At 41.9% G+C, this 72,089-nt stretch overlaps 3 protein-coding genes across 4 annotated transcripts in view; 2 read left to right on the plus strand and 1 right to left on the minus strand.

Annotated features, from left to right (window-relative positions):
- LOC115134471 (leiomodin-2-like) overlaps positions 1 to 924 on the plus strand; it is a 12,184-nt gene extending 11,260 nt beyond the window's left edge. Inside the window, exon 3 of the mRNA XM_029668476.2 lies at positions 312 to 924. Within this exon, the coding sequence (XP_029524336.2) occupies positions 312 to 338 (27 nt within the window). The 3' untranslated portion in view covers positions 339 to 924. The remainder of the gene's footprint in view (positions 1 to 311) is intronic.
- Positions 925 to 25,535: 24,611 nt separating this feature from the next.
- LOC115134472 (actin nucleation-promoting factor WASL-like) lies at positions 25,536 to 51,007 on the minus strand. Of its 2 annotated transcripts, XM_065022670.1 has the most exons (11): positions 50,393 to 51,007; positions 45,272 to 45,406; positions 45,070 to 45,156; positions 44,876 to 44,972; positions 42,562 to 42,585; positions 39,417 to 39,618; positions 39,011 to 39,053; positions 29,208 to 29,361; positions 27,881 to 28,431; positions 27,686 to 27,794; positions 25,536 to 27,407 (listed from the first exon to the last, which is right to left on the minus strand). In XM_065022670.1, exons 1-11 carry the CDS (start codon positions 50,495 to 50,497, stop codon positions 27,349 to 27,351), a joined length of 1,566 nt encoding a protein of 521 aa, XP_064878742.1. In that variant the 5' UTR covers positions 50,498 to 51,007; the 3' UTR covers positions 25,536 to 27,348. The 2 variants fall into 2 exon arrangements, with proteins under 2 accessions (XP_064878742.1, XP_064878743.1); XM_065022671.1 differs by lacking the exon at positions 42,562 to 42,585.
- Positions 51,008 to 65,547: 14,540 nt separating this feature from the next.
- LOC115134795 (hyaluronidase-like) overlaps positions 65,548 to 72,089 on the plus strand; it is an 11,936-nt gene continuing 5,394 nt past the window's right edge. The window contains exons 1-2 of the mRNA XM_029668989.2: positions 65,548 to 65,855; positions 71,970 to 72,089. The exon at positions 71,970 to 72,089 is cut by the window's right edge and continues 831 nt beyond it. Coding sequence (XP_029524849.1) covers positions 71,991 to 72,089 — 99 coding nt within the window. The 5' untranslated portion in view covers positions 65,548 to 65,855; positions 71,970 to 71,990. The remainder of the gene's footprint in view (positions 65,856 to 71,969) is intronic.

The following is a 72,089-nucleotide window of genomic DNA, read 5'->3' on the forward strand; positions in this document are numbered from 1 at the left end:
TATATTTTAGTTCAGGTAATGATACTAATACAAATAGGGTTTGTTATTTGTTTGTTATGAATAACTGGTAAGGTAGTTGGAACTCAATTGCAACCCCCATCCAAATGATCACTGCTTACAAACAACTTAATGTTACCAAGTTATTTCTCTCACCACGCCAACTGTCTTGCTCACTCTCTTGATCACTTGGTCTCTCTCAAGGTTCATTGGTCCTGAAATACCCATCTACTTATCCACTTATTGCATAGATGGTCTGATGGTATCAGTAGGACATGTGTTGACACTGACTGACACACTCTTTCTCCTTGCAGGTGACACTCCAGCCGGATCTATGTTAACGTTGTGGTGGGAGAAAGGAATATCCAACCTGATCAAGAGCTGTTCTCCACAAATACTGCACCCACTTCATTCTGGATTCATAAAAAAAAAACATTAAACATTTGTACCACAAATGCTACATGTATAAATACAAGTATATTAAAATATAATTTGTTTATGTATTACCATGAAACTTTCTGCTTGGAAAACTGTTGACACATTTTACATATGATTTTGTTAGTGGAAATATTTTCCTGTCAGGTAGTGAAAAATGCAACACTGGACTTGATTGCATATTATGAACTGGTGGCAATTTATAGATTAAAGGCACAATCCATAATATTACTGCTGTTCAATAGTCATATCAATGAATGATTTATACCCATTGAGTCATGACAGAAATCTTAACTACAAACTGGCTAAATGTAGGCTTAGGGAAGATCCAAAAGATAAGCCTTCTCCCATCCTAGCCAGGATTAAAATGACTTGGAACCAAATTAGAACACATTAATGCTATCTGTAACTAAATCACCTTTAATCTCACCTTGCAGCTTCATGTGTCTCTTGGAATTGTTCCCAATTCATTAAAGTTCATTTTGCAGCTGTTCAAGGCGAACACATTTTCCCACAAGAGGAGGTCTCTTTGTATAGTCTTGGAGAGAGAATCCTTATAATTGTAGTGTGTCATATATTCAAAAGCCTTTTCAATGAAATGACATAAAAATGTCAATTTAACTGTGGAAAATGTAATTTAAACAAGATTCATAGGGTTGGGAATGGAGGGAAAGACAAAGTGAGGAATAGCGTTATAGTGTTACTGACAGGTTATGACAGTGACATGTCAGACGCACCACAGGAAGAATTGGAACAAATGCTTAAAATAAGGTATTGTCACTCTGTACAACTTCACTCAAGGAAAGTAATTCAGTTTAGGGAAGGGTTGAACAACTATTGTCAATGTTTTCAATAAAAATGAGATTTTTCAGTTCTATATTTACCTTGTACAGTGGGGCAAAAAAGTATTTAGTCAGCCACAAATTGTGCAAGTTCTCCCACTTAAAAAGATGATAGAGGGCTGTAAAATACTTATTTTCCACCACAATTTGCAAATAAATTCATTACAATGTGATTTTCAGATTTTTTTTTCTCATTTTGTCTGTCATAGTTGAAGTGTGTACCTATGATGAAAATTACAGGCCTCTCTCATCTTTTTAAGTGGGAGAACTTGCACAATTGGTGGCTGACTAAATAGTTTTTTGCTCCACTGTATATAATATTCATATTTTAGCTTTGACCGAAACACATTTTGATGCATCTGTAAATGATGGGCAAATTAACATTCATGGATATAGTCTACTGAGAAGAGACAGGAATAGGAATGGTGCGGGTATAGCACTGTACATTCAGAATCATATACCTTTTAACAGAAGGGATGACCTTAATGTATGTCAGATAGAGGCACTATGGGCTCAAGTACATCTGCCTCACCAGGCAGCCATATTGGTAGGATGTGTGTATAGACCACCTAGCTCTAAGGTGTCCTATCTGTATGACTTATGCACAGGGTTTTACCAGGCCACAAATAGTAAAAGAGATGTATTTATCTTGGGTGATTTTAATATAAATTGGAAGGATCATAATAATTCAAATATAACTAAATTAATGAGATACATTGCCTTCTGAAAATATTCAGATCCCTTGACTTTTTCCACACTGTTACATTTTTTTATCAATCTACACATAATACCCAATAATGACAAAGCGAAAACATGTTTTTAGAAATTTTTGCAAATGTATTAAATATAAAAAACAGATGCCATATTTACATAATTATTCAGACCCTTTGCTATGAGACTTGAAATTGAGCCCAGGTGCATCCTGTTCCCATGGATAATCCTTGAGATGTTTTTACTTGATTGGAGTGTACCTCTGGTAAATTGAATTGATTGGACATGATTTGGAAAGGCACAAACCTGTCTATATTTAAGGTCCCACAGTTTAAAGTGCATGTCAGAGCGAAAACCAAGCCATGAGGTGGAAGGAATTGTTCGTAGAGCGCCGAGACAGGATTGTGTCGAGGCACAGATCTGGGGAAGGATACCAGAACATTTCTACAGCATTGGAGTTCTCAAAAACACAGTGGCCTCCATCATTCTGAAAAGAAAGAAGTTTGCAACCACCAAGACTCTTCCTAGAGTTGGCCGCCCAGCCAAACTGAACAATCGGGGGAGAAGGAACTTGGTCAGGGAGGTGACAGGCATGTACAAATTACCTCGACTAACCTGTACCCCCGTACATTGACTTGGTACCGATACCAACTTAATAGAACCTCAAGCTACTATATTTGCAGATGATACTACAAATTATACAGCAAGACAATTGTTTAAACAGGTTTAAACAAATTATAATTGAACCTTTATTTATCTAGGCAATTGTTTTAAGGTGGAAATATGGTTCTTCTGTTGTATTCATGCACAATGCTCTTGGTTGGTCATCAATCAACAAGATAATTGAAAAAACATGCTTATTGTATTTCACAATGTACAACATTTAAAATGGCCAATCTCCATTCACAACAGTATTCAGTTGGTAAGAGACAGCCATTCAGTTAATACTAGGAATAAATAGTCCACCATCTACAGTTGAAGTCGGAAGTTTACATACACTTAGGTTGGAGTCATTAAAACTCGTGTTAACAAACTATAATTTTGGCAAGTCGGTAAGGACATATACTTTGCATGACAAGTCATTTTTCCAACAATTGTTTACCGACATATTATTTCACTTATAATTCACTGTATCACAATTCCAGTGGGTTAGAAGTTTACATACACTAAGTTGACTGTGCCCTTAAACAGCTTGGAAAATTTCAGAAAATGATGGCTTTAGAAGCTTCTGATAGGCTAATTGACATAATTTGAGTCAATTGGAGGTGTACCTGTGGATGTACACTGCTCAAAAAATAAAGGGAACACTAAAATAACACATCCTAGATCTGAATGAATGAAATATTCTTATTAAATACTTTTTTCTTTACATAGTTGAATGTGCTGACAACAAAATCATACAAAAATTATCAATGGAAATCAAATGTATCAACCCACGGAGGTCTGGATTTGGAGTCACACTCAAAATTTAAGTGGAAAACCAAACTACAGGCTGATCCAACTTTGATGTAATGTCCTTAAAACAAGTCAAAATGAGGCTCTGTAGTGTGTGTAGCCTCCACGTGCCTGTATGATCTCCCTACAATGCCTGGGCATGCTCCTGATGAGGTGGCGGATGGTCTCCTGAGGGATCTCCTCCCAGGCCTGGACTAAAGCATCCACCAACTCCTGGACAGTCTGTGGTGCAACGTGGCATTGGTGGATGGAGCGAGACATGATGTCCCAGATGTGCTCAATTGGATTTGGGTTTGGGGAACGGGCGGGCCAGGCCATAGCATCAATGCCTTCCTCTTGCAGGAACTGCTGACACACTCCAGCCACATGAGGTCTAGCATTGTCTTGCATTAGGAGGAACCGAGGGCCAACCGCACCAGCATATGGTCTCACAAGGGGTCTGAGGAGCTCATCTCGGTACCTAATGGCAGTCAGGCTACCTCTGGCGAGCACATGGAGGGCTGTGCGGCCCCCCAAAGAAATGCCACCCCTCACCATGACTGACCCACCGCCAAACCGGTCATGCTGGAGGATGTTGCAGGCAGCAGAACGTTCTCCACGGCGTCTCCAGACTCTGTCACGTCTGTCACATGTGCTCAGTGTGAACCTGCTTTCATCTGTGAGGAGCACAGGGCGCCAGTGGCGAATTTGCCAATCTTGGTGTTCTCTGGCAAATGCCAACGTCCTGCACGGTGTTGGGCTGTAAGCACAACCCCCACCTGTGGATGTCGGGCCCTCATACCACCCTCATGGAGTCTGTTTCTGACCGTTTGAGCAGACACATTCACATTTGTGGCCTACTGGAGGTCATTTTGCAGGGCTCTGGCAGTGCTCCTCCTTGCACAAAGGCGGAGGTAGCGGTCCTGCTGCTGGGTTGTTGCCCTCCTACGGCCTCCTCCACGGCTCCTGATGTACTGGCCTGTCTCCTGGTAGCGCCTCCATGCTCTGGACACTACACTGACAGACACAGCAAACCTTCTTGCCACAGCTCGCATTGATGTGCCATCCTGGATGAGCTGCACTACCTGAGCCACTTGTTTGGGTTGTAGACTCCGTCTCATGCTACCACTAGAGTGAAAGCACCGCCAGCATTCAAAATTGACCAAAACATCAGCCAGGAAGCATAGGAACTGAGAAGTGGTCTGTGGTCACCACCTGCAGACCCACTCCTTTATTGGGGTGTCTTGCTAATTGCCTATAATTTCCACCTGTTGTCTATTCCATTTGCACAACAGCATGTGAAATTTATTGTCAATCAGTGTTGCTTCCTAAGTGGACAGTTTGATTTCACAGAAGTGTGATTGACTTGGAGTTACATTGTGTTGTTTAAGTGTTCCCTTTATTTATTGGAGCAGTGCATTTCAAGGCCTACCTTCAAACTCAGTGCTTCTTTACTTTCCACCATGGGAAAATCAAAAGAAATCAGCCAAGACCTCAGATTTTTTTTGTAGAACTCCACAAGTCTGGTTCATCCTTGGGAGCAATTTCCAAAGACACCACGTTCATCTGTACAAAACATTAGTACGCAAGTATAAACACCATGGAACCACGCAGCCGTCATACCACTCAGGAAGGAGACGACGCGTTCAGTCTCCTAGAGATTAACGTACTTTGGTGCGAAAAGTGCAAATCAATCCCAGAACAACAGCAAAGGACCTTGTGAAGATGCTGGAGGAAACAGGTACAAAATAATATATATCCACAGTAAAACGATAAAACGAGTCCTATATCAACATAGCCTGAAAGGCAGCTCAGCAAGGAAGAAGCCACTGCTTCAAAACCGCCATTAAAAAGGCCAGACTACAGTTTGCAACTGGACATGGGGACAAAGATTGTACTTTTTGGGGAAATATCCTCTGGTCTGATGAAACAAAAATAGAACTGTTTGGCTATAATGACCATCGTTATGTTTGGAGGAAAAAGGGGGAGGCTTGCAAGCTGAAAAACATCATCCCAACTGTGAAGCACGGGGTTGACAGCATCATATTGTGGGAGTGCTTTGCTGCAGGAGGGCCTGCTGCACTTCACAAAATAGATGGCATCATGAGGGTGGACAATTATGTGGATATATTGAAGCAACATCAAGACATCAGTTAGGAAGATAAAGCTTGGTCACAAATGGGTCTCCAAATGGACAATGACCCCAAGCATACTTCCAAAATTGTGGCAAACTGGCTTAATAGACAACAAACCCCACATAGCCTGGTTTCTTCCTAGGTTTTGGCCTTTTTAGGGAGTTTTTCCTAGCCACTGTGCTTCTACACCTGCATTGCTTGCTGTTTGGGGTTTTAGGCTGGGTTTCTGTACAGCTCTTTGAGATATCAGCTGATGTATGAAGGGCTATATGAATACATTTTATTTGAGATGATGGTGTTGATGTAAGCCATGACCAGTCTTTCAAAGCATTTCATGAATATAGATGTGAGTGTTACAGGGCGAAAGTATTTCAGACAGGTTACCTTGGCATTCATGGGCACAGGGACTATGGTGGTCTGCTTGAAACATGAAGGTACTGTGTTAGTGAAGGCGGTTGCCAGCTGGTCAGTGCAAGCTGCCAGAACAGCTTCAATACGCCTTGGCAGAGATTTTACAAGTGTCTGAATTCCCTCATTTGATGTTTTGTTGGTGGTTGAAAATGCGGTCTCAGGGGCCACTCCAGAATCACCCATAAGAGTTCAATTAGGTTTAGATCTGGTGACTGAGACACACACACACACACACACACTTTGAACCACCTATGCTCCTTTTCAACTTGGTCTCAAAGCATTTCATATTATTCTGTACGTAAACCCGATACACACCATTTAGTATGATACTGTATGTTGTTTCATATGGCATGCATTAATTTGTTGATGTCCATCATCCATTTCATATATGTTACGAATTACAAATTGCAATTCATAAAATATGTTAAAATATTAGCAAAATGTACAATGTTACAAATTCCATTTTGTTTTGGCTAACGTTAGCAAGGCTAGGGGTTAAGGTTAGAGTTAGGGGTTAGCATACATGCTAAGTAGATGCAAAGTAGCTAGAGAGTAGTAAGTAGGTGCAAAGTTGGCCATGATGAGATTCGAACATGGAAACGTTGTATATTTGTTTAGATTATATATACTCACAACCTTTACATGAGAAGAACGATTTTCGGGATGTCTCATGGTCTGACAAACACAGCTGTAGCTCGGCCACCTTCCAGGTGGCCAACATAAGTGGATGTGGTGGATTGAGACGCAGGCCTTGCAAAAAAAACTGATCTCTCGATCTTAAAAATTGACAGATTATGAAGGGGATTTGATTTATTATGTCACTTGAGTTTGAGTTTATTTTTATTTTTACAGGGACAGTGCACATTAATCAACGTTTCAGTAAAAGTGCCGGTTTTAGCCAGCCAGCTAATTTTCAACCGCAGTCCCTGGGCAGGTTATTAAAAACAATTACAATATAGACAATAGCAACATAGAACAAGCAAGACATAGCAACATAGGACAAGCAAGACATAGCATACAGACATAGCAACATAGGACAAGCAAGACATAGCATACAGACAGAGCAACATAGGACAAGCAAGACATAGCATACAGACAGAGCAACATAGGACAAGCAAGACATAGCATACAGACAGAGCAACATAGGACAAGCAAGACATAGCATACAGACAGAGCAACATAGAACAAAAAGGAGCAAGACAAAATTCATAAAAGCAACAAAGTGTCTCCACACCTCACAAGCTACAGACAACAGACAACATGGAAAGCGGCAACACACAGCTAGGGACCATGTTCACAAATCTGATTGACCTTTAGCCATGTCTTCAAGCATTTTGTGAAAGTGTGATATGTGGTGCAGTTATGTGTGTCTGATGGCAGTGTATTCCAGACATGGGAAGCTCTCACAGAGAATGCAGATTTACTAAAGGTGCTTTTCCTTAGGGGAACTATACAGTCACCTCTCATGGCAGACCTTGTGGATCTGCTGCCATATGTCTGGGTTTTCTGTTTAACAAAAATATTGAGTGGAGGGGGAGCCAGGTCATTAAGGATCTTGAATACAAGACATGCGTCGGTGTATTGCACACTTAGATTGTGCGTCATACTTTTTCCACTTTCCCCAAATATCATACCCCCAAGACATGCTAACCACTCCCCAATACAACAACAGGGGAGGTTAGCATATTTTGGGGGGGGATCATTCATCATTATTCACGATTCATTGAGGATTATCTGTAATCATGGTAGCATTCACATCATTTTTAAAATTTACAATAAAGGTGACTCCAAAAGTTCACACAATATATTATCTACCATTAATTTCTATTGGGCACAAAATACTCTGAAACAACCAAAACAAACAGCAAATTCATCCAACAAATCTGTAGTCACAAGCTTGATGTAGCCATTGCGTACTAGGAATATGGGACTAAATACTTAACCTTTGACTACTTTAACACAAGTGAATTTGTCCCAATACTTTTCCTCCCCTAAAATGGGGGGACTATATACAAAAAGTGCTGTAATTTCTACGTTTTAGAAATATGGATTTCTACGGTTTACCCGATATGGATTCAAATTACCATCAAGTTAAAGCTGACAGTCTGCGTGTTAACCTCAGTCATTGTATAATTTCAAAGTGCTATGAGTACAGAGCCAAAACAACAACAAAAATTGTCACTGTCCCAATACTTTTATAGGTCACTGTATTTGGCGCATGGAGATAGATGAGGAAATTTAGCTAGAATGGAAGAAATGATATAGTAAAACATGCAAAATAGCAAATGTAAACCCCCAAAATAAAAAGCACTACCCTTGCCTCCCCCATCAGTAAATTGTGATCTTTCCCTTAGAGACTGCAGGAATTTAGTAGGTTGCCTAGCATTTTCCGCATGCGGTCTTATTAAATTGTGTAGTTAATAAAGATCATTATTTGCCATATCTGTGTTGAGTTTTGGTGTCCTATTCTCTGACGCCGGAACATACCAGTCAAACAAGCTCTGCTCAATCCAGTACTTGCCCCACGTCTGGGGTCATCTACTCACATGCTTTATTACATTACTTTGAGAAGTTACATGGCACAGGTAGCCTAGGTCTACATCTATGTGTAAAACAGGTGCTCAGCGTTGACAGGAGTGTTCGAAAAAAAACACCCACAATGAATAAATTGACAAAGCTCATCACTGGAATGAAATAAACCAAAACGTGTTTCTCACAAGTGTAACAAAGGTTTATCCACTCTGACAACAAGAACAGTAAATGACTAATATTATATTGAATGCATCATCAGAAATTAACGTAACTAAACAATTATTGTAGATTAGAAATGATGGGAATTAACAGTAAATGTACTACTAGTGATATGTAAATGGGGGAATTGATTGATTGTTAGGGAAAACAATTCACACAATAACGTTATGAAACAAGTGCACAAGAATTGGCAGGAGAGAGCGCATTCTGGAAAGAGACGTGCCTTGTGCATCTAAGCTACGGCTGGGCAGTATACCGTATTTCACTATATACTGCTATTTTATTTTACCTTTATTTAACTAGGCAAGTCAGTTAAGAACAAATTCTTATTTTCAATGACGGCCTAGGAACAGTGGGTTAACTGCCTGTTCAGGGGCAGAACGACAGATTTGTACCTTGTCAGCTCGGGGGTTTGAACTTGCAACCTTCCGGTTATTAGTCCAATGCTCTAACCACTAGCCTACTCTTAAACGGTGTCAGGTCGAATGAAGTAGCCATGTATGGAAAACCAATGCAATTTCAAAACAAATGCAATTGCACTTATTTTCTCAATTTTACCAAATTGCTTGGCGTGCCAAGCAAATACCCTCATGGAGCACCTAAAAGTAAATTCACTCACTACGGAGACGGAATGTACGTCAATCCAGAGCGACTTACAAATTGGTGCGTTCACCTTAAGACATCCAGTGGAACAGCCACTTTACAATAGTGCATCTAAATCTTTTAAGGGGGGGTGAGAAGGATTACTTTATCCTATCCTAGGTATTCCTGAAAGAGGTGGGGTTTCAGGTGTCTCCGGAAGGTGGTGATTGACTCCGCTGTCCTGGCGTCGTGAGGGAGTTTGTTCCACCATTGGGGGGCCAGAGCAGCGAACAGTTTTGACTGGGCTGCGCGGGAACTGTACTTCCTCAGTGGTAGGGAGGCGAGCAGGCCAGAGGTGGATGAACGCAGTGCCCTTGTTTGGGTGTAGGGCCTGATCAGAGCCTGGAGGTACTGAGGTGCCGTTCCCCTCACAGCTCCGTAGGCAAGCACCATGGTCTTGTAGCGGATGCGAGCTTCAACTGGAAGCCAGTGGAGAGAGCGGAGGAGCGGGGTGACGTGAGAGAACTTGGGAAGGTTGAACACCAGACGGGCTGCGGCGTTCTGGATGAGTTGTAGGGGTTTAATGGCACAGGCAGGGAGCCCAGCCAACAGCGAGTTGCAGTAATCCAGACGGGAGATGACAAGTGCCTGGATTAGGACCTGCTTCCTGTGTGAGGCAGGGTCGTACTCTGCGGATGTTGTAGAGCATGAACCTACAAGAACGGGCCACCGCCTTGATGTTAGTTGAGAACGACAGGGTGTTGTCCAGGATCACGCCAAGGTTCTTAGCGCTCTGGGAGGAGGACACAATGGAGTTGTCAACCGTGATGGCGAGATCATGGAACGGGCAGTCCTTCCCCGGGAGGAAGAGCAGCTCCGTCTTGCCGAGGTTCAGCTTGAGGTGGTGATCCGTCATCCACACTGATATGTCTGCCAGACATGCAGAGATGCGATTCGCCACCTGGTCATCAGAAGGGGGAAAGGAGAAGATTAATTGTGTGTCGTCTGCATAGCAATGATAGGAGAGACCATGTGAGGTTATGACAGAGCCAAGTGACTTGGTGTATAGCGAGAATAGGAGAGGGCCTAGAACAGAGCCCTGGGGGACGCCAGTGGTGAGAGCGCGTGGTGAGGAGACAGATTCTCGCCACGCCACCTGGTAGGAGCGACCTGTCAGGTAGGACGCAATCCAAGCGTGGGCCGCGCCGGAGATGCCCAACTCGGAGAGGGTGGAGAGGAGGATCTGATGGTTCACAGTATCGAAGGCAGCCGATAGGTCTAGAAGGATGAGAGCAGAGGAGAGAGAGTTAGCTTTAGCAGTGCGGAGGGCCTCCGTGATACAGAGAAGAGCAGTCTCAGTTGAATGACTAGTCTTGAAACCTGACTGATTTGGATCAATAAATAAATCACAGACAAATCACAGACTGTGTCTCCAGCAAAGCACCCCCACACCATCAGACCTCCTCCTCCATGTTTCATGGAAGAGATCATTCGTTCACCTAGTCTGCGTCTCACAGACATGACAGTTGGAACCAAAAATGTCAAATTTGGACACATCAGACCAAAGGACAGATTTCCACCAGTCTAATGTCCATTGCTCATGTTTCTTGGCCCAAGCAAGTCTCTTCTTCTTATTGGTGTCCTTTAGTAGTGGATTCTTTGCAGCAATTCGACCATGAAGGCCTGATTCACGCAGTCTCCTCTGAACAGTTGATGGTGAGATGTGTCTGTTACTTGAACTCTGTGATGCATTTATTTGGGTAAGAATTTCTGAGTCTGGTAACTCTAATGAACTTATCTTCTGCAGCAAAGTTAACTCTGGGTATTCCTTTCCTGTGGCGGTCCTCATGAGAGCCAGTTTCGTCATAGCGCTTAATGGTTTTTGCTACTGCACTTAGAAGACATTTTCAAAGTTCTTGAAATTGCCGGATTGACTGACCTTCATGTCTTGAAGTAATGATGGACTGTAGTTTCTTTGTTATTTGAGCTGTTCTTGCCATAATATGTACTTGGTCATTTACCAAATAGGGCTATCTTCTGTATACCACCCCTACCTTGTCACAACACAACTGATTGGCTCAAATGCATTAAGAAGGAAAGAAATTCCACAAATTAACTTTTAAGGCACACCTGTTATTTGAAATGCATTCCAGGTGACAACCTCATGAAGCTGGTTGAGAGAATGCCAAGAGTGTGCAAAGATGTCAAGGCAAAGGGTGGCTACTTTGAAGAATCTCAAATGTATTTTGAACACTCTTTTTGGTTACTATATGATTCCACATGTGTTATTTCATAGTTTTGATGTCTTCACTATTATTATACAATGAATGAATGGTACAAATAAAGAAAAACCCTTGAATGAGTACGTGTCCAAACTTTTGACTGGTACTGTATATACACAGTATATACATACACACACACAGCATATAAACTCAGCAAAAAAATGTAAATCCTCTTACTGTCAACAGTGTTAATTTTCAGCAAATTTAACATGTGTAAATATTTGTATGAAAATAACAAGATTCATCAACTGAGACATAAACTGAGTTCCACAGACATGTGACTACCAGAAATGGAATAATGTGTCCCTGAACAAAGGGGAGGTCAAAATCAAAAGTAACAGTCAGTATCTGGTGTGGCCACCAGCTGCATTAAGTACTGCAGTGCATCTCCTCCTCATGGACTGCACCAGATTTGCCCGTTCTTGCTGTGAGATGTTACCCCACTCTTCCACCAAGGCACCTGCAAGTTCCCAGACATTTCTGGGGGGAATGCCCGAGCCCTCACCCTTCGATTTAACAGGTCCCAAACGTGCTCAATGGAATTGAGATCTAGGCTCTTCGCTGACCATGGCAGAACACTGACATTCATGTCTTGCAGGAAATCAAGCACAGAACGAGCAGTATGGCTGGTGGCATTGTCATGCTGGAGGGTCATGTCAGGATGAGCCTGCAGGAAGTGTACCACATGAGGGAGGAAGATGTCTTCCCTGTAACGCACAGCATTGAGATTGCCTGCAATGACAACAAGCTCAGTCCGATGATGCTGTGACACACCGCCCCAGACCATGACGGACCCTCCACCTCCAAATCGATCCCGCTCCAGAGTACAGACCTCGGTGCAACGCTCATTCCTTCGACGATAAACGCAAATCCAACCATCACCCCTGGTGAGACAAAACTGCCAGTCCTGTCTGGTCCAGCGACGGTGGGGTTGTGCCCATAGGCGATGTTGTTGCCGGTGATGTCTGGTGAGGACCTGCCTTACAACAGGCCTACAAGCCCTCAGTCCAGCCTCTCACAGACAGTATGAGCACTCGGGCAGTTGTTGTCATCCTGTACCTGTCCCACAGGTGTGATGTTCGGATGTACCGATCCTGTGCAGGTGTTGTTACACATGGTCTGCCACTGTGAGGACGATCAGCTGTCTGTCCGGTTTCCCTGTAGTGCTGACTTAGGCGTCTCACAGTACTGACATTGCAATTTATTGCCCTGGCCACAACTGCAGTTCTCATGCCTCCTTGCAGCATGCCTATGGCACATTCACACAGATGAGCAGGGACCCTGGGCATCTTTCTTTTGGTGTTTTTCAGAGTCAGCAGAAAGGCCTCTTCAGTGTCCTAATTTTTCATATCTGTGACCTTAATTGCCTACCGTCTAAGCTGTTAGTGTCTTAACGACAATTCCACAGGTGCATGTTCATTACTTGTTTATAGGTCATTGAAAAGCATGGGAAAGTGTTTAAACTCTTTACAATGAAGACCTGTAAAGTTATTTGGATTTTTACAAATTATCTTTGAAAGACAGGGTCCTGAAAAAGGGACATTTCTTTTTTTGCTGAGTTGAAGTATACAGTTGAAGTCAGAAGTTTCCATACACTTAGGTTCATTAAATGTGTATATAGATACTTTTGTACCTGTTTCCTCCAGCATCTTCACAAGGTCCTTTGCTGTTGTTCTGGGATTGATTTGCACTTTTCGCACAAAAGTATGTAAATCTCTAGGAGACAGAATGCGTCTCCTTCCTGAGCGGTACTATTGCGTACTATTGTTTATACAGATGAACGTGCTACCTTCAGGCGTTTGGAAATTGCTCCCAAGGATGAACCAGACTTGGGGAGGTCTACAATTGTTTTTCTGAGGTCTTGGCTGAATTCTTTTGATTTCCCACGATGTCAAGCAAAGATGCACTGAGTTTGAAGGTAGGACGTCAAATACATCCACAGGTACACCTCCAATTGACTCAAATTATGTCAATTAGCCCATCAGAAGCTTCTAAAGTCATGACGACATTTTCTGGAATTTTCCAAGCTGTTTAAAGGCACAGTCAATTTAGTGTATGTAAACTTCTGACCCACTGGAATTGTGATACAGTGAATTATAAATGAAATAATCTGTCTGTAAACAATTGTTGGAAAAATGACTTGTGTCATGCACGACTTGCCAAAACAATAGTTTGTCTAACAATACATTTGTGGAGTGGTTGAAAAACAAGTTTTAATGACTCCAACCTAAGTGTATGTAAACTTCCGACTTCAACTGTACATACACACACACACACACACACACACACACACACACACACACACACACACTGAGCAAAAATATAAATGCAACATGCAAGAATTTCGCAACTTTACTGTTACTGTTACAGTTCATATAAGGAAATCAGTCAATTGAAATAAAGAAATTAGGCCCTAATCTATGGATTTCACATGACTGGGTATACAGATATACATCTGTTGGTCACAGAAATCTTTAACAAAGGTAGAGCCATGGATCAGAAAAGCAGTCAGTATCTGGTGTGACCACCATTTGCCTCAAGCAGCAGGACACATGTCCTTCGCATAGAGTTGATCAGGCTGCCACTCCTCTGGCTGTGCAAAGTTGCTGGATATTTGCGGGAACTGGAACACGCCTGCATACACGTCGATCCAGAACATCCCAAACATTCTCAATGGGTGATGTCTGTTGAGTACGCAGGCCATGGAAGAACTGGGACATTTTCAACTTCCAGGAATTGTGTACAGATCCTTGCGACATAGGGCCATGCATTATTATGCTGAAACAAACATGAGGAGATGACGACAGATGAATGGCACGACAATTGGCTTCAAATTGCAATCGCTAAAATGCAATTGTGTTTGTTGTCTGTAGCTCATGTTTGCCCATACCATAACCCCACTGCCAAGATGGGGCACTCTGTTCACAACGTTGACATCAGCAAAGCGCTCGCCCACACAATGCCATACACGCTGTCTGCCCGGTACATTTGAAACCAGGATTCATCTGTGAAGAGCACACTTCTCCAAGGTGCCAGTGGCCATCGAAGGTGAGTATTTTCCCACTGAAGTCGGTTACGATGCCGAACTGTAGTCAGGTCAACACCCTGGTGAGGACAACGAGCACACAGTCTGTGCAGAAATTCTTCAGTTGTCAAACCCACATTTTCTTCAGCTGTCCAGGTCGCTGGTCTCAGACGATTCTGCAGGTGAAGAAGCCGGATGTGGAGGTCCTGGGCTGGAGTGGTTACACAGTCTGTGGTTGTGAGGCCAGTTGGACGTACTGCCAAATTCTCTAAAACGACGTTGGGAGGAGGCTGCTTATGGTAGAGAAATTAACATTAAATTATTTGGCAACAGCACTGGTGGACATTCCTGCAGTCAGCAATTGCACGCTCCTCAAAACCTGAGACATCTGTGGCATTGTGTTGTGTGACAAAACTGCACATTTGAGAGTGGCATTTTATTGTCCACAGCACAATGTGCACTAGTGTAATGATCACGCTATTTACATTTACATTTACATTTAAGTCATTTAGCAGACGCTCTTATCCAGAGCGACTTACAAATTGGTGCGTTCACCTTAAGACATCCAGTGGAACAGCCACTTTACAATAGTGCATCTAAATCTTTTAAGGGGGGGGGGGTGAGAAGGATTACTTTATCCTATCCTAGATATGCCACACCTTTTAGGTGGATGGATTCTCTTGGCAAATGAGAAATGCTCACTTACAGAGATATAAACAACTTTGTGCACTACATTTGAGAGAAATACGCCTTTTGTGCGTTTTGGAAAATTTCTGTGTTATTTTATTTCAGCTCAGGAAACATGGGATCAACACTTTACATGTTGCGTTTATATTTTAGTTCAGGTAATGATACTAATACAAATAGGGTTTGTTATTTGTTTGTTATGAATAACTGGTAAGGTAGTTGGAACTCAATTGCAACCCCCATCCAAATGATCACTGCTTACAAACAACTTAATGTTACCAAGTTATTTCTCTCACCACGCCAACTGTCTTGCTCACTCTCTTGATCACTTGGTCTCTCTCAAGGTTCATTGGTCCTGAAATACCCATCTACTTATCCACTTATTGCATAGATGGTCTGATGGTATCAGTAGGACATGTGTTGACACTGACTGACACACTCTTTCTCCTTGCAGGTGACACTCCAGCCGGATCTATGTTAACGTTGTGGTGGGAGAAAGGAATATCCAACCTGATCAAGAGCTGTTCTCCACAAATACTGCACCCACTTCATTCTGGATTCATAAAAAAAACATTAAACATTTGTACCACAAATGCTACATGTATAAATACAAGTATATTAAAATATAATTTGTTTATGTATTACCATGAAACTTTCTGCTTGGAAAACTGTTGACACATTTTACATATGATTTTGTTAGTGGAAATATTTTCCTGTCAGGTAGTGAAAAATGCAACACTGGACTTGATTGCATATTATGAACTGGTGGCAATTTATAGATTAAAGGCACAATCCATAATATTACTGCTGTTCAATAGTCATATCAATGAATGATTTATACCCATTGAGTCATGACAGAAATCTTAACTACAAACTGGCTAAATGTAGGCTTAGGGAAGATCCAAAAGATAAGCCTTCTCCCATCCTAGCCAGGATTAAAATGACTTGGAACCAAATTAGAACACATTAATGCTATCTGTAACTAAATCACCTTTAATCTCACCTTGCAGCTTCATGTGTCTCTTGGAATTGTTCCCAATTCATTAAAGTTCATTTTGCAGCTGTTCAAGGCGAACACATTTTCCCACAAGAGGAGGTCTCTTTGTATAGTCTTGGAGAGAGAATCCTTATAATTGTAGTGTGTCATATATTCAAAAGCCTTTTCAATGAAATGACATAAAAATGTCAATTTAACTGTGGAAAATGTAATTTAAACAAGATTCATAGGGTTGGGAATGGAGGGAAAGACAAAGTGAGGAATAGCGTTATAGTGTTACTGACAGGTTATGACAGTGACATGTCAGACGCACCACAGGAAGAATTGGAACAAATGCTTAAAATAAGGTATTGTCACTCTGTACAACTTCACTCAAGGAAAGTAATTCAGTTTAGGGAAGGGTTGAACAACTATTGTCAATGTTTTCAATAAAAATGAGATTTTTCAGTTCTATATTTACCTTGTACAGTGGGGCAAAAAAGTATTTAGTCAGCCACAAATTGTGCAAGTTCTCCCACTTAAAAAGATGATAGAGGGCTGTAAAATACTTATTTTCCACCACAATTTGCAAATAAATTCATTACAATGTGATTTTCAGATTTTTTTTTCTCATTTTGTCTGTCATAGTTGAAGTGTGTACCATGATGAAAATTACAGGCCTCTCTCATCTTTTTAAGTGGGAGAACTTGCACAATTGGTGGCTGACTAAATAGTTTTTTGCTCCACTGTATATAATATTCATATTTTAGCTTTGACCGAAACACATTTTGATGCATCTGTAAATGATGGGCAAATTAACATTCATGGATATAGTCTACTGAGAAGAGACAGGAATAGGAATGGTGCGGGTATAGCACTGTACATTCAGAATCATATACCTTTTAACAGAAGGGATGACCTTAATGTATGTCAGATAGAGGCACTATGGGCTCAAGTACATCTGCCTCACCAGGCAGCCATATTGGTAGGATGTGTGTATAGACCACCTAGCTCTAAGGTGTCCTATCTGTATGACTTATGCACAGGGTTTTACCAGGCCACAAATAGTAAAAGAGATGTATTTATCTTGGGTGATTTTAATATAAATTGGAAGGATCATAATAATTCAAATATAACTAAATTAATGAGATACATTGCCTTCTGAAAATATTCAGATCCCTTGACTTTTTCCACACTGTTACATTTTTTTTATCAATCTACACATAATACCCAATAATGACAAAGCGAAAACATGTTTTTAGAAATTTTTGCAAATGTATTAAATATAAAAAACAGATGCCATATTTACATAATTATTCAGACCCTTTGCTATGAGACTTGAAATTGAGCCCAGGTGCATCCTGTTCCCATGGATAATCCTTGAGATGTTTTTACTTGATTGGAGTGTACCTCTGGTAAATTGAATTGATTGGACATGATTTGGAAAGGCACAAACCTGTCTATATTTAAGGTCCCACAGTTTAAAGTGCATGTCAGAGCGAAAACCAAGCCATGAGGTGGAAGGAATTGTTCGTAGAGCGCCGAGACAGGATTGTGTCGAGGCACAGATCTGGGGAAGGATACCAGAACATTTCTACAGCATTGGAGTTCTCAAAAACACAGTGGCCTCCATCATTCTGAAAAGAAAGAAGTTTGCAACCACCAAGACTCTTCCTAGAGTTGGCCGCCCAGCCAAACTGAACAATCGGGGGAGAAGGAACTTGGTCAGGAGGTGACAGGCATGTACAAATTACCTCGACTAACCTGTACCCCCGTACATTGACTTGGTACCGATACCAACTTAATAGAACCTCAAGCTACTATATTTGCAGATGATACTACAAATTATACAGCAAGACAATTGTTTAAACAGGTTTAAACAAATTATAATTGAACCTTTATTTATCTAGGCAATTGTTTTAAGGTGGAAATATGGTTCTTCTGTTGTATTCATGCACAATGCTCTTGGTTGGTCATCAATCAACAAGATAATTGAAAAAACATGCTTATTGTATTTCACAATGTACAACATTTAAAATGGCCAATCTCCATTCACAACAGTATTCAGTTGGTAAGAGACAGCCATTCAGTTAATACTAGGAATAAATAGTCCACCATCTACAGTTGAAGTCGGAAGTTTACATACACTTAGGTTGGAGTCATTAAAACTCGTGTTAACAAACTATAATTTTGGCAAGTCGGTAAGGACATATACTTTGCATGACAAGTCATTTTTCCAACAATTGTTTACCGACATATTATTTCACTTATAATTCACTGTATCACAATTCCAGTGGGTTAGAAGTTTACATACACTAAGTTGACTGTGCCCTTAAACAGCTTGGAAAATTTCAGAAAATGATGGCTTTAGAAGCTTCTGATAGGCTAATTGACATAATTTGAGTCAATTGGAGGTGTACCTGTGGATGTACACTGCTCAAAAAATAAAGGGAACACTAAAATAACACATCCTAGATCTGAATGAATGAAATATTCTTATTAAATACTTTTTCTTTACATAGTTGAATGTGCTGACAACAAAATCATACAAAAATTATCAATGGAAATCAAATGTATCAACCCACGGAGGTCTGGATTTGAGTCACACTCAAAATTTAAGTGGAAAACCAAACTACAGGCTGATCCAACTTTGATGTAATGTCCTTAAAACAAGTCAAAATGAGGCTCTGTAGTGTGTGTAGCCTCCACGTGCCTGTATGATCTCCCTACAATGCCTGGGCATGCTCCTGATGAGGTGGCGGATGGTCTCCTGAGGGATCTCCTCCCAGGCCTGGACTAAAGCATCCACCAACTCCTGGACAGTCTGTGGTGCAACGTGGCATTGGTGGATGGAGCGAGACATGATGTCCCAGATGTGCTCAATTGGATTTGGGTTTGGGGAACGGGCGGGCCAGGCCATAGCATCAATGCCTTCCTCTTGCAGGAACTGCTGACACACTCCAGCCACATGAGGTCTAGCATTGTCTTGCATTAGGAGGAACCGAGGGCCAACCGCACCAGCATATGGTCTCACAAGGGGTCTGAGGAGCTCATCTCGGTACCTAATGGCAGTCAGGCTACCTCTGGCGAGCACATGGAGGGCTGTGCGGCCCCCCAAAGAAATGCCACCCCTCACCATGACTGACCCACCGCCAAACCGGTCATGCTGGAGGATGTTGCAGGCAGCAGAACGTTCTCCACGGCGTCTCCAGACTCTGTCACGTCTGTCACATGTGCTCAGTGTGAACCTGCTTTCATCTGTGAGGAGCACAGGGCGCCAGTGGCGAATTTGCCAATCTTGGTGTTCTCTGGCAAATGCCAAACGTCCTGCACGGTGTTGGGCTGTAAGCACAACCCCCACCTGTGGATGTCGGGCCCTCATACCACCCTCATGGAGTCTGTTTCTGACCGTTTGAGCAGACACATTCACATTTGTGGCCTACTGGAGGTCATTTTGCAGGGCTCTGGCAGTGCTCCTCCTTGCACAAAGGCGGAGGTAGCGGTCCTGCTGCTGGGTTGTTGCCCTCCTACGGCCTCCTCCACGGCTCCTGATGTACTGGCCTGTCTCCTGGTAGCGCCTCCATGCTCTGGACACTACACTGACAGACACAGCAAACCTTCTTGCCACAGCTCGCATTGATGTGCCATCCTGGATGAGCTGCACTACCTGAGCCACTTGTTTGGGTTGTAGACTCCGTCTCATGCTACCACTAGAGTGAAAGCACCGCCAGCATTCAAAATTGACCAAAACATCAGCCAGGAAGCATAGGAACTGAGAAGTGGTCTGTGGTCACCACCTGCAGACCCACTCCTTTATTGGGGGTGTCTTGCTAATTGCCTATAATTTCCACCTGTTGTCTATTCCATTTGCACAACAGCATGTGAAATTTATTGTCAATCAGTGTTGCTTCCTAAGTGGACAGTTTGATTTCACAGAAGTGTGATTGACTTGGAGTTACATTGTGTTGTTTAAGTGTTCCCTTTATTTATTGGAGCAGTGCATTTCAAGGCCTACCTTCAAACTCAGTGCTTCTTTACTTTCCACCATGGGAAAATCAAAAGAAATCAGCCAAGACCTCAGATTTTTTTTGTAGAACTCCACAAGTCTGGTTCATCCTTGGGAGCAATTTCCAAAGACACCACGTTCATCTGTACAAAACATTAGTACGCAAGTATAAACACCATGGAACCACGCAGCCGTCATACCACTCAGGAAGGAGACGCGTTCAGTCTCCTAGAGATTAACGTACTTTGGTGCGAAAAGTGCAAATCAATCCCAGAACAACAGCAAAGGACCTTGTGAAGATGCTGGAGGAAACAGGTACAAAATAATATATATCCACAGTAAAACGATAAAACGAGTCCTATATCAACATAGCCTGAAAGGCAGCTCAGCAAGGAAGAAGCCACTGCTTCAAAACCGCCATTAAAAAGGCCAGACTACAGTTTGCAACTGGACATGGGGACAAAGATTGTACTTTTTGGGGAAATATCCTCTGGTCTGATGAAACAAAAATAGAACTGTTTGGCTATAATGACCATCGTTATGTTTGGAGGAAAAAGGGGGAGGCTTGCAAGCTGAAAAACATCATCCCAACTGTGAAGCACGGGGTTGACAGCATCATATTGTGGGAGTGCTTTGCTGCAGGAGGGCCTGCTGCACTTCACAAAATAGATGGCATCATGAGGGTGGACAATTATGTGGATATATTGAAGCAACATCAAGACATCAGTTAGGAAGATAAAGCTTGGTCACAAATGGGTCTCCAAATGGACAATGACCCCAAGCATACTTCCAAAATTGTGGCAAACTGGCTTAATAGACAACAAACCCCACATAGCCTGGTTTCTTCCTAGGTTTTGGCCTTTTAGGGAGTTTTTCCTAGCCACTGTGCTTCTACACTGCATTGCTTGCTGTTTGGGGTTTTAGGCTGGGTTTCTGTACAGCTCTTTGAGATATCAGCTGATGTATGAAGGGCTATATGAATACATTTTATTTGAGATGATGGTGTTGATGTAAGCCATGACCAGTCTTTCAAAGCATTTCATGAATATAGATGTGAGTGTTACAGGGCGAAAGTATTTCAGACAGGTTACCTTGGCATTCATGGGCACAGGGACTATGGTGGTCTGCTTGAAACATGAAGGTACTGTGTTAGTGAAGGCGGTTGCCAGCTGGTCAGTGCAAGCTGCCAGAACAGCTTCAATACGCCTTGGCAGAGATTTTACAAGTGTCTGAATTCTCTCATTTGATGTTTTGTTGGTGGTTGAAAATGCGGTCTCAGGGGCCACTCCAGAATCACCCATAAGAGTTCAATTAGGTTTAGATCTGGTGACTGAGACACACACACACTTTGAACCACCTATGCTCCTTTTCAACTTGGTCTCAAAGCATTTCATATTATTCTGTACGTAAACCCGATACACACCATTTAGTATGATACTGTATGTTGTTTCATATGGCATGCATTAATTTGTTGATGTCCATCATCCATTTCATATATGTTACGAATTACAAATTGCAATTCATAAAATATGTTAAAATATTAGCAAAATGTACAATGTTACAAATTCCATTTGTTTTGGCTAACGTTAGCAAGGCTAGGGGTTAAGGTTAGAGTTAGGGGTTAGCATACATGCTAAGTAGATGCAAAGTAGCTAGAGAGTAGTAAGTAGGTGCAAAGTTGGCCATGATGAGATTCGAACATGGAAACGTTGTATATTTGTTTAGATTATATATACTCACAACGGTTCCAAAGTTTGGGGTCACTTAGAAATGTCCTTGTTTTTGAAAGAAAGAAAAGCACATTTTGTCCAATAAAATTACATCAAATTTATCAGAAATACAGTGTAGACATTGTTAATGTTGTAAATGACTATTGTAGCTGGAAACGGCAGATTTATGGAATATCTACATAAGCCCATTATCAGCAACCATCACTCCTGTGTTCCAATGGCACGTTGTGTTAGCCTTTTTAAAATGATAAACTTGGATTAGCTAACTGATCATTAGAAAAATCATTTTGCAATTATGTTAGCACAGCTGAAAACTGCTGTTCTGATTAAAAAAGCAATAAAACTCAACTAGTATTTAGACTAGTTGAGTATCTGGAGCATCAGAATTTGTGGGTTCGATTACAGGCTCAAAATGGCCTGAAACAAACGCCTTTCTTCTGAAACTCGTCAGTCTATTCTTGTTCTGAGAAATGAAGGCAATTCCATGCGAGAAATTGCCAAGAAACTGAAGATATTGTACAACGCTGTGTACTACTCCCTTCACAGAACAGCACTAACTGGCTCTAACCAGAATAGAAAGAGTGGGAGGCCCCGGTGCACAACTGAGCAAGAGGACAAGTACATTAGAGTGTCTAGTTTGAGAAACAGACCTTACAAGTCCTCAACTAGCAGCTTTATTGAATGGTACCCGCAAAACACCGGTCTCAACATCAACACTGAAAAGGCGACTCCAGGATGCTGGCCTTCTAGGCAGAGTTGCAATGAAAAAGCCATATCTCAGACTGGCCAATAAAAATAAAAGATTAAGATGGGCAAAAGAACACAGACACTGGACAGAAGAACTCTGCCTAGAAGGCCAGCATCCCGGAGTCGCCTCTTCACTATTGACATTGAGACGGGTGTTTTGCGGGTACTATTTAATATTTTTTGAATGGTCATCCAACTCGGAATTGAAAGTTGGGAATTCGGGCCTGTCTAGAGCTCGACCTGAAAAATCACGTCATCATGATTCGACCTTGTTTTTTTCCAGAGTTCCCAGTTGTCTTGAAAGCACCATAAATCCAGAGAATGCCAGACTTTGATGACAAAATTTGCCCACCAAGGACCCCTGCACCACCTGTCTGTTCAAGTGAGCACAGCACAACAAGGTGAGTCCAAAAATGTATTGTATGCTGCTGCATTAATGATGTAGTATGCCAGGGAGACATGTATACTGTAGCTAAGAAAGTAATACTAAGTGTATGCTGTGTAGTAAGATGCTAGTAGCCCATGTGCCTCACCCTAATAATTTGGTCTCTTTTCCGCTCTTAATTTCGCCTACTGTTTGGACGGTGGTGCACATGTAGCCTATAGCCTGCTTTAGAGAAATGTAATCATTGAATATTGTAAGAGCTTTCAATGTCTGCTTTATATGCCCCCTTTATTTATCCTACAATTCTGACTTGGAGTACAGTGAGAACGCTGTAAGAATGGACCATTTTCTGAATTCTGTTGCTGTACATTTCAAAAGTGCTGAACAAATAGTTATACTGACTATGGCCGTCCTAGCTCGCTCAAAAATGTCTTAATCGAAATGACGGATTGCCTCCTTTCCCGCTCATCGTCCCCTTATACCTTAGTTTGTACGTCTTAAATTGTCAGTAGAAACACCATTTGTTTATGCAAGTCACCCATGTCAGATATATTTTTTAAAGGCAGTAGATAAGGCTGAATGAACTGTTTTGCTGCCAGACAAGGCTCCGCTGATAACCAGGTGTAGCAGAGGTAAGGTGTTGGGACAGCTTTATGTAACCCCTTAATTGCACCATTATAGTACAATTAAAGTATTGTTTAGTGTTGTGGATTTGCTGGCATGCATCTAAAACATATATATTTTTCCCCCCACCAAGATTTACGTACTAAAATCGCTACTACATGTAAGTCGTTTGAATGGGGGCATCACTACCAGAGCTAGCCAGGGAGGACCCTTGAGCATAGGCATGCAGGCTGGCCCTTACTGCCAGCTCACCCATCAGCAGCTCCCAGCTCAGAGGTAACTGGTTTGGATGTTGAATGCAAATCGATATTTCAGAGACATGTTGTCTGTGATATTTGAAGGATATAATGTGTGTCTGGTAGCCTGGTCCCAGATCTGCCGTCTTGCCAACTCCTATAGTCCATGTTATGCCAAACATGTTTCAAAAGAGTTGGCAAGATGGGACTAAGATAAGCGAACAGGCCATTTATATGTTTGTATAATGTTTCTCAAGGTGACTGTGTTGAGGTCATTATGAGAAGCCTAGTGTATCCTTGTTATGTCCCCTCTGGATGTGTTATACGAGGGGCCCATTCCCATCAAGGAGGTTACCTTTTGCTCACCTCAATGATAACATCAAGGAGCAGTTCCTGGCAGAAACATGTGCCAAGTTTGGAGAGGTGGAGGAGATCTTCACCAGCACCAGGAAGGCTAAGGACACGGTCAAACACCTGCACAACATCTCATAGGCAACATTGTTCACACTCAGCTGGATATCAAAAGGCAAGACTTGGCTTTATGTCTGTGTGGTTTGAGTGTTGGGAAAAAACTTGTGATTAATATTGAAGCACAGAGGTGTTTTATGGAGACATGAGAAATTATTGTACTCAATATTCTGGGCCTTTGTCAGGGAGGTGAACAAGAACCCTATGGTCACTCTGACAAAGCTCCAGATTTCCTCTGTGGAGATGGGCAAACCTTCCAGAAGGACAACCATCTTTCCACCAATCAGGCCTCAGTAAAAGGCACATGACAGCTTGCATGATGTTTGCCAAAAAGCACCTAAAGGATTCTCAGATGAAACCAAGAGTGAACTCTTTTGCTTGAATGCCAAGTTTCACGTTTGGAGGAAACCTGGCACCATCCCTACGGTGAAGCATGGTGGTGGCAGCATCATGCGGTGGCGAGGAATGGAAGTCAAGTCAGGATCGAGGGAAAGATGAACGTAGCAAAGTACAGAGAGATCCTTGATGAAAACCTGCTCCAGAGTGCTCAGCACCTCAGACTAGGGTAAAGGTTCACATCCAACAGGACAACGGCCCTAAGCACACAGTCAAGACAACGCAGGAGTGGCTTCGGAACAAGTCTCTGAATCTCCTTGAGTGGCCCAGCCAGAGCCCGGACTTGAACACAATCAAACATCTCTGGAGAGACCTGAAAATAGCTGTGCAGCGACACTCCCCATCCAACCTGAGAGGACCTGCAGAGAAGAATGGGAGAAACTCCCCAAATACAGTGTGCCAAGCTTGTATCATCATACCCAAGAAGACTTGAGGCTGTAATCCCTGCCAATGGTGCTTCAGCAAAGTACTAGGTAAGTAAAGGGTAAAGGGTCTGAATACTTATGTAAATGTGATAAAGTTTTTAATAAAAAACATTTTTTTGCTTTTTCATTATGGGGGTATTGTGTGTTGATTGATGAGGGAATTCATATTTTTTTATATCCATTTTAGAATATGGCTGTTAACAAAATATACGTTTCAACACAGATCCAAAAATTTCTTGCACGAGCATGAGAAAAACTAAGTATACAATTTATTTAAATCTCTTTTCCCAACCCATTTGAAGGTTTCTAAAAACACAGCAATCACCTTGGTGGAGGATGAGCTTCATTACCATCTCAAAACCTTTCAGGAGAGTCAAACCAAAACCTTGTAGACGCTTCATGCAAATGCCAATTTTGGTTCAGTATTAACTTTTGTATGGAGGTATTTAGAGATTCATCCCATAAAAGTAATGGTTTGTAAAAACAAAAAAAGGGAAGACATTTATAGATTGGCCGGTACATATGAAAACTGACCTAAAAATAAAAAAATTCATTTCAGCAGGAAGGAGAGAATAATACGATTGGGAATCGTAACAGGTACACTAAGTGACAGAAAAGAAACGAGCGCAGCACAAAACCTAAATTATTCATATGAGCCTATTTGTGTGATTCTGTATTAGTTATCATTTTTTGTAGTGAAATGTAATGCGGGACAACTTCGTAGTGTGGATTACAATAAAAGTTCCTTGACGCAGAAGCTGCTTTAAGAGCTTCCATGAGTCAATGACTGGCAAAAAGCATACACTGATCCTACCCATGGGAATCTTTGTCTTCCCCGTCACTGAATAAGCACATCGTTGGAACACAACTATGACACCGCACTGTTACTCTTATAATAAATTCAATTTTGAAATTGTGCAAAGACACCAGCTGTGAACATACTAGCATTGAAAACATTTGAGTCAATTGTGGCTTACAATTCTAATAAGTGGACCCCATATGAAAAAATAACTTTGCTAAACTAGGATCTCTTTAAGAAAATCAAAAAAAAAGGTACAAAAAAAGTAGGGTAGGAAAATAGTGTTATCTTGCGTCAACCAACAATAACGACATGAGGATCCAGTCCGTTTGTTTCTTATCTCCCTTTCTTTACCGACGGGAACATACAGTAACATTTAATAGTAACGCACCAATGAAATATATCCCAAATAAAATTGCACATGGTTAATCCAGCAGATACCGTACTGCTTGAACCTGCTGTTATAGAGCGTCTTTAGGCTGTCATAAGCATGACATAGCAGCAATGTACAGTGTTACTTCTTCGGGCTAAATGTTCTGAACGTTGGAGACAAATGTAATGTAAAGAGCTGATAAATGTATAAGAGTCTATTCTTGAGGACAGACAATCATATCAATATTACAAAATGTGTTTCTATCTGGAAGTTCTGTGACATTGCACCATCCTGAACAGACCCCAGGTGTCGTTGGTGGTAATAATACATTGTATTAGCTGCAAGCAATCATGCAGCGGTAGTCAGCCTAAGCATCTCAGCTTATTACCATTAACAGTTATGACTATTCTATTTATTTAACTAGGCAAGTCAGTTAAGAACAAATGGCGGCCTATCCCGGCCAAACCCAAACAACGCTGGGCCAATTGTGTGCCGCCCTATGGGACTCCCAATCACGGCCGGTTGTGATACAGCCTGGAATCGAACCAGGGACTGTAGTGACGCCTCAAGCACTGAGATGCAATGCCTTAGACCGCTGCGTCACTCGGGAGCCCTTATAACAGACTATATAATTGATGTTATGCTTTTTACGGCGATGTGAGCGTTCTTTGACAGAGTTCCAGGAAAGTCTTCACAGAGACTCTACAGAGGGTATGTGGAAAAAAAACTTTACAGATTAAATGAACAAGGTATTGCACAGATTAATAAAAAGGCAACAATAAATATACACCAAATTCATAGAACATTTACATTACAATTTTAGTCAGGTTTTGGAAGATTTTAGGATCAGTTTAGTGTCAGTTGTGCTCAGGTGGGGGGGGGAAGACTTAACTAGTCATCCCATTCGTCATCATCTTCAAAATCTTCTTCGTCATCATCATCATCTTCATCTAGGAAATGACAAAACAAACTTGTAAACAAAGCATAGATGTACATCTTTATTTTGAGGGAAACTGGCAATAACACAATTCAGATGAGTACTTCAATTCAGCACTTTGACAACTGCTCATCAATGCCTGCTCGGCACAAGACTTTATGCGGACGTTAAATTATAGCCTAGGCATTAACTCAGGGAGCTAATGTATGTCCTCAGATCTAAGGCAAGGTTATTCCTCAAGCGAGTGCTGTTAACTGAATCACTTCCATCACACTGACAGTGGGCACCTACCTGAGGAGTGGATGGCTTTGCTCCTCTTCTGCATTACTTCCATAAGTGCCCCCACTATGCCTGCCGAGGGTGCTGGTGTAGGGGAGCCAGAGTCTGGGCCGTCTGGTACCTGACGCGCGCACACACACACACACACACACAGTTACAAACATGGAAATGCACACAAACATACACAGGCAAAAATGGTACACTTACAGTTTTGAGCTGGATGCCCTGCCGTATCTGGTCGAGCAGCGCATCGCGCCCCACAGTGGTGGCCGGTGGTTTGGAGGCCGGTGCCTCCACCTTCTTCAGCTGGGTGCCCCCACGGATCTGCTCCAGCAGGGCCGACTTACCCCCCGTGCCCTGGGGTGAGCGGGACAACGGCACACCACAGTCCAACTCTGGAGGGGGCGGGGGTCCAGGTGGGGGTGGTGGAGGAGGCGGTGGAGGGGCTCCACAACCGGGGGGTGGTGGTGCTGGTGGGGAAGGTGGTGGTGGGGCCTGGGGTGCTGTGTTGGCATGCAAGGGTGGAGGTGGTGGTGGCTGGTGGTGGCCCCCTCTGGTGGGGGCGGGGGTGGAGGGGGTTCCTAGTGCACCAGGCCTGGAGGGCGGAGGTGGGGGAGGGGCCGAGGTGGGGGCCCGAGAGGGTGGAGGTGGCGGGGCACCCCGGCCACCTCGCAATGGTGGTGGTGGGGGAGCTGGGCCCGAGCTGTGGGGCGGGGTAGGGGGAGGTGGGCCTCCCCGAGAAGGAGGGGGTGGTGGGGCTGCGTGGGACAGAGAGGGAAAGAGAGAGAAGTCAGTTAAGGAGTCGCAATATTCCATCCAGCAGGGTTCAAATTAATGGGGTGCACAAGAGTACTGCACGGTCCCAATACAAATCACAGTTCTTTCACTTAATAAGCACTGAAAATGAATGTTGTTTCCAATTATAGGTTACCCCCAAGAGTTAATGTGTCATTCAAACCCTGTCATCCAGATACTCTGTTTCAAAGCACTCCAAAGCCAAAACAACTCCCAACACAGCGATGTAGCATTTAACATCCAAAATCAAACAGTGCTAAAAACTAAAAAACACAACTCTCCAATCCATGCTTGATTTTCTGAGTCGAGTAGTAGAATACCTGGATCCCCATTAAGATTTTTAAAAATTAGTTAGACTTCTGGTACGTTCAACGTTCAAGAGCTCAGAAATTCACTTTTGGCAACATTTTACATTATAGCCTTTCAACTCTGTTAATTAAAAATTCAGACAAACCACAAGCTAGTTAGCTTTATCCGGTCAAGCATGTCAAAGCTCACAGTCAACACCTGAGGCAGAAACACACTAACCACAACTCTATGGAAACACACAGTCAGTTACCCACCACGCCACCTGCGCGGCCCTGGAAAAATACCACATAATTAAGCCCCATCTGGCTTGCAGCATCTCATTACCAGTTGGGGTGCATTCTCAACAAGGAAGTTCATCACATTCACTGTGGGTGGAATCCTTAATACTTCGAGATACACGTAACTCAGAGGACGGTTCAGGTGAGCTCACCTTGCCTACGGAGCTCGTTCTTGACAGCCTCCACCCCTCCTTTCTTTTCAATGAAGTCGTAGATGACCTTGGAGGTCTCCTTGTCTTTGAGTTGCGCCTCTGAGATGCCACACATGTCAAACAGGTTCTTCAGCTCTGGGTCCAGGTTATTCAACTGGGACAGAGAAAGGGGGACAGAGAGAAAGACCTGGTCAGGACAATCCAAAAAACAGACACAGGCTAGCATCTGTGGTGTTTTGTAAAGGGCTACAATGACGCTGTACCATGGCCTAAAAATAAATTTAAAAATGCAATGGCAATATCATGTAACTCAAGAAAACTTCATTTTGAGCACACAATAATCAAATGACTTTGTCAATCTAAGTGCCATCCTGCCTCCTGGTGGATTAAAAGGGGAATTACACCTGGTGGTGCACACAACAATAACCCCAAGCACACATCAAACTCCACAAAGAAATGGTACATTGAACACAAAATCAACATTTTTCAATGGCCATCTCAGTCTCCGGACTTGAAACCCATTGAAAACCTGTGGTTTAAATTTAAGAAGTTAGGCCCCAAGAGCAGACGAAGGATATCAAGGATCTGGAAATATTCTGTATGGGAGGAAAGGTTTAACCCTCCCAACGTGTTCTCCAATTTGATAAAACCTTTTTGAAAAAGGCTGTGTCATTATCCTCTCAAGGGGCAGGTGCTAGAGCCCCAATAAATTTGACCAATATCTGTTTTGTATTACTAAGTAATTGTATAACATTTAATTTTCCATTTTTTGAGCATACAATATAGCTCAGTATTTGTATTATTCATTTTATAGTATTTTTTGCTCATCTTTATAAAAGGGTGCCAATCATTACAGACCTGGCTATGTATTCAGTGTCTGCTAAATGGAATTGTTATATTATACACTGAGTGTACAAACTGCTGTTTCAATGACAGACTGACCAGGAGAAAGATGACCAGTTAAATCCACTTCAAATCAGTGTAGATGAAGGGCAGGATACATATTAAAGAAGGATTTTTAAACCTCGAGACAATTGAGACACTGTGTACGTGTGCCATTCAGAGATTTAATGGGCAAGACAAAAAAGATTTAAGCGCTTTTGAACGGGCATACCGGTTTGTGTCTAGAACTGCAACGCTGCTGGGTTTTTTCAAGCTCAACAGTTTCCCGATGTATAAAGAATGGTCCACCACCCAAAGGACATCCGGCCAACTTGACCAAACTGTGCAAAGCTTTGGAGTCAACATGGGCCAGCATCCCTGTGGAACGCTTGACACCTTGAAGAGTCCACACCCAGATGAACTGAAGCTGTTCTGAGTGCAAACGAATTGCTCGCACCTGCTTGCCAGACAGGCAGGTCTTGTTCAGGGGAGCTGTGCTCCCCTGCCGTTGGGCTTGTGGTCTTTGCAAGAATCCGTATTGTACTCACCAGAACGGGGGAAGGTTGTCGTTCGCTGCTGGGTAGGGCAGCCGGGGACGAAGAACGGTAGTAAGTGGGAATTTGGGAAACCAGACAAGATAGTGGGGTTGCTAGGAGTGCGAGCCATCTCCCCAGTGTTTGTAAAACAGCGTGCTGCAAGTGTAGTGCGCTCCTCTAACCTACGTAATTAATCACACCAAAACCTACGCTGATCAACCTGAATCAGAATATAGCCTAGTTGTTGTTCCTGTCCAGATTGTAGCCTATTCAGTGCACCGTGGGTTAGCCTGCCACTAGCCACTGCCAGTCGACCTCCAACCGCCCCAACGGTGATGCACATGCCCAGACCCATGAGGGGGCCCCGTAAACTAGGAGAGCTGAATTTAAAATGTTCAATGTTGTCTATGCCCTCTTTCATTGGCCTAGTCTTAAATGTTTTTAGAAATATATATATGTATATATTTTAAATCAGTCAGCATCCACAGCGTGGGTTATGTGGAGCGAACAGAACGGGTATGTTCTATGACTTCACTATCAGGTGTGGTTCTCTGAACAGTGTGTAGGCTATTATGCCCCTTGGGGTGCAGTGAATTTGCATGTTTGTACAATTGTGTTTCATTGGGCTAGGCCCGGTTTACAGTGAAGTAGTAGTTGAACCTTGGATGTTCAGTTCTCCTTAACCGTATATCTCACTAGTGTGTGAAGTGTCACTTTTTACCACGTTATCACTATCGTTATCTTATTCGGGTCATTGCAGCACTTCTGATTGGGTTATGGACAGATTTTTTTTTTTTTTTTTTAAACATACATTTTTTACAGGACAAGGGGAAATATTTTGTAACAGAATTACCCTCAAAGTAATTTTCCACCAACAGGTTTCTGTGTCAATGCACCACACAACCAATAAAGAAAACATACTGGCATGGATTGCGTTAACACCACAATAAATAGACAAACAGAAAACAGATCCTTCCCTACCCAGTATCAAAGGCTTAGCAATCTCTGAATGTCATTAAACTTTTTGCTGTTTTGTAAACAGTCTCTTTCCATTTGTCAAACTGCCTCTGCACAGCTTGGATTACAAATGCTACAGTAATATAAAGGACTGAATGCACCTCTAATTTATACATCTATAAATGATAAATCTACACCTTATTTTTATTTTTTTTTAAACATAGCTACACCTATGGGCTTTTATGTTTTTCTGTTGTGCGTAATGTGCGGTAGCCTATATCCTAGGATAACGGCACAATCAATTGGGCTTGGGCTCATAAAATGTATTCAATATATGGCTTATCAGGCTCAGGTAGCATCATGATTGCATTTTCATGCAGATCGAAGCTCTAAATCAAATCCAGACATTAATATGCTTTAGAATGACTCTTCTGGTTTGAGTTACCCGGGAGCAAAGTGATTATTCTTGGGATGGAACATTTGTAAAATACCGGGAATATATTAAACCCCAGTCTGTAGCTTATTCTTCAGATGTTTGGGGCTGCTGGTGAACCATGATGTGCAGACATAATCAAAGTGACACTGGAACTGGCACACTTGCCATTCTTCAGGGTGTCTATAGGTTTCCATCCAATTGGCAACAGATTTTCATGTGAATATTCAAAAAGCTGCATAAAAACAACATGCACATTTCAGGGTTTAGTTTAGGAAAATGTGGCACCGGACAACGTCACCGGGAAAATGTTAATTTACCTGACATTTGAGAAATTTACCGGACATCCATATGCATTCAGAACCGACACGGCAAAGCCAGCGCCATCAATAAACAAGAGGTATTTTCCAAATGAGCCACATTCACGCGTCCTTAAAAACATGTAGCATATGCAAAACTTTATAGCCACATTTTTTCCTATTTATTTTTTGTCTACTTTCATAAAACAATAGTTGTTCACCTCAGGTTCAGCTCCTGGAGATTTGAGCACTAAATGCATCAGGGCACTATAGCCCTAGATGTCCACTATGATACTAATATTATCCTCTAAAAGTCTAAGCCAATATCCCATAAAAATGCATTGAATAACACTCAAAATGGCAAAAAAGACAGTAAAAATGTAATAAGGAACAAGGTTTTGAAGAGTTTGTTCTTTATCTAGGAGATAAGAACGCTAAGGAAATATTTAGTTTTTTTGGACACATTTAACCCCTTATTTTTGTTGGCACAAAACTACCTCCGTACTTCCATTAATTTGTACGGGTTACCTTCAGACAAGTCCCGTGATCATTGTGTTTGTGAGTCATATTAGTTTGTCGGAGAAACAGTTCGGATGCTAAAAACCTTTACATGAGAAGAACGATTTTCGGGATGTCTCATGGTCTGACAAACACAGCTGTAGCTCGGCCACCTTCCAGGTGGCCAACATAAGTGGATGTGGTGGATTGAGACGCAGGCCTTGCAAAAAAAACTGATCTCTCGATCTTAAAAATTGACAGATTATGAAGGGGATTTGATTTATTATGTCACTTGAGTTTGAGTTTATTTTTATTTTTACAGGGACAGTGCACATTAATCAACGTTTCAGTAAAAGTGCCGGTTTTAGCCAGCCAGCTAATTTTCAACCGCAGTCCCTGGGCAGGTTATTAAAAACAATTACAATATAGACAATAGCAACATAGAACAAGCAAGACATAGCAACATAGGACAAGCAAGACATAGCATACAGACATAGCAACATAGGACAAGCAAGACATAGCATACAGACAGAGCAACATAGGACAAGCAAGACATAGCATACAGACAGAGCAACATAGGACAAGCAAAGAGCATACAGACAGAGCAACATAGGACAAGCAAGACATACAGACAGCAACATAGGACAAGCAAGACATAGCATACAGACAGAGCAACATAGAACAAAAAGGAGCAAGACAAAATTCATAAAAGCAACAAAGTGTCTCCACACCTCACAAGCTACAGACAACAGACAACATGGAAAGCGGCAACACACAGCTAGGGACCATGTTCACAAATCTGATTGACCTTTAGCCATGTCTTCAAGCATTTTGTGAAAGTGTGATATGTGGTGCAGTTATGTGTGTCTGATGGCAGTGTATTCCAGACATGGGAAGCTCTCACAGAGAATGCAGATTTACTAAAGGTGCTTTTCCTTAGGGGAACTATACAGTCACCTCTCATGGCAGACCTTGTGGATCTGCTGCCATATGTCTGGGTTTTCTGTTTAACAAAAATATTGAGTGGAGGGGGATACAAGACATGCGTCGGTGTATTGCACACTTAGATTGTGCGTCATACTTTTTCCACTTTCCCCAAATATCATACCCCCAAGACATGCTAACCACTCCCCAATACAACAACAGGGGAGGTTAGCATATTTTGGGGGATCATTCATCATTATTCACGATTCATTGAGGATTATCTGTAATCATGGTAGCATTCACATCATTTTTAAAATTTACAATAAAGGTGACTCCAAAAGTTCACACAATATATTATCTACCATTAATTTCTATTGGGCACAAAATACTCTGAAACAACCAAAACAAACAGCAAATTCATCCAACAAATCTGTAGTCACAAGCTTGATGTAGCCATTGCGTACTAGGAATATGGGACTAAATACTTAACCTTTGACTACTTTAACACAAGTGAATTTGTCCCAATACTTTTCCTCCCCTAAAATGGGGGGACTATATACAAAAAGTGCTGTAATTTCTACGTTTTAGAAATATGGATTTCTACGGTTTACCCGATATGGATTCAAATTACCATCAAGTTAAAGCTGACAGTCTGCGTGTTAACCTCAGTCATTGTATAATTTCAAAGTGCTATGAGTACAGAGCCAAAACAACAACAAAAATTGTCACTGTCCCAATACTTTTATAGGTCACTGTATTTGGCGCATGGAGATAGATGAGGAAATTTAGCTAGAATGGAAGAAATGATATAGTAAAACATGCAAAATAGCAAATGTAAACCCCCAAAATAAAAAGCACTACCCTTGCCTCCCCATCAGTAAATTGTGATCTTTCCCTTAGAGACTGCAGGAATTTAGTAGGTTGCCTAGCATTTTCCGCATGCGGTCTTATTAAATTGTGTAGTTAATAAAGATCATTATTTGCCATATCTGTGTTGAGTTTTGGTGTCCTATTCTCTGACGCCGGAACATACCAGTCAAACAAGCTCTGCTCAATCCAGTACTTGCCCCACGTCTGGGGTCATCTACTCACATGCTTTATTACATTACTTTGAGAAGTTACATGGCACAGGTAGCCTAGGTCTACATCTATGTGTAAAACAGGTGCTCAGCGTTGACAGGAGTGTTCGAAAAAAAAAACACCCACAATGAATAAATTGACAAAGCTCATCACTGGAATGAAATAAACCAAAACGTGTTTCTCACAAGTGTAACAAAGGTTTATCCACTCTGACAACAAGAACAGTAAATGACTAATATTATATTGAATGCATCATCAGAAATTAACGTAACTAAACAATTATTGTAGATTAGAAATGATGGGAATTAACAGTAAATGTACTACTAGTGATATGTAAATGGGGGAATTGATTGATTGTTAGGGAAAACAATTCACACAATAACGTTATGAAACAAGTGCACAAGAATTGGCAGGAGAGAGCGCATTCTGGAAAGAGACGTGCCTTGTGCATCTAAGCTACGGCTGGGCAGTATACCGTATTTCACTATATACTGCTATTTTATTTTACCTTTATTTAACTAGGCAAGTCAGTTAAGAACAAATTCTTATTTTCAATGACGGCCTAGGAACAGTGGGTTAACTGCCTGTTCAGGGGCAGAACGACAGATTTGTACCTTGTCAGCTCGGGGGTTTGAACTTGCAACCTTCCGGTTATTAGTCCAATGCTCTAACCACTAGCCTACTCTTAAACGGTGTCAGGTCGAATGAAGTAGCCATGTATGGAAAACCAATGCAATTTCAAAACAAATGCAATTGCACTTATTTTCTCAATTTTACCAAATTGCTTGGCGTGCCAAGCAAATACCCTCATGGAGCACCTAAAAGTAAATTCACTCACTACGGAGACGGAATGTACGTCAATGTAGGTTTTCATCAAAAAAGGGGATGGCTTCTCCAGTATTCTACGTCATTTTGTACCATCTGAAAATTGGGACACATTGTATTATTCCTTCCGCAGCCATGGGGGCAGTCATCAAATATATTTATAACTAACCCCAGATAGTTCATCTGTGTCTTTTACAGTGGAAGCAAAAGAAGCATAATGGGCAGAAAAAGCAGAAAAAAGCAGAGGTGGGCAAAGCCAAGCACGAGCAAGCATGTATTTGCATATTTCCGTTAGGGAAAGCCTCCTCTGAAGCGCAGGAGGAGTGAGTGCAAACTGAAATCGACCTTGCACTCTTTCTAAACAACGGGGGGGAACTTTCTTCACAGGGGAACTGATCAACTCTAAACTAAGTGCACTATTTTCGTATAACGGATTCTAGTTTTGGGAACAGAAAAATGTATTGAGATCAGCTGTTTGCCCAGTGTCACCAAGTTCCATCCTCTCCCACTACCGGACTTCCTCTCACTAACATATTTGGTGATGAGATATCGTTCTAAATGGATGCTTCACGTGTCTGGTTTACCCCTTCTGTCTGTGGTGTCATCGCTTGGTTTACCCCTTCTGTCTGTGGTGTCATCGCTTGGTTTACCCCTTCTGTCTGTAGTGTCATCGCTTGGTTTACCCCTTCTGTCTGTGGTGTCATCGCTTGGTTCCTTGATTTGATTTATAGGCTATATATATCAAAGTAGCCGACTTTGCATTGTTAATCTCAGGGACTTTTCAAACAGTAAACCAAACAACAAAATTTACCCAAAAAGGATTTTTGTTTAGAAGAAATAACTAGTGATTCCAGGCTATTGTGAAATAGTAGAACCTGCTCTAGCCAGCTGTTTTTTTCTCCGTGACAAAAACATGAAGTTCTATTTTTTTGTTGATATCGAATGACTACACAAGCAGGATATCAAACTGGCATAATGTTTTAGGTTACACCGGCAAGTCAAAACAATATTTCCCAGGATATATTTTTTAAATCATAAATCTGATTATTTCGCATGGAGCTTTGGGAAGCTAAAAAGGATAGATAGCTTATATGTTTTGAACCAGGCTAAAGCTAGCTAGCCACTACTAGCAAGATTTACAAAAATCTAAACTTTGCTATCGCCCCCTTGTGATTGGGAAGTTACCAAATGGTGTCCACTGCTCAAAAAATATATAATTCCACCCAGGCACGTAGATCAACAGAGTGAACCTTTACGGTGACGGTGCCCATCTTAGAGTGATGGACTGTGCCATCCCTGCGGCCTCCGCAATGTATTAGTCCACTGAGATAGACGAGGTGTCAGGGAGGTGTCTCGTGTGCCACGACTAAAATCAAATCTCTTGACCAACAGCCTATCATCCAAACGATAAACCAGTCAACTAAATGGGGTCAGTCCTATTATATATTACACAGTGCCTTCAGAAAGTATTCACACTCCTTGACAACCCTTACAAAACACGTTTTTGAAACTGCAGTAAAAGTAACTGCAGTCAACTGGTATTTTGGACACAGTGATTGCAGAATAACTGCAGTTATTGCATTATTGAGGTCTAGGCTTTGACTAGGCCATTCCAAGACATTTAAATGTTTCCCCTTAAACCACTCACGTGTTGCTTTAGCAGTATGGTTAGGGTCATTGTCCTGCTGGAAGGTGAACCTCTATCCCAGTCTCAAATCTCTGGAAGACAAACAGGTTTACCTCAAAAATGTCCCTGTATTTAGCACCATCCATCATTCCTTTAATACTGACCAGTTTCTCAGTCCCTGCCGATGAAAAACATCCCCAAAGCATGATGCTCATCACCATGATTGACTATGGGGATGGTATTCTCGGGGTGATGTGAGGTGTTGGGTTTGCGCCAGACATAGCATTTTCCTTGATGGCCAAAAAGCTCAATTTTAGTCTCATCTGACCAGAGTACCTTCTTCCATATGTTTGGGAAGTCTCCCACAAGCCTTTTGGTGAACACCAAACGTGTTTGCTTATTTTTTTCTTTAATCAATGGCTTTTTTTCTGGACAATCTTCCGTGAAGCCCAGCTCTGTGGAGTGTACGGCTTAAAGTGGTCCCATGGACAGATACTCCAATCTCTACTGTGTAGTTTGCAGCTCCTTCAGGATTATCTTTGGTCTCTTTGTTGCCTCTCTGATTAATGCCCTCCTTGCCTGGTCTGAGTTTTGGTGGGCGGCCCGCTCTTGGCAGGTTTGTTGCGGTGCCAGATTCTTTCCATGTTTTAATAATGGATTTAATGGCTCTGTGGGATGTTCAAAGTTTTGGATATTTTTTTTTATAACCCAACCCTGATCTGTACTTCTCCACAACTTTGTCCCTGACCTTTTTGTAGAGCTCCTTGGTCTTCATGGTACTGCTTGCTTGGTGGTGTCCCTTGCTTAGTATTGTTGCAGACTCTGGGGCCTTTCAGAACAGGACAGAACCATGTGACACTTAAATAAAGTCCTATGTGTGCAATCTAACTAATTATGTGACTTCTGAGGGTAATTGGTTGCATCAGACTGTATTTAGGGGCTTCATAGCAAAGGGGGTGAATACATATGCACGCACCACTTTTCCGTTTTTATTTTTTTGATTTTTTTTTAAACAAGTAATTTTTCCATTTCACTAATTTGGAATATGTTGTGTATGTCTATTACATGCAATCCAAATAAAAATATATTTAAATTTCAGGTTGTAATGCATTGAATACTTTTACAAGGCACTGTATGACCTTCTTAAAACAATTCCATATGGTAGCCTAGTAGAACCCCCCCCCCCGGCTTAGACAGGGTTTAGACTGGGTTTTGACAGGGTTTTGTTCAAGGTAGGAAGACGTATAGAGAGAAAATGCATGAAAATCAACTAATGTTCCATTCATTTGAGCTTACCTCGGGTCGGAATCGGGGGAATATGTGCTTAAGCCAACTTCTCTGACAGTTGTCTGAATGGCATGACAAAGATTGTCAGATGCCTAATTGTTAGGTCTAATATTGGCAAAAACACTTTTTTTGGTGACCGAGCAGAAACATTGAGATTTGGGCAACACTCCCAAACATATGTGATGGTGATGATTGATGAACTGCAGAACACAGGTATTATATGAGGATCAACTGACTTATGACTTGTGCTACTGAAGCATAGCTGCCCAAAACAGTGACCAACAATTTTCCGGAATATTCTGGGTTGCAGGAGAGGCTTGTATGACGGCATTGGATGCATGATAAATATGTGCTGTATACAAATGAGGCCATTGTGTGGGTCAATCATGAGTCGACCACACAGGTCACCATTGTGTGCCCATGAAGGATCCGGTGTGTGTGTGTGTGGTACTCACATCGAAGCCTGTGTTTGGGTCCCAGCCCACATGGCCGATGTGCCTGAAGAGAGACAGACAGGGATGAGAACATACATACACGTGGACCCACAACCAAGCCGATTCACAAACGTGTGTGGGTGTGCATTGCAACAATCACGTGCAAGCACAGACACTCATGTAAGACCACTCACTTTTGTGCGCACACACACAAACACACAGAGAAGGGCAATTATGAATGCAGACAAACACAACTGAGCCATTGAAAAGGTTCTCAAGACACAAAGAACACCCTCAAACATGAGTGACAAGCTCAATACGTTACACAACTTCAGAGAGCATACATTCAGAAAAACTCCCGCTGCGCTACATCTCTCTACACAGACCCGTCTGAAGTGTAATCTCGACGGAAGTGTGGTCCACTCACTGGAAGTTGCTGGGGGTGCCTATGTCTGCCTTGGTGAGCTTCTTCCTCTTGCACTTGACTTTCTTCTCCTTTTTGCTGAGGCTGCTGTGCAGCATGTTGTTGATGTGGTGTGGCTGGGGAAGCTGCTGCTGAGAGTTGTGGAAGCGCACATTGTTAATCTCTGGGTTCTTGATGTCCACTGTGGCCATAGGGAGAGCCGGGCCTATAGAAGGAGGGAGAGATGGAGGAAGAAAATGAGAAGCTTCTAAAACTAGCTCAGAACCACTGCTGGGAAGCTCAGAAGCAGTGTTTCTCTCCCAAATGAGGTGGAGTCAATCCAAAAGGTCGTCCTTCTTAGCATACTGGACAAGTTATATTACACAGGCCAGACAGATCATACACGATCATTTTAAATTTGAATACTTCTTAAAAAAAGTAACATTTACTTTGCATACTTGACTGGTAGTAAAAAGACAACTGTATAACTTGGCCTGTGTTGTGACTATGGTAGTCTCTGAAGTCCATCAATATTGCAATCTTTAAAATGTTTTTAAATATAAATATATAGAAACAAGGGAAAAAGTTCAAGACTGAGCAAGACAGCTAACAATGCAGGACCACACACAATAAAACAGTATTTAGATGTATTTAGCACTATTTCAAAATAGTGTACAGACAACAAACAATAGAGGGCACCAATTGTCTATACAAATGCCAGGGCCTTAGTGAATATCATCTGTAGAAGCCGAAAACCAGCATGCGCCAAACAAAGTCAGTACAAATTCCATTAAAATTATAATTCAAAGTTTTTACATTTATGAAAAACATTGATGCAATTATGTAAATCATGTGCATTAATTGCTGAATTCACTAGAATTTAAATGGGATCATGGACATGAACTCTGACTGACGACAACCCTACCGTTAAACACCGCTCTCAGCCAGCTCTTAATCCTCGGCTCCTCTAGCACCACACACCCCTCATTTGCCTCTTCGTCATCCTCTTCCTCAAAAGGACAAGGGCGGGATGGACATGAACTCTGCATGACGACAACTCTACCATTAAATACCTCTTTAAACCAGCTCTTAATCCTCGGTGCCTCTAGCACCACACCCCCCTCCCTTTCCTCTTCATCCTCCTCCGCTCTCTCTTCCTCAAAAGGACAGGGGCAGGACAACAGCATATAAAGCCCATCCACGAGCAGCACTGGACACCCAAGCAGACCCAACCAGTCTCCCAACTTCAACTCACTGTCCAATGACTCTGTTAAAGACAGGCTTGATAAAGAGGTTGTGCAATACATCCTTGTGCCATCCATATGATAGTGTTGGGTAGACCAACCGACTGGCGAGGCTCTCAAGACTGCCTGTGGCTACACAAAGGAATAGCACAGCACAACTAAAGAAACGGTGACAGAATCAAACTGGCTCAAAGACAGTGCTTGTCCTCCCATTGTGTGTGTTTGTTCCTTATGTGACATCAGTCATATTAAAAAAAAGGGGGGGGGGGAAAGAGCTTTGGACAACTTTAGAGCTGGAAGCCATGTTGCTGCTTGGACAATTCAAATATACTCTTGTTGATCATCTGTTGCTTGGTTTAAAATTCTGCTAATTCTTTGGACTGTTAATGGTAAAAATTACCCAGGAGGCACCAACACGGCTGCTATAAAACGTACACGATGTTGTCTAGGAACATTATAATAATGACTTCTGATTGAAACAGCAATGGCCAACAATCAGAGCTACAGTAGTTCTGTGAACTACTCTTGCATGAGGAATAACCTTACATGAGACCTAGGTTAGGCTTCAGTTCAGCGGGATAACAGTCTTATGGCATGCACATGATTCGGGTTTAACCCCAGTTAGTCACACAAACTCTCAATACATGGTTTGTCAAACCTCCCCCTGTCCCGGCATTTGATTACGCTCCTCGAGTCCATGTTAATCTCCACAATATGCAGATGGGTCAGACATAAATCAGTAATCTACAGCTAATCCCAACCAAATCCCTGGATTTCCTACAAATGTTAGAAGTCTCAGCTATGGACGAGGACTTTGAAAGCTCCTTCGCCATGAGATGTTTACCCTCATTATTGTACATCACCAGAAGCTTTCAATGGAAAACGTGCAACAAATCCCTGTAGTGGTGCCATACAGATGGTTGTCTTTGGCTGTATGAAAGTCAATGATTGACAGATCATGTCAATGGTTGTCCAGTCCATATTAGGGTTCAGAAACCTCATAAATGTAATGATTAAATATCACAAATATTAAAGCGCACACGGTCAGCATGACAGTGAATTATGACAAGGAAAACAAATTGGGGGAGGGAAGCAATAGACCTCAAGACTTCTCCATCATGGTTGACAACTCCACGGTGTTCCCATCCCAGAGTGCAAAGAACCATGGATTGACCCTGGACAACACCCTGTCATTCTCTGAAAACATAAAAGCGGTGACTCACTCCTGCAGGTTCATGCTCTGCAACATCTTTAGAGTATGACCCTTCCCCCCACAGAAAGCGGCGCAGGTCCTACTGAAACACTGGCTGGGCTCCCTGCTTGTGCCATCATACCCCTGCACCTTATCCAGAACGCCGCAGCCCGCTTTGGGAGAACCTGGGAATGTTGAACACGTCACCCCGCTCCTCTGCACAATCCACTGGCTTCCAGTCGAAGCTCGGAGACACCACAAAACCAGAGTGCTTGCCTACGGAGCAGTAAAGGGACCTGCTCTTCCCTACCTTCAGGCTCTGCTCAAACCCTTAGAACCCAACCCGAGCACTCCGTTCTGCCACCGTCGGTCTCTTGGTCCTCCCCCCTACGGGGAGGTCTTGTCCCGCTCAGCCCAGTCAAAGCTCTTCTCTGTTCTGGCACCCCAATGGCGGAACCAGCTTCCCCCTGACACTAGGACAGCAGAGTCCCTGTCCATCTTCCGAAAACATCTGAAGCCCTACCTCTTCAAAGAGTATTTTAAATTCAACTCACAGCGATGTATGTGTGTGTACACATGCATCTACTCCAATACATTTGATTTCGCTTGACTGATTACAGGAGAACTACGCTTTTAAATTGTAAAATAACCAAAGATTACGTTTTAATAAAACATATTGAAGGTCAAATTTGGACTAACCAAATTGGTACAAATCAAAGAATGGACAACATACCATTTGCAGGGTCACATCTTTTCTCTGCAAAACAAAATGGGGACAATTATAATTTGCAGCCAATTCAAGTGGGCTTTGGCACAGCTATCAGAGCGACAGAGAGTGTCGATGGAAGTGTCGAAGGACAAGCAAAGTGTCTGGAAAGTGTTCAGAGTGAGTTTATGAGAGTCAGATGGACAAAAGGAAATGCCATGGAAGTCCACGGAAAGGTAGCCACCGCAGGTTGGAGAAAATACCAGTTCCATTCAGATCCTGGGAGCCAAATGCATTTCACTCAGGAGGAGAAGGATGCATTTTCACAAGTTCAGAAAATATGCACAAAAAAAGACAAGAAGTACTGGTGCAGAATGAAAGCTAGTGTCCCTACCATACCATTACAGTAGACCCCTTCCCTGCCCCACGTCTGAAAGCACACTCCTCACAGCAAGAGCAGCAAACTTCAAAGGCCGGCATGGAGAGAGAAACAAAGAGATGTAGAGAAGCCAGAGAGGAACACCACGGCAGCCTTTAGCGCAGAAAGACCCTCTTCTGTTTTTACTGTACAGACAGAAACCGTGCCTTCGGAAAGTATTTAGACCCCTTGACTTTTTCCACATTTTGTTAAGTTACAGCCATATCCAAAAATTGATTACGCCCCCCCCCCCCCCCCCCTCAATCTACACACAATGGGAGTTTTTTTAAAAGTGTTTTTAAAGTGTTTGCTAAAAATAAAAAACATTTTCATAAGTATTCAGACTCTTTACGCAGTACTTTGTTGAAGCATCTTTGGCAGCGAATACAGTCTCGAGTTTTCTTGCGTATGACGTTAAAAGCTTGCCACATCTGTATTTGGGGAGTTTCCCCATTCTTCTGCAGATTCTGTCAAGCTCGGTCAGGCTGGATAGGGAGCGTTGCTGCTCAGCTATTATCAGGTCTCTACAGAGACGTTCGACCGGGTTCAAGTCCGGGCTCTGGATGGGCCACTCAAGGACATTCACAGACTTGTCCCGAAGCCACTCCTGCTTTGTCTTTGCTGTGTGCTTAGGGTCGTTGTCCTGTTGGAAGGTGAACCTTCAACACAGTCTGAGATCCTGAGCAGGTTTTCATCAAGGATCTCGCTGTACTTTGCACGGTTCATCTTTGTCTTGATCCTGACTAGTCTCCCAGTCCCTGCCGCTGAAAATCATCCCCACAGCATGCTGTCACCACCATGATTCATCGTAGGGATGGTGCCAGGTTTCCTCCAGACGTGACTGTTTGCATTCAGGCCAAAGAGTTCAATATTGGTTTCATCATACCAGATAATATTCTTTCTCATGGTCTGAGAGTCTTTAGGTGCCTTTTGGCAAACTCCAAGCAGGCTGTCATGTGCCTTTTACTGAGGAGTGGTTTCCATCTGGCCACTACCATAAAGGCCTCATTGGTGGTGTGCTGCACTGGCCTCAGTGGTTGTCCTTCTGGAAGATTCTTCCATCTTCACAGGGGAACTCTAGAGCTCTGTCAGAGTGACCGTCGTCTTCTTGTACACCTCCCTGACCAAGGCCCTTCTCCCCAGATTGCTCAGTTTGGCCGGACGGCAAGCTCTAGGAAGAGTCTTGGTGGTTACAAAATTCTTCCATTTAAGAATGGAGGCAACTGTGTTCTTGGGGACCTTCAATGCTGCAGACATTTTTTGGTACCCTTCCCCAGATATGTGCCTCAACACAATCCTGTCTCTGAGCTCTACGGTCAAAACCATCGACGTCATGGCTTGGTTTTTGCTATGACATGCACTGTCAACTGTGGGACCTTTATATAGACAGGTGTGTTCCTTTCCAAATCATGTCCAATCAATTGAATTTGCCACAGGTGGACTCCAATCAAGTTGTAGAAACATCTCAAGGATGATCAATGGAAAAGGATGCACCTGAGCTAAATTTTGAGTCTCATAGCATAGGGTCTAAATACTTATGTAAATAAGGTATTTCGGTGTTTTAGACTATGGCTGTAAGGTAACATGTGGAAAAAGTCAAGGGGTCTGAATACTTTCCGAAGACACTGTATATCACTGACTTTCCAACAGCAACCAGCAGGAAGAATTTGACACAGGGCTCAATTCCAAAACAATTCCTAGACCGTTGTTGACCCCAAATGAACCCCCTCGCAGATCTGAGTTACAAGATGGGTCTCAGGTAATAGAGGGATCGGCTTGGGATCGGGCCCTGTGGTCTTGTTAGTAGTAGCGCAGGAAGAGAAATTGAAGCTTCCTCCCCTTCCTCTGTCCAGAAGGTGAAAGGTTGAGGTGGTGAGAAAGCAGATGTAGAGTAGACTGAGCACACGGAGCCACTGTAGTTACCCGTTTTACGTTGGCGTCTGCCGAGTAGCTCGTTAAGTGCGGCTCTAAATCGCTTGGCCTCTTCCTCGCTAGCGAAGTTCAGGCCTACCTGGCAGTTCTGGAGATAAAGAGAGTAAAGAGAGATCAGTCTTTTTTTTTAAGACACTGTCCTTGTGGGGTCCAAAAGCTTTCAAGCGGCGAGATATCATACTTACATCTCCTGCGAATGAAATGAAATACGACCTAGAGCTGTTGATTGAGAAGTTATTGTAGAGCTCCTGTTCAAACATGGTTTTCCCTTCCTGAAAAGAGAGAAATAACATTAGTTAGTGAACTGCCTTTTGGCAGCAGGGAATTCCTCAGGAAAGGGACTCAGTGTTAGGCTAGCTTCAACCATCCTTCATCTACTTCACTCACCTTGATGTCAAAGACCCTGATGAAGTAGGACCTCAGAGGGTTATCCTTGATCAGACAGGCCACTCCGCAGCACCTCTTCATCCAGGATGAGCTCCTGTCTGCCCCATACACCTGGACCACCGCTGAGCACAGGGTCTAAGGAAGAAGTCACGGTGGGAGTGTTACAGCAAAGTAAAAACACTATAGTGACACATACAGAGACAAAGAGCTTGTCAAATGTTTTGATAATAAATGTGATTAAGAAGTGCAGCATTAGATTGAAGACCGAAGATAATGTGCACAAAACTACCTTAACTAGTGGAATGCCTCTAGGGGGAAATGTGTAAATGATGGCCATATAGAGGAAGAGGACCACATACACGAACAGGAAACACTGATTACTTGCCCCGAGAGCATAGTACAACATTTGCAGATAATACACCCTGAGAATATCTGATAGGGAATGATGACAGACATAGCCAGTGGCCACACAATCTAAAGCTTTGTTTGCTTCAAGGACACAGAGCGACCTGTGCCAATCACAAAACGAGATGAGGAAGAGGAAATACCATTCTAGCTGGCTTCCTCTTCAGTGATTTATTATTGTGGGTAGGAGAGAAGGAACATGAGGAAGCACTTCTCTCCTCAAACTCACACCTCATCATAACACAGGAAAGGTCACTGGCCAGACCATAGGCCACTAGTCAGACCATAGTACATTGGATTTGATTAGTTAGGACACCCCAAAAATTTTGTTTTATTTTTTTGCCAGATTCCGTTTATTTTTCCTCAAAAAATTATATTTTCCCCCTTGGTTTTTCCAGTTCTCAGGTTTCCACTCTCAAAAAAAAGTCCACAAAAAAATGCTTAGATTAGGCTAGCAATAATATAGTGCCTATAAGAACATCCAATTGTCAAAAGTATATGAAATACAAATGGTAGAGAGAAATAGTCCTATAATAACTACAGCCTAAAACTTCTTAACTGGGAATATTGAAGACTCATGTTAAAAGGAACCACCAGCTTTCATGTGTTCTCATGTTCTGAGCAAGGAACTTAAACGTTAGCTTTTTTCCATGGCACATATTGCACTTTTTACTTTCTTCTCTAACATGGTGGTTTTGCATTATTTAAACCAAATTGAACATGTTTCAATATTTATTTGAGGCTAAATTTATTTAATTTATGTATTATATTTAGTTAAAATAAAAGTGTTCATTCAGTAATGTTGTAATTGTCATTATTACAAATATATATCAAAATCGTTCGATTAATCTGTATCAGCTATCTTTGGTCCTCCAATAAATAGGTATCGGTGTTGAAAAATCGTAATCAATCGACCTCTAGTATACACACACACACACACACACACACTCCAGGGATTTTCATTATTTTTACTATTTTCTACATTGTAGAATAAAAGCGAAGACAAAACTACAAAATAGCACATATGGAATCATGTAGAAACCAAAAAAGTGTTTAAAATATAAAATATATTTTGATTTGAATGAGATTCTTCAAAGCAGCCAACCTGTGCATTTTTGACAGATTTGCACACTTTTGGCATTCTCTCAACCAGCTTCACCTGGAATGCTTTTCAAACAGTCTTGAAGGAGTTCCCCTAATGCTGAGCACTTTTCAGCTGCTTTTCCTGCAATCCAACTCATCCCAAACATCTCAACTGGGTTGATGTCGGGTGATTGTGGAGGCCAGGTCATCTGATGCAGCACTCTATCACTCTCCTGCTTGGTCAAATAGCCTTTACACAGCCTGGAGATGTGTTGGGTCATTGTCCTGTTGAAAAACAAACGATAGTCCCACTAAGCGCAAACCAGATGGGATGGCGTATCGTTGCAGAATGCTGTGGTAGCCATGCTAGTTAAGTGTGCCTTGAATTCTAAATCAAATCAGACAGTGTCACCAGCAAAGCACTAAAACACCATCACACCTCCTCCTCCATACTCAATGGTGGGAACTACACATGTGGAGATCATCCGTTCATCGTCTCACAAAGACACGGCAGTTGGAACCAAAAATATCAAATGTGGACTCATCAGAACAAAGGACAGATTTCCACAGGTCTAATGAGCATTGCTCGTGTTTCTTTGTCCAAGCAAGACTCTTCTTATTATTGGTGTCCTTTAGTAGTGGTTTCTTTGCAGCAATTCAACCATGAAGGCATGATTCACGCAGTCTCCTCTGAACAGATGAAGTTGAGATGTGTCTGTTACTTGAACTCTGTGAAGCATTTATTTGGGCTGCAATTTCTGAGCCAGAAACTCTAATGAACTTATCCTCTGCAGCAGAGGTAACTCTGGGTCTTCCTTTCCTGTGGGGTCCTCATGAGAGCCAGTTTCATGTTTTTTGGCGACTGCACTTGAAGGAACTTTCAAAGTTGTAGAAATTTTCCAAATTGACTGACCTTCATGTCTTAAAGTAATGATGGACTGCCTTTTCTCTTTGCTCATTTAAGCTGTTCTTGCCATAACATGGACTTGGTATTTTACCAAATAGGGCAATCTTCTGTATACCACTCCTACGTTGTCAAAACACAACTGATTGGCTCAAATGCATTAAGGAAAGAAATTCCACAAATGTACTTTTACCAAGGCACACCTGTTAATTGAAATGCATTCCCTGGAATGAGTAGGTGTCCACATTTTTGACTGGTACTAATACACACAGAAAAGTTTGGGGTAATGTAGAAATGTCCTTGTTTTTGTTTTGAAAGAAAAGCACATTTTTTATCCATTAAAATAACATCAATTTGATCAGAAATACAGTTTAGACATTGTTACTGTTGTAAATTACTATTGTAGCTGGAAACAGCAGATTTTTAATGGAATTTCTACATAGGCGTACAGAGTCCCATTATCAGAAACCATCACTCCTGTGTTCGTTCCAATGGCATGGTGCTAGCTAATCCAAGTTTTTCATTTTAAAGGGCTAATTGATCATTAGAAAACACTTTTGCGATTATGTTAGCACAGCTGAAAACTGTGTCCTGATTAAAGAAGCAATAAAACTGCCCTTCAGACTAGTTGAGTATTTGGAGCATCAGCATGTGGGTTCTATTACAGGCAGAAACAAAGACCTTTCTTCTGAAACTCGTCAGTCTATTCTTGTTCTGAGAAATTAAGACAATTCCATGCGAGAAATAGCCAAGAAACCGAAGATCTTGTACAACACTGTGTACTATTCCCTTCACAGAACAGTGCAAACTGGCTTTAACCAGAATAGAAAGGAGTGGGAGCCCCTGGTGCACAACTGAGCAAGAGGACAAGTACATTAGAGTGTCTAGTTTGAGAAACAGATGCCTCACAAGTCCTCAAGCGGCAGCTTCATCAAATAGTACCCGCAAAACAACAGTTTCAACGTCAACAGTGAAGAGGCGACTCCTGAATGCTGGCCTTCTAGGCAGAGTTGCAAAGAAAAAGCCATATCTCAGACTGGCCAATAAAAATAAAAGATTAAGATGGGCAAAAGAACACAGCTTGACCGTATGGTATGTAAGAAGTGCCCATCAAGCCAATTTAACTTGTGGGAGGTGCGTCATGGGGTGAAATCTCTTCAGATTACCTCAACAAATTGACAACTAAAATGCCAAAGGTAGTAACTGCTGCAAATGGAGGATTCTTTGACAAAAGCTACATTTTAAGGACAATTATTATTTCCATTAAAAGTCATTATTTATTACCTTCTCAACGTCTTGACTATATTTCCTATTCATTTTGCAACTAATTTCATGTATGTTTTCATGGAATAAGGACATTACTAAGTTACCCCAAACTTTTGAACGGCAGTATATATATATATATATATTTTTTTTTATTGCTTGTGGCAGCAATGATTTAGCAGCAGTGGCCCGCAGCTGCTAAATGATTCTAGGGGAAACACTGTTAAACCACATCAGGAGACCACTTCAATTCAAGTGCAAACCAGTCAGAGACCATTGTTTGGTTAGCGATGTTTCTATAGCGCTTAAGTGATTGCAGAATTTGCAAAACAAATGGCCACTGGATCGATGCAAATAATCACGATATCATTAAGCCAGGTAGGAATAGGCTACTTTGTAGTTTAATTGAGAAGGTTTGCAGTCTGAAAGTGTACTGTATACCGATATGTGCACAGAACACAGATAGGGGCATAAATCAATCCAGATCAGTATGTTCTCAATCCCCATGTTAGGAAAAATGTTAAGGGATAAAAAGAACACACATCAAGCTATGGCTCTGTCTTACTAGACACTCAGCTTTAACTTACGGCAAATGGTGATATGTTATTTATTTAGACAGTGTACTGTAGGCTATAGTAGTCGTTCCACTGGGCTGCCATTTGACACTTATTGTAATCTAATGCAGCTTCTCAATAATAAACTGATCTGACTTTCACCCTTACAAAAACAATTGTAGTAAAAGTGCAGTAACTACAGTCAAATATTTTTGGATGCAGTATTTGCAGAATACTGCCCTCCGACTGCAGTTATACTGCAATCAATCTTTTTTTTGTAAAGGGCACAACTACCTTCTTAGCATTGGGGAAATAGTTGCTTCTTCCCACAACGAACCTGTGTTATCTGTGTAAACAATGGCTCGTGTAAACAATGGGACGAAGCAAGGATAATATGCATGTTCTGAACATATTTCATTGTGCAAACACGGATTTGACAGCGATCGTTATCAAATAAAAACAAAATACTGACGTGCAAACATGCCAGACACACTGCAGCGCATCAGTTGGTTGAGTAACGTTAAGTTGTCCATTTTATATCACACACCGTAGCGTTCAACCTTAACTTAGGTCAACACTATCGGTCATGTTTATTAATGATTACTGTTTACAGCCAAGCCAGGCGAAAACCACTAATACTCCAGAGGCACACGTTATATTTCCAAGCCAATTTCTTGACAGCAAATCCATCTGACAGGCAAACAGTTCTGCTTATCCAAACATCGTTCCAGCAAAGCCATGGAAAAAGATGCTGAGCGGTCATGCGTCTTATCGGCCTACAGCCAGGTTATTTCCTAACGTTAGCCTACATAACACTAACATTTAGCCTAACACGTTATTTTGCAACGGTGCAGGTAGACAAATTGCACTTGAACTTGAGAGCGTGGCATGGTCGTAAACAAGACAACTTACATTGCATTTCCTGCCCAGGTAGTTGAATAGGCATTCGTTCTCTTGCGGGGTGAGGAGTATGGAGCCAATATTTCCAACCCGCCGCTGCTGAGAATGGCTATTCATGTTCGTAAATAACTTCTCAATAAACAAAATTAACTGTTTTACTCTTGAACATTACATCAAATTGGTGCAGCCTTTGGTCGCCATGGCCTGCAACCGGATCATCTCATGACGTTGTTTCTAAGGTAGAGGTCTGCAAAATGAAATATTTCAGGATCCTGGTTGTTGGATAACAACCTCCATAACTAAACGGTGGGAACCCCAATCTTTGCAGAATGCAAATTCTAAACTTTCATTCGGAACTCCAGCTGCAACATCGATACATCCATCCAACATGGCAGTGTAAAGGAACAACCATTCCAATGAAGATAGGGGTCATGGAGAAATATACAAATACTATTCAATTGAAGGGCAGGGCTTTCCGAACGAAATTAATTTCCATTAAAAAAAGATGTTGCCTGTCGTCTTTAAATGTTCTGATCTTAGAATATAACGAGGACGCCAAAATATCCCGAACTATGAAATGGTCTAGCCCTATTTCCCAGTGGATTTTGTAACATGAAGGCAGTATAGAGAGGGGTTGCGTGGAGCTGGGCAGGGACTGGTGTTGGTTACTTATGAGGGAGGAGCTACTACTGTTGTCATATTTTTAAGAAGAGGGATACAATGTTACATATGTACAATATAGCCTACTTTATTACATTTTGGGCACAAATACTTTATATTTCTTATAATTGCTCTCCCTCTCACCCCCCTCTCAAACACACTGAGGTCAGTGAGTTCAATTGTTATCAACATGGATATTTTGGAGTTTTAAAACAAGTCCAAAAGCTATATCATAATTTGAACATGGTGGCATGACTAACATGACTCATGTTTTCAGGTTTAATGTCCTCTAGCCTTATACTACCACACTGCACAGATCTTCAGTCACCCCAACAACTGAGCCTCATTACCCCCTGGGGTGTAGATTTGCATCAAAGTGCCCTCCATGTCTTCCATCCAACATATAAAAAGGGGAGGAAGAGAGATAGACAGATGGACAGACTTTAACTGAGGGGGCTGTCCTACCAGGTGCCACCTGGCTCTTGCTTAAACCCTGTCAATGAGGTATTAGCAAATCATTAATCTGTTAGGCTAGCAGCCCCTCGTGTGTTTGTTTGTGTTGTTAAAAAGGTATAAATCAAAATGTCACATGGGCCAAGTACAAGATGTAGACTTTATAGTGAAATGCTTCCTCACGAGCCCTTTCCCAACAATGCAGAGTTAAAAAGTAAGACAAATTTGTAAATAAGAAGAAAAAAGTAACACAATTTAAAAAAAAAACAGTAACGAGGCTCTATAAAAGCAGAACAGGTACCGAGTCAATGTGTGGGGGTACGAGGTACAGTTGAAGTCAGAAGTTTGGGGGGGAAAACTCAGTTTTTCCCAAATCCTGACATTTAATCCAAGTAAAAATTCAGTTAGGATCACCACTTTATTTTAAGAATGTGAAATGTCAGAATAATAGTAGAGAGAATGATTTATTTAAGCTTTTATTTCTTGAAACACATTCCTGATGGGTCAGAAGTGTACATACACTCAATTAGTATTTGGTAGCACTGCCTTTAAAATGGTTTAACTTGGGTCAAACATTTTGGGTAGCCTTCCACAATAAGTTGGGTGAATTTTGTCCCATTCTTCCCATTCTTCCTGACAGAGCTGGTGTAACTGAGTCAGGTTTGTAGGCCTCCTTGTTCTGCCCACACATTTTCTATGGGATTGAGGTCAGGGCTTTGTGATGGCCGCTGCAATACCTTGACTTTACTGTTCTTAAGCCATTTTGTCACAACTTTGGAAGTATGCTTTGGGTTATTGTCCATTTGGAAGACCTACTTGCGACCGAGCTTTAACTTCCTGACTGATGTCTTGAGATGTTGCATCAATATATCCACATGATTTTCCTCCCTCATGATGCCATCTATTTTGTGAAGTGCACCAGTCCCTCCTGTAGCAAAGCACCCCCACAAAATGATGCTGCCACCCGTGTGCTACACGGTTGGGATGGTGTTCTTCGGCTTGCAATCATCCCCCCTTTTCCTCCAAACATAACGATGGTCATTAAGGCCAAAAAGTTATAGTTTTGTTTCATCAGACCAGAGGACATTTCTCCAAAAAGTACGATCTTTGTCCCAAACTGTAGTCTGGCTTTTTAAATGGTGGTTTTGGAGCAGTGGGTTCTTCCTTGCGGAGCGGCCTTTCAGGTTATGTTCATATATGCGTTCTACTGTGGCTATAGATACTTTTGTACCTGTTTCCTCCAGCATCTTCACAATGTCCTTTGCTGTTGTTCTGAGATTGATTTGCACTTTGCACGAAAGCACATTAATATCTAGGAGACAGAACGCATCTACTTCCTGAGCGGTATGACGGCTGCATGGTCCCATGGTGTTTATACTTGCATACTATTGTTTGTATAGATGAACGTGGTACCTTCAGGCGTTTGGAAACTGCTCCCAAGGACGAACCAGACTTGTGGAGGTCTACAATTGTTTTTCTGAGGTCTTGGCTGATTTCTTTTGATTTTCCCATGATGTCAAGCAAAGAGGCACTGAGTATGTAGGTAGGTCTTGAAATCCATTCACAGGTACACCTCCAATTGACTCAAATGATGTCAATTAGCCTATCAGAAGCTTCCAAAGCCATGATGGCATTTTCTGGAATTTTCCAAGCTGTTTAAAGGCACGGTCAACTTAGTGTATGTAAACTTCTGACCCACTAGAATTGTGTTACAGTGAATTATAAGTGAAATAATCTGTCTGTAAACAATTGTTGGAAAAATTACTTGTGTCGTTTATTTAAAAAACTTTTTTTCGCCTTTATTCTTTTTTCATGCACAAAGCAGATGCCAAAAATATAGTTTGTTAACAAGAAATTTGTGGAGTGGTTGAAAAACAAGTTTTAATGACTCCAACCTAATTGTATGTAAACATCCGACTTCAACTGTAGTTGCGGTAATTGAGGTAATATTTACACGTGGGTAGGGGTAAAATTGACTAGGCAATCAGGATATATAATAAACAGAGTAACTGCAGCATATGTGAAGAGTGTGAAGGTATGTGTGAGTGTGGGGTGGAGGCTGCTGATGGGAGAACGGCTCATAATAATGGCTGGAATGGAGTGAAATCAAACCCATGAAAACCAAATCAAATCAAATCAAATCAAATTGATTTATATAGCCCTTCGTACATCAGCTGATATCTCAAAGTGCTGTACAGAAACCCAGCCTAAAACCCCAAACAGCAAACAATGCAGGTGTAAAAGCACGGTGGCTAGGAAAAACTCCCTAGAAAGGCCAAAACCTAGGAAGAAACCTAGAGAGGAACCAGGCTATGTGGGGTGGCCAGTCCTCTTCTGGCTGTGCCGGGTAGAGATTATAACAGAACATGACCAAGATGTTAAAATGTTCATAAATGACCAGCATGGTCGAATAATAATAAGGCAGAACAGTTGAAACTGGAGCAGCAGCACAGTCAGGTGGACTGGGGACAGCAAGGAGTCATCATGTCAGGTAGTCCTGGGGCACGGTCCTAGGGCTCAGGTCCTCCGAGAGAGAGAGAAAGAAAGAGAGAATTAGAGAGAGCATATGTGGGGTGGCCAGTCCTCTTCTGGCTGTGCGGTGGAGATTATAACAGAACGTGGCCAAGATGTTCAAATGTTCATAAATGACCAGCATGGTTGAATAATAGTAAGGCAGAACAGTTGAAACTGGAGCAGCAGCATGGCCAGGTGGACTGGGGACAGCAAGGAGTCATCATGTCAGGTAGTCCTGGGACATGGTCCTAGGGCCCAGGCCAGTTGAAACTGGAGCAGCAGCATGGCCAGGTGGACTGGGGACAGCAAGGAGTCATCATGTCAGGTAGTCCTGGGGCATGGTCCTAGGGCTCAGGTCCTCCGAGAGAGAAAGAAAGAGAGAAGGAGAGAATTAGAGAACGCACACTTAGATTCACACAGGACACCGAATAGGACAGGAAATACTCCAGATATAACAAACTGACCCTAGCCCCGACACATAAACTAACGCAGCATAAATACTGGAGGCTGAGACAGGAGGGGTCAGGAGACACTGTGGCCCCATCCGAGGACACCCCGGACAGGGCCAAACAGGAAGGATATAACCCCACCCACTTTGCCAAAGCACAGCCCCCACACCACTAGAGGGATATCTTCAACCACCAACTTACCATCCTGAGACAAGGCCGAGTATAGCCCACAAAGATCTCCGCCACGGCACAACCCAAGGGCGCCAACCCAGACAGGCCGACCACAACAGTGAATCAACCCACCCAGGTGACGCACCCCCCCCCAGGGACGGCATGAGAGAGCCCCAGTAAGCCAGTGATTAGAGGCAGAGAATCCCAGTGGAAAAATCGGCCAGGCAGAGACAGCAAGGGCGGTTCGTTGCTCCAGAGCCTTTCGTTCACCTTCCCACTCCTGGGCCAGACTACACTCAATCATATGACCCACTGAAGAGATGAGTCTTCAGTAAAGACTTAAAGGTTGAGACCGAGTTTGCGTTCTGACAAGGCAGACCGTTCCATAAAAATGGAGCTCTATAGGAGAAAGCCCTGCCTCCAGCTGTTAATTATGTTTTGCTTAGAAATTTAGGGACAATTAGGAGGCCTGCGTCTTGTGACCGAGCGTACGTGTAGGTATGTACGGCAGGACCAAATCAGAGAGATAGGTAGGAGCAAGCCCATGTAATGCTTTGTAGGTTAGCAGTAAAACCTTGAAATCAGCCCTTGCTTTGACAGGAAGCCAGTGTAGAGAGGCTAGCACTGGAGTAATATGATCAAATTTTTGGTTCTAGTCAGGAGCCGTATTCAGCACTAACTGAAGTTTATTTAGTTAGCCGGGAGCATTGCAGTAGTCTAACCTAGAAGTGACAAAAGCATGGATTAATTTTTCTGCATCATTTTTGGACAGAAAGTTTCTGATTTTTGCAATGTTACGTAGATGGAAAAAGCTGTCCTCGAAATGGTCTTGATATGTTCTTCAAAAGAGAGAGCCGAGGTCCTTCACAGTTTTATTTGAGACGACTGTACAACATTAAGATTAATTGTCAGATTCAACAGAAGATCTCTTTGTTTCTTGGGACCTAGAACAAGCATCTCTGTTTTGTAGTTTAATAGTAGAAAGTTTGCAGCCATCCACTTCCTTATGTCTGAAACACATGCTTCTAGCGAGGGCAATTTTGGGGCTTCACCATGTTTCATTGAAATGTACAGCTGTGTGTCATCCGCATAGCAGTGAAAGTTTACATTATGTTTTCGGAATAACATCCCCATAATGGAAGAAAACAATAGTGGCTGGAGTTGATTTGTCAGAGGACAAACCATTGACAAACTGATATCTTTCCGACAGATAAGATTAAACCAGGCCAGAACATGTCCGTGTAGACCAATTTTGGGTCTTCAGATTAGCCAATCTCTCCAAAGAACCATGTTTTGATACCATTCCAGCCATTATTATGAGCTGTTCCTCAGCAGCCTCCGCTGGAGTGGAGGTAGTGTGCGTGACAATTTTTATTGCCTTCCTCTGACACCGCCTGGTGAAGAGGTCCTAGATGGCATGGAGCTCAGCCACAGTGATGTACTGGGCCATACTCACCACCCGCTGTAGCTTCTTGCATTCATGTGCCTTGCAGTACCAAGCAGTGATGCAGCCAGTTAAGATGCTCTCAATGGTGTAGCTGTACAACTTTTTCCAGATCTGAGGGTCCATGCCAAATCTTTCCAGCCTCCTAAAGGGGAAGAGGTGTTGTCATGCCCTCTTCACAACTGTGTTTGGACCATGTTGGATCTTTTTATTCTTCATTTTATATTTAACCTTTATTTAACTAAGCAAGTCAGTTAAGAACAAATTCTTAGTTACAATGACGGCCTACTCTCGCATATACACGCACGCACACACGACTTGACCTGCACACATACAAGGCTGACAGAAATAGTGGTGGAGGGCACACAATTTTCCAGTAGTGTTGTTTTGCCTGTGGTTCAACACTCACAGACTAAAGCTAGTGGATTATGTAAGAGAGACAGACAGAGAAAATGTCATTAAGACAAGACAAGAGAATGGGCTGAACAGAGGAAATTAAGAAAGGAAATACCCTAGTTTTGAGACATCCACCACTCCCTCTCCCTTTCCCTCGGCCTCTTCTGTGCAGTACCAAGAGTGATTCGTCACTGTATTCTTCGCTACCTCAGATGGGTCATGTCATTCCAGGTGGTGACTGTAACATGTGGGCTGGTGATTATTCATTCATTCTCATCACAAGTAGATTCTGTGCTGCATTCATGAAGCCGACATCAGAACAATACGGTGGGCACAATGAGGCCATTCTCTGTCATGGACTCATCATACTGTACAAAGTTCAAAGAGGCTATTCTTTTAAGTACAGTTCACAAACACAGTAAGGCAGTTTGATTATGCTTACGATATAACTAAAACTCTATGTTTTCTGACATTTTCAACATATTTACAATATTCTTAACACAAAATGACATTTGAGACATTAACATAGTTTTCCCTCTCACAGACCAGTTCCAGATTCCCTGTGTAAAAATGTCAGTGTTTCCTCTACAAGGTCTGGAACACTTCAGTCATAGGTTTGAACCAAATCATCATTATCTAGAGTAGACATTGGATATAACAATGGATTTATAACATTATATTTAAAGGCTTAAAAGCCTTCACAAACTCTTTTATAACCCTTTTATACCCCCTGCATTGTTGATGACATGTTTCTGATTGGCTAGGGCATTCTAGAATGGGCATTAAAACCAGACATCGGGACAGTTGGAAAAGATATCGGGACACCTTGCAATCGTGACGCCAAACTGAAAAAACGGATATTTGTTTTGTTTCTCGTCCGAACAATGCAAATGGACTACATTTACTGTGTTGAACACTGCAATTCCAGAGTAAAAAAAAAAAAATGTAATTACTTTCATCTTATGTGGTCAATGAGGCCTGGGCCTATGTTCATAAACCATCTCAGAGTTGGAGTTTTGCCTTTAAGATTAAATTGGACTGAGAGGCGGGACCCGGGCTTATATCAGTACTCCTACTTGGTTAAATCAATGACATTGACAACCACGGACATGCCACATGTCACCACACAGACTAACAAGCTGATTAGAACAAGGTATTTTGTTTAAGATGGTATGGTCAATTTTTCAATGACTTATTTCACTGAACCTCTTTCACTTACAGTGAGACACCACATTATCCACCACTAGATGGAGGTAGACACTGCATTATGGCTGGGATCTATTCAATTCCAACAGTTAATTCATGAAATTGATTGAATTTCTATTCATAAAGGTGGGGGGAAAAATTCAATAATAGGCCATTTCCATTTCATGAAGTGATGAATTGACCCCACCAAGGGGTCATTTAGAGAAATATTCATCAGAAGTCACACTACAACATGGCTCCACTACAGTCCCATCGATGAGAATGGGGGTACAGATGGTACATTTCGTTGACATTTTACCCACTCAACCACACAGGCACAATGTAAGAAATGATTCTGGGGTGAAGTGAGTGAATAGCCGAAAGGTTGCTATATCGAATCCCTGAGCTGACAAGGTAAAAATCTGTTGTTCTGCCCCTAAACAAGGCAGTTAACCCACTGTTCATAGGCCGTCATTGTAAATACAGATTTGTTCTTAACTGACTTGCCTAGTTACATAAAGGTTAAAAAAATGCAAGTTGTGCAGAGCCTGTGGTCTAGCGGTAAATGCACCCGGCTTAGACATGTCACCCCTCTCCCCACTGAAGATCGGTGTTCAGACAAAGGGATCTAATTCTGCAGAAGACATGATTCAAAACCTCATAATGGTGTGTAGAAGCTTTAGAGAGAGGACACAACGCCAAAAGAGAAGGTATTTATTTCTATGCTAAACAAGCCTCGAAAATGCCAAAATTGGATTTTCAACCATTTCTGCCAGTGCTCCCATTCCCTGGCAAGGTGTTGCACAATACTTGATTAAGTGATGTTACAACATCTCATGATGATGTGTTTCAATACTCCAGCAAAGTTCATGTTTCTTCTCCTTCAAGTTGGTGAAAGCTCAGTTGGCACTAGTTTTGGTGTTTCGAAGCACTTCATTTTAAGAGTGTAATATAATGTTGTCTGCCACAGAAGGCCTTGATGTAATTAACTTGCCTATGGTGTTTCCTTCTTCTTCTTCTTATAAAATTGGTATCTATACTCAGACAACAACAAGTTAAAGACTTCCTGAATATATCTGCTCCCATGATGTCAATTTCATTTGTTTTACCCCTATTCTGAATGCAATCTGTAAGTTGTCTGTCCCCTCTGTGGCAAAGACGTTGGGCAGGTACCAATATTAATTTGATCTCTAGGGACCTTTCTTCAGTCTGTTAATGAATTGTTAGGAAATAAGTGCATTAGAACTCTTGGGAGCATGAGCCCTTCCTACTCTTATCAGTGCAGGTCAATAGATCACAATGTCCATGACTGCTTGAAACAGAAAGCTGAATGTAGTAATTTATAGACGCAGCCATAGTCGTTTAAGTTCTCATTGAGGGATTAGGGTACTACTGATCATCTATAGACGGACTTTTGGACTCCAACTGCCGTGCTCTACAAAGTTCAAATAATCAGTCAGTCAACTCAGTGATGACCTGAAGCAAGATTTTGGGAAAAGAACACCTTGCTAGACAATATTCTTCCATTCTCAATGTCTGCCAGTGTCCACACAATGTCAATAACAGCTGAGCTCTGTAATTGGTATATTACTGGAAATGTTCAACGTTTACCAGTAAACTACCAGAATATTGGTAACTTTCAAAGATTTTATGTAATTTATCACATCTAGTGGCCCTTTTGGGTACTTCAGATGATCACAGGTGTCTGTAATTAACACTGGCCCGTTGTGTTAAATCATTATATCATCAAATAAGATGAATTTAAAATTGAAAACAGAATGACGAAGCTGTAAAACATTATACTAAATATAATCCATCAACTTAATGAATACTATTGGTGTTTAATAAGAAGGGTTCTGCATGTAATATCCTTTATATATATTTTTTACACACTTTTATTTATTTTACGATGTCAATATGTCTTTGTTGTAAAGGTTTTGCAGCCAAACTAGTGGTAGTTGTGGAAAAAGTCAATAGTTGGAAGAGTTGAAAAGTGAATTGAAAATAAAGCCATTGTTGATTAGTCTCTTCATTAATTAGGCTATTTTCTCCTGGCATCCCCAGGCTGGCATCCCCAGCCGCGTTCTATCAGAAACTCATGGACAATATGGACACAGATATAAACAATGAAGACAATATATTAATGCATATTGTTTTTGTTATTCAAGTATAAATTACCAAAGTTACCATAGATTACCTGTTAATTACCACAATTATAGAACATTCCAGTAACTTTCCGGTACAGTAGCTTTGCAACCTTCGACATGCGTATAACTCTTGTAAACAGATTGTAGATGCTGTAGATTTCTTGGGTGCTGAAATAATGATATCACATTACTAAAAGTACATGCAAGTGCTGTGAGGGATGTTTTCACACTGGTTCAAATAAAGATGAACTTTGACTGTACCAAGATGGTACAGACACTTCCGGCGCCGACAGAGATGGCTGCCTCGCTTCGCGTTCCTAGGAAACTATGCAGTATTTTTTATTTTACATGTTATTTTTTACATTGGTAGCCCAGGTAATCTTAGGTTTCATTACATACAGTCGAGAGGAACTACTGAATATAAGAGCAATGTCAACTCACCATCATTACGACCAGGAAGATGACTTTCCCGAAGTGGTTCCTGTGTTTTGCTCATCACCCAGGACAATGGATCGGATCCCAGCCCGCGAACCTAAAAAACGTTGCCGTAAAAGGGGCAAACGAAGCGGTCCTCTGGTCAGGCTCCATGTAGCTATTCCCTCCGCAAGGCAATCAAACAAGCTAAGCGTCAGTGTAGAGACAAAGTAGAGTTGCAATTCAACGGCTCAGACACAAGAGGTATGTGGCAGGGTCTACAGTCAATCACGGATTACAAAAAGAAAACCAGCCCCGTCGCGGACCAGGATGTCTGAAAACAAGCCCCGTCGAGGACCAGACAGACTAAATAACTTCTTTGCTCGCTTTGAGGACAATACAGTGCTACTGACATGGCTCGCTACCAAAACCTGCGAACTCTCCTTCACTGCAGCCGGCGTGAGTAAAACATTTAAACATGTTAACCCTCGCAAGACTGCAGACTCAGACGGCATCCCCAGCCGCGTCCTCAGAGCATGCGCAGACCAGCTGGCTGGTATGTTTACGGACATATTCAATCAAACCTTATCCCAGTCTGCTGTCCCCACATGCTTCAAGAGGGCCACCATTGTTCCTGTTCCCAAGAAAGCTAAGGTAACTGAGCGACTACCGCCCCGTAGCACTCACTTCCGTCATTATGAAGTGCTTTGAGAGACAAGTCAAGGACCATATCACCTCCACCCTACCTGACACCCTCAGACCCACTCCAATTTGCTTACCGCCCCAATAGGTCCACAGACGACGCAATCGCAACCACACTGCACACTGCCCTAACCCATCTGGACAAGAGGAATACCTATGTGAGAATGCTGTTCATCGACTACAGCTCAGCATTTAAACCATAGTACCCTCCAAACTCGTCATCAAGCCCTGGGTCTCGACCCCGCCCTGTGCAACTGGGTACTGGACTTCCTGATGGGCCGCCCCCAAGAGGTGAGGGTAGGTAACAACATCTCCACCCCGCTGATCCTCAACACTGGGACCCCACAGAGGTGCGTTCTGAGCCCTCTCTTGTACTCCCTGTTCACCCACGACTGCGTGGCCATACACGCCTCCAACTCAATCATCAAGTTTGTGGACGACACTACAGTGGTAGGCTTGATTACCAACAATGACGAGATGGCCTACAGGGAGGAGGTGAGGGCCCTCGGAGTCTGGTGTCAGGAAAATAACCTCATACTCAACATCAACAAAACAAAGGAGATGATCGTGGACTTCAGGAGAGGGAGCACCCCCCTATCCACATCGATGGAACAGTAGTGGAGAGGGTAGTACGTTTTAAGTTCCTCGGCGTACACATCACGGACAAACTGAATTGGTCCACACACACAGACAGCATTGTGAAGAAGGTGCAGCAGCGCCTCTTCAACCTCAGGAGGCTGAAGAAATTTTGTTTGTCACCAAAAGCACTCACAAACTTGATTTCCATTGATAATTTGTGTTTGATTTTGTTGTCAGCACATTCAACTATGTAAAGAAAAAAGTATTTAATAAGAATATTTCATTCATTCCGATCTAGGATGTGTTATTTTAGTGTTCCCTTTATTTTTTTGAGCAGTGTATATACTGTACTCGATACCATCTACTGCATCTTGCCTATGCCGTTCTGTACCATCACTCATTCATATATCTTTATGTACATATTCTTTATCCCTTTACACTTGTGTGTATAAGGTAGTAGTTGTGGAATTGTTAGGTTAGATTACTTGTTGGTTATTATTGCATTGTCGGAACTAGAAGCACAAGCATTTCGCTACACTCGCATTAACATCTGCTAACCATGTGTATGTGACAAATAACATTTGATTTGATTTGTGCTAAATGTGACCCATTTCAGGGAACTAGGCGTATGTCGCGGGTCACTACTTCACAGGAGAGTCGTTTCAACGTATAGGTTTATTTTGTTAATCAAAATGTCTTCTCGAACATGTGAACTTTTATGTGCCTTAATAACAAACTTGTTATTGCCATCTGTAAATATGAAATCAATTCTTAAATTACGAGCCTAGATGGTTTAGCCAAAGAAAAAGTCAGCAACCTAGCCATGATTGGCTGAGATAATGAGTGGGCTGGACATGCCGAGAGATGAGCTTGGATTGGTCTGCCATATAGCATGCTTCTGTCTATTTGAGCAGGTCAGTATGTCTAGGTAATCCTGTCTAATGCAGCTTTTTTATGTATTGTGTATTAAAACTGCATAAGTGCTGCTCTCTACTTTTTGGAGGACTGAGTTTTGAAATAAGTAGAATTTGAATATGATAGCGTCCGGATTATATCTTCAAACTATGGGCAACCATGGCATCCGACATGAGACGGTCCAACCATGATGAATGATGAATACGGGTAAGAGTCTGGATAGCTACATTATCAGATATGACATGTTTCTAATTGTGACAGAAAGAGACATTTACTTGGCTAGCTATAGCCTAATGTTAGCTAGCTAACATTGTACCTGGTTGGTTAGCTAATTGCAGATTCATGCAGGATAGTAATGTCATGAGTTGTGGTTATGGTTCATTGTTTAACAAGCTAGCTAGCTAACATTAGCTGGCTGGCTCGCTAGCTAACGTTATGCACATCAAATTATTCATATATCAGAGCTATTTGCTCCGCTAGTTATAGCCTAATATTAGCTTGCTAACATTGAACCTGGTTGGTAAGCTACCTGAAGATTTATGTAGGGTAGTAACATCATGAGTTTTGATTATGGTTCATTGTTTACCTAGCTAGCTAGCTAACGTTAGCTGGCTCGCTAGCTAACATTACGTGTATGACCTTATTATTTGTATCTCAGAGCTATTTGCTTAGCTAGCTTTAGCCTAATGTTAGCTAGCTAACATTGAACCTGATTGGTTAGCTCCTGTGCCCTTCACTAATATTGGCTCCCTTGGTAAATATGAGCAAAAAGGGCTGTGTATTTTTTTTATTTGCTGCTTATCCTCTTGGTCTTTTATTCAAAATATTCACAAAAATGGAACATTTAATTTGAGTACATTTTTTTGTTGAAAAAAGGTAAATGTGAAATAATATACATAAATATTTTTCTTCTAAACGTGTGCCACAAATTTTGGCACCTGTAGAAATTCTTATGAGTAAAATCTAACTGAAGTACATTCCCATTCATATTTTATGTTTTTAAGTTCACCTGAGTGATTAGGAACACTTAAGTGGTAAGTCATGACTTCCTGTTTCACTGGGGTATAAATACGGTGTGACACACACAGGTCAAGTTCCCATAGACATCCATCACTATGGGAAAGAGAATACAGTAATGATCTGCGACAAAAGGTTGTTGAGCTGCACAAATCAGGAAATGGCTATAAGAAAATAGGTCAATGGTTGAAAATGCCCATTTCCACTATCAGGGCAATAATTAAGAAGTTTAAAGCAACTGGAGATGTTAACAATCGGCCTGGAAAGGGCCGTGTGTCTATATTGACCCCACGCACAGTGAGGAGGATGGTTTGAGTGGCCAAAAAATCTCCACGGATCACAGCTGGAGAATTGCAGACGTTAGTTGGGTCTTGGGGTCAGAAAGTCTCCAAAACTACAATCAGACACCACCTACATTGCCATAAAAAAAAGCCTTTGCTGTCATCAAACAACAAACTCAAGCACCTATAGTTACTGGAACGTTACTGGAACATTCAATGGGACCGGGTTTTATGGTCAGATAAGACCAAAATAGAGCTTTTTGGAAACAAACACCAGAGGTCGGTTTGGTGTAGACAGAAAGATAGCCATGCAGAAAAGTACCTCGTCCCCACTGTGAAGTATGAGCTGTTGTGGGGCTGTTTTCCTTCTCACTTGTTTAGATGTCTGGAAGTACCAGCAGATACTAAGTTACCTGACTGCCTCTGTTCAAAGTGGAACATTAAGAGGGATCAACCCTTGGAATCTGAAGGAAAGAGATGAGGTGGGGCTCCAAAAACTTAGAGGAGCTGTTATCTTGGAAGGAGGTTGCTGAATGAAGAGGTGTAGACAAAGAAAATTATTTGTTTTATGGCTCTATCCAATAGTAGAATATTTTGAAAGAAAGAACAAGAGGATAAACAATAATTAAAACAGTTTTGAAAGGTGAATGGAGGGCACTTTGCAGTCAAAATGTGAGTGATTATGGTTCATTGTTTAACTTTCAAAGTCTTAATAAAAAAATTACCATTTTTCCCATTGTTCCTCAACAGTAGTGTATGATATACCATTTTCTAGCTCTGAGTCTCTACGAACGGACTTTTATCCAATGTAAAAAACTAACCAGATTTCGATTGATGTTTTGCTCCATAAGACCGATTTGGATCAACTGGGGCTAAAATGTTACATCTTATCTATATGCACCAAAAGTGAGTTTAGCCAGCCTTTCCCATTGTTAGACGTAGTGTATGATATACCATTTTTGTGAGTTTTAACTGTAAAAACACAATTTCAATTTTTGCTCCATAAGACCGATTTGGAACTCCATGTTACATCTTATCCATATGCACCTTAGCCACCTCGTAGACGTAGTTGTGAGTTTTAACTGTACCAGTGGTGGAAAAAGTATCCAATTGTCATACTTGAGTAAAGGTAAAGATACCTCAATAGAAAATGACTCAAGTAAAAGTGAAAGTCACCCATTAAAATACAACTTGAGTACAAGTCTAAAAGTATTTTGTTTTACATATATTTAATTAAGTATCAAAAGTAAATGTTATTGCTCAAATATAGTTAAGTATCGAAAGTAAACGTATAAATCATTTCAAATTATGTATTTTAGGCAAACAGCACCGTTATCTTGGTTTTATTTGATTTTGGATAGCCAGGGGCACACTCCAACACTCAGACATAATTTACAAAGGAAGCATTTGTGTTAAGTTAGTTTGCCAGATTAGAGGCAGTAGGGATGACCAGGGAAAAGAGTGCGAATTGGCCAATATTTCTGTCCAGCTAAGCATTTCAAAATGTTACTTTTCTGTGTCAGGGAAAGTGTAGGAATGTAGTCAAGTAAAAGTTGTCTAAAATATAAGTTGTAAAGTAAAGTACAGATACCCCAAAAAACGACTTAACTCGTACTTATTAGTATTTTTAATTTGGTACTTTACAACACTGAACAGTAGCCAAAAACCTTCTGTGATTGTATTTGGCAGTGGAAAAAATTGCTTTGTTTCAATGTGACAGGTTTCTATTGAACTTAGGCCATGGTCTACTTAATAAAGTCCATTATACATGTGATCTGTTTTCATGTTTTAAAGATAACACTCTTCTGTGGAAATCCTCCAGTTGAGAAGAGATAGTAGAGTGAGAGTGACTAGCAGGGACGGGTTCCCTCTCTGGCAAGAGCGGTGCACCCATCTCCACTGCCTGAGTTAGTCAGGTCAGCGAGGAGGAGCCAAGCCAACAAAAGAGGGGCATCGCTGGCCCCACAGACACCAAGGGTCCCAGGGGAGATCCAAAGCGAAGGGCACTGCTGGTCCCCAAAAAAACCCAGTTAGAGGGGCATATAGGAGAGAAGAAAGCATTGTTGAACCGTTATCGTTTCAAGAAGACCTGGACTGGTTCCTCAGGATCAATGGGACCAGGCTAGATCAGTAGGAGCTTTGAAAGAGGTATGTGAGACTTTAGATCAGGGCTCCCAAACCTTGTTCCTGGAGAGCTACACTCCAGTAGGTTTTCAATCCAACCCCAGTTGTAACTAACCTGGTTCAGCTGATCAACCAGCTAATTATTAGAATCAGGTGCACTAGATTAGGGTCGGAGCGAAAACCTACAGGACGGCAGCTCTCCAGGAAGAGGGTTGGGCAGCCCTTTTTTAGATCATAAATCTTCCTCATAGTATTAGATCTAAAGGCTCAGATCAAATGTATTTCTATCATAAAACTGTTTAACTTCCATAGCAATTCCTTTCACAAGCCATTCATTTAACTGAGGAGAGAAATATTTTACTCAGTAGTATCTGATAGTGATCATTTTTAAGACTTGCAGGGTCATTAAGATTGAAACTCAGAGATGACGTGTTGAACCAAAAGTATGGTGCCACAGTAGATGAACTGGCAGGGAATATTAATAAAACCACCATCACATATGGAAATTATATTCACCAAACTGAAGGGTTCAGAGAAAGACTGCAAGATGTGAAGATAGCTAAATGTGAACATGATCAAGGCTTCAGAACAGCCCATTCGTTCATGTGTGGTGGTGTACATGTGTGTGTACGTGATTGTGTGTGTGTGCGAGCGCGTATGCATGTGTGCGTGCGCATGTGTGCGTGCATGTGTAAATTATTTAGGGAGGGTTTATTGGAGCACAGTTTCTTCCAGTGTTAATAACAACTGGAAAAGTGACAAGTGCATCAAGTCTACAGTATGACAGGCCAATAATAGCCTGCTTTCATCAAAGACCAGTCTGTTTCATCACAGTTGTCAGACACAAGATTAGATACACAGACACAGCTATACATGCATACACACGTTTGAAAAGTGAAAGACCTTCCATATGATATGCAGATCACAGAGATAGCATCAATAAACACATCTCGCTGGGTGCTGACTAGCGGTGGACCCGAAGGATGCAGAGAAAGAGTCTGACTCATCTGTTCTGCCCAGCACTGCTATGCAGATTAGTGTCTCCACATGTTTACTTTTATTTCCAAACTGTCCGTATGTAGCCAAACGTAGCTGCTGCTCGTTCCGTTTCCTCGAAAATGTATAAATGGTTAAAAAGGCCCGCGTCTATAGAGACACATACCAGCTCTACTGGTAGTACTGCTACTACCAGCATTACTACAACTGCACCTGTCGACGACAAGCACATCCAATGCTAGCATCAGTAGTTCTACATTTGTTGTTAGCCCAGCTAACATGGACACTGACAGTTGTGAATCTGATGCAGCCGAAGAGCTACTGCCCCCTCACCCGAGAAAGCACCGAATAACAGACCATCGAAGAGGCACAAATATGATGAGAACTACATTGGTTTGGGGTTTACTTATATTGGGACTGGTACCTTTCCTCAGCAACAGTATGTTATATGTGCAAAAGTACCTTCTCACAACTCAATGAAACCTTCACTCTTGCGCAGACATTTAGAAACAAAACATGCCAACTTGAAAAATTTAGCCACAGGAGTTTTTTGAGCGAGAATTAAGATGACTTTTGAGTAGTAATACATGTATAAAAGCAACAGTTACCATTAATAAGAAGGGGCTAGAAGCGTCTTATATGGTGAGCTACCGTTTGGCTTGGACAGGCAAGCCCCATGCTATTGTGGAGGACTTAATTCTTTCTGCTGCTGCGGATATGGCTGAGACATTGCTGGGGGAAAAGGTAAAAAAACAACTATACAGACAATGACTTCATCAAACAAGACTGTTTCACAACGCATCAGTGACATGGCAGGAGATGTTTTGAAACAATTACTGCTTCGCATACAAGCCAAAGAATTCTATGCGTTACAGCTGGATGAGTCCACAGACGTGGCGGGCCTGGCACAGCTACTCCGTTACGTTTATAGGGAGTCAATTAAGGAAGACATCCTCTTTTGCAAATCACTGGAAACCAGGACAACAGGAGAGGATATTTTTTAAGGACTGGACAGCTTTGTGACATCAAATGGACTTTGGTGGTCAAGATGTGTTGGTATCTGTCCTGATGGCGCAAAAGCCATGACATTGAGACATAGTGGAGTGGTAACGCACGTGCAAGCAGTTGCTCCCGACACCACTTGGGTACACCGCAGCCTCCACTAAGAGGCTCTTGCTGCCAAAGGAATGCCTGATAGCTTGAAAGATGTTTTGGACACTACAGTGAAAATGGTTAACTTTGTTAATAAAGAAAGGCCCCTGAACTCTCGTGTATTTTCTGCACTATGCAATGAAATGGGCAGCGACCATGTAACGCTTTTACAACATACAGAAGTGCGCTGGTTAAAACCTCTTAGAGCAACAGGAAATGGAAATGCGCAACGCCAAATGCTAATAGTACTCGATAAAACTCAAACTTTCATTAAAACACACATGCAGGGTACTCAATTAAAGCTACACTCGTTGTGAATCTAGCCAACATGTCAGATTTTAAAAATGATTTTCGGGAAAGCATGAGAAGCTATTATCTGATAGCATGCACCCCCCCGAAAAACCTGAAGGGGACGTAAACAAAATAATTAGCGTAGCCGGCGCTACACAAAACGCAGAAATAAAATATAAAACATTCATTACCTTTGACGAGCTTCTTTGTTGGCACTCCAATATGTCCCATAAACATCAACAATTGGGTATTTTTTTTCCGATTAAATCCCTCCATGTATACCCAAAATGTCCATTTATGAAGCCTGTCTGATCCAGAAAAAAAACAGCTTTCCAAAACGCAACGTCATTTTTTAAAATGAAAAAAGTTGCCTAGAAACTTTGCCAAAACACTTCAAACTACTTTTGTAATCCAACTTTAGGTATTTGTAAACGTTAATAATCGATCAAATTGATCACGGGGCGATCTGTATTCAATAGCAGCAAGTGTTGAAATAATGGTCGATATTCTCTCTTTCATAACTTCCCCCGGTGTACCCGATGACAGGAAGTGCCTATTTCTCATTTCACCAAGGATTAACTTCAACCCAGTTGCCAAGACTGGCGACATTGTGTGGAATCTGTAGGAACTGTAAACTGGGCGCTATCTATTTTCCCTTGCCATAGACAATACAGGGAACTTTTTTGTGAACAGTTTTTCCTTGGGGTTTTGCCTGCTACACACGTTCTATTATAGTCACAGACATGAATGAACCAGTTTTCGAAACTTCAGAGTGTTTTCTATCCACACATACTAATCATATGCATATACTATATTCCTGGCATGAGTAGCAGGACGTTGAAATTTTGCGCGATTTTTAACAAAAAGTTGAAAAAATTCACCCGATCTTTAAGAGGTTTTAAAGTATTGACACGTTTTTTTAAATTGAGAGACGAGCTTAAGGTTTTCTTTACTGACCATCATTTTCACTTGTCAGACAACTTGCATGACTGGCCTATCTGGGTGATGCTTTTTCTCGCCTGAATGATCTGAATCTAGGATTACAGGGACTCTCCGCAACTATATTCAATATGCGGGACAAAATTGGGGCTATGATTAAGAAGTTGGAGCTCTTCTCCAAGGACAACACACGTCTTTCCATCATTGTATGATTTTTTTGTGTGTAAATGAACTCAAGCTTACGGACAATGTCAAATGTGATATAGCGAGTGAGTTGGATGCGCAATTACTCAGATACTTCCCCGAAACGGATGACACAAACAACTGGATTCGTTATCCCTTTTATGCCCTACCTCCAGTCCACCGATATCTGAACAAGAGAGTCTTGTCGAAATTGCAACAAGCGGTTCTGTGAAAATGGAATTTAATCAGAATTCTGATTTCTGGATTGGGCTGCGCTCAGAGCATCCTGCCTTGGCAAATCGCGCTGTTAAGACATTGATGGCCTTTGCCACCACGTACCTATGTGAGTGTGGATTCTCGGCCCTCACTAGCATGAAAACTAAATACAGGCACAGACTGTGTGTGGAAAACGATTTAAGACTGAGACACTCTCCAATGCAGTTATGTTCATCCTTTCAAGCACACCCTTCTCATCAACCCGTGGTGAGTAATTCACCATTTTTGATGAACAAATAAAGTTTCATATGTAAGATGGCTAAATAAAGAGCAAAATTATTAATTATTATTATATTATTATTTGTACCCTGGTCCTATAAGAGCTCTTTGTCACTTCCCACGAGCCAGGTTGGGACAAAAACGAACAAAAACTGTTTAATAAATGTGTCATATAGTGTGTGTGTGTGGCAGGCTAACAATGATGACAAAAAAAACAACATTTGAGAGTGCGCTGACCCTGGTGCTAGAGGGGGTACACAGTTGGCAGTTGAATGTTTGAAGGGTTACGGGACTATACACATTTTGGGAACCACTGATCTACACTGATTGAAGTGGATTTAACAAGTGACATAAATAAGGGATTGTAGCTTTCACCTGGGTTCACCTGGTTAGTCTATATCATGGAAAGGTGTTCCTAATGTTTTGTACACTCAGTGTATATTGATGACCAACATATTTATGCCAATTGCACATACATGGCGATGATAATGCCAAAGATATATTTATTTTTCCTACCACAAACTATCGGCAAGGGACTTATTTCATTTTAGCTGCTCCCGGCATTTTATGGGAAGGAAAATAAAATGTTTGATGAATTACAATGCATGGTTAGCAAAATGGCAGTTCATATGTCAAAGTATGAAAGTCCTATGAACAGTTCTAAGAACTGAAAGCTAGCGATGACACAAGGCACAACTGTCAGTATTACTAAGTAATCACACTAATAAAGGATCTGTTATAATATAACGTTTGTACATTGACTGATCGAGTGATTAGGATCATTTACTTGTCAGCTCATTGAAGGTTTGAGAGAAGGGTTAGCTTCCATTGTTAAAGTTCACCGCTGGTACGTTCATCTGGAGTCAATCAGCCCAGTCAGGAGACTTGGCTCCGGTTTGAGTTCAGTTGTGTCTTTTTGAGGAAAAACATGACATCAAATGTGGAGTCTTTTGTCTGTTTGAGCTCAGACATTGTTTTTTGGGGAGGGGGGTCTTTTTAATGGCCAGGGCGAGTGGTGTTCCTGGAGGCACTGGGACTATTTATGGTTCGAGGAAAGCCTGAGAGACTTCACCACGGACTGTTTGTCTTGGGCAAGGATTACGGTACAGTTTGACTGACAAAGCATAGCACAGGACTCGCAGCCAAAGCCTTTTCCTCTTCAGTTATAACTACAAATGTAAATGTTATATTCAGGAATTATACGGAATGCACAGTTGTTGGCCCCGCATAATAAGAATGACAAAAACAAAAACAACCATATTGTTCTTTCTGGTGTTAAACAGGTTATAAAACTTCCCAGAATCAGATATTGGTCAAAAAGATACTGAAATATATCTTGATTATTATCATTACACCATACAATGTACCTATTGCATATACAGTATACAGACAAGGATGCTCTCCTAGAAGTGAAGGAATTATAAAATAAATGAAGCAATCGCAATCCCATCAGGGGTGGATGAAAATTACGGCCGATTTTCCATGTCTCTATTGAAGACAACGTCAGGGGCCTTGTATTCTGAGAGTGGGGTCATGGTTTCCCTCCCTGGACTCGGATAAAGGCACTAATTGCAATTAGGTGTGGGGGCATCTTACACAAGAACCTGGAAAAAGTTATCCTGAAAAGAGTGAGCATGTGTGTGTGTGTGTGTGTGTGTGTGTGCGTGTGTGCGTCTGTGTTGGTGTGCATGCCTGGTGATGAATGGGAATCATTGTCAAAACAACAAACGCAACAGTTCTAATTAAGGCCCACTCCGATATGTAAATATCTTCATCGTGGTCACATTAACGAAGGCCAACTCAAAACGTCTTTGTTAGGGCAATATGACAAAATAAGCCCGGCAGACTTGATAGATCTTGACAGGAGCACATTCAGTCAAATGGCACCTTTCTCTGAGAAGAATAGAGGACCATTGTCCAGTGTGTGCAATCTAGAGCAGTGCAGCTCATTGACCCTCACTCACATGTCCTTTCCAGCCTTGATTATCCCTGCCTACTGAAGCCCATGATGTGTTTACTTTTTTCCCGCAAAAAGATGTGGTGATTTCTATCCTGTTCTTTTTCCTTTTCATGTTGGGATAGGACGACTAAGAGTCTAGGGCGATGGAGCTGATTCGCCGCTGTCTGCTGGTGGTAGTGTTGTGGATTGGGGTCAGAGAAGGGGCCGGTGGTGAGCAGATGAAGCAGGCCCAGGCTCCTCTT

The sequence above is a fragment of the Oncorhynchus nerka genome, linkage group LG9a (genome assembly GCF_034236695.1).
Source record: "Oncorhynchus nerka isolate Pitt River linkage group LG9a, Oner_Uvic_2.0, whole genome shotgun sequence".
Lineage (NCBI taxonomy): Eukaryota > Metazoa > Chordata > Actinopteri > Salmoniformes > Salmonidae > Oncorhynchus > Oncorhynchus nerka.

What these genes read in the sequence shown, in the direction of transcription:
- LOC115134472 (XM_065022670.1), bottom strand. Translation starts at nt 50,497, where the DNA reads ATGAATAGCCATTCTCAGCAGCGGCGGGTTGGAAATATTGGCTCCATA. An exon ending in AGGGCATCCAGCTCAAAACT is followed by an intron (nt 27,795 to 27,880) that starts GTAAGTGTACCA and finishes TGCGCGCGTCAG; the next exon opens with GTACCAGACGGCCCAGACTC. An exon ending in CAAAGCCATCCACTCCTCAG is followed by an intron (nt 27,408 to 27,685) that starts GTAGGTGCCCAC and finishes GTCATTTCCTAG; the next exon opens with ATGAAGATGATGATGATGAC.